This window comes from Ixodes scapularis, unplaced genomic scaffold (assembly GCF_016920785.2).
Source record: "Ixodes scapularis isolate PalLabHiFi unplaced genomic scaffold, ASM1692078v2 ptg000972l_1__unscaffolded, whole genome shotgun sequence".
Lineage (NCBI taxonomy): Eukaryota > Metazoa > Arthropoda > Arachnida > Ixodida > Ixodidae > Ixodes > Ixodes scapularis.
Window position 1 is genome coordinate 226,929 of NW_024610076.1, and position 69,588 is coordinate 296,516.

The 69,588-nt window shown below is 48.7% G+C and overlaps 2 protein-coding genes and 1 pseudogene across 2 annotated transcripts; 1 reads left to right on the top strand and 2 right to left on the bottom strand.

Moving 5' to 3' along the window:
• The first annotated feature begins 16,426 nt into the window (after positions 1-16,426).
• LOC121046932 lies at positions 16,427-17,327 on the top strand. The gene has a single exon (XM_040501680.2). It carries the CDS (start codon positions 16,466-16,468, stop codon positions 17,309-17,311), a length of 846 nt encoding a protein of 281 aa, XP_040357614.2. The 5' UTR covers positions 16,427-16,465; the 3' UTR covers positions 17,312-17,327.
• Positions 17,328-29,241: 11,914 nt separating this feature from the next.
• On the bottom strand, positions 29,242-37,928 carry LOC115321064. Its single transcript, XM_040212480.1, has 4 exons — positions 37,854-37,928; positions 37,219-37,368; positions 36,105-36,212; positions 29,242-29,379 (listed from the first exon to the last, which is right to left on the bottom strand). The coding sequence occupies exons 1-4, from the start codon at positions 37,926-37,928 to the stop codon at positions 29,242-29,244; spliced, it is 471 nt and encodes a 156-aa protein (XP_040068414.1).
• Positions 37,929-39,909: 1,981 nt separating this feature from the next.
• Positions 39,910-45,073, bottom strand: LOC120841567 (annotated as a pseudogene).
• Positions 45,074-69,588: the final 24,515 nt, after the last annotated feature.

The following is a 69,588-nucleotide window of genomic DNA, read 5'->3' on the forward strand; positions in this document are numbered from 1 at the left end:
CAATGAAACACACAAACCTTTGTATTATAGCTGGAATATTCACCAAATACATATGAAAACATTAAACCAGTAACCAATATTGGTAATTATTTTTCCCTGTTCTAGGAATGTGCTCCGAGTGCTGTCACAACTTTCACAGCTCTTACCGAAATCTTTGTATTTTTTTTACCCATGAGGGTGCTCAAGCACAAAAAGTGTGCTTCGTCGATTCCCCCCCACATACTGACCTTTCTACGCTCAGTACATGGCTAATACCCGAGAGATTCTTGCTGAAAAGTCCAGGATCTCAATTCATAGGTCCTCGCAGACAACGCACATGCTGCCAGATGTCCATGGGTGCTTTCCAGTGAAAAGTAACACCGAGTTCCCGGAAGTCTTTACTGGGTCCTGGGAAAAAAGAAGCCAATGATAAGAAATAGGTTCTGGAAGTCAGACGAAGTTGTAGGTGCGCAAAGTAAAATTGTCGAGGACATGTCAAGTGCCCGCAGTGTCATAGATGGAAAGTCCATGCAGCAGAGTGAAGGCAAGTGAGGCAGACGTCCATTGCTGCCTTTCTATATTTCGCTTTCCCCAATTCTCACTTGATTGTGAAGCGTTTCGTACGGTGGAACCAGTGCATCAGGGTGTCTACCAAACTACTGATTTCAAATTCCTTGACTTTTCTAGAATTTCCATTGACTATTTTGATAAAAACTTCCTGACCACTTCTGGGTCAAAGGATCATAATTCGGAAACATTAATCAGCATAGTCATGCCCATGCGCAACCATCAAGCTTTGTTTCGTATCGCCGTTCCACTTTCAGTGGTCATTTTCCCTGATGAAGCCAACTTTTTGACGATTTCCCTGAGAATTTCAGGTTTGTAGACACCCTGATGATGTATCAGGTTACAGATGGACACCATAAAAGTGCAGATTATTGCATTCAAAATTATTTGAGCCATCAGGAGGAACCTAAAATGTTCCCATTGAGAGAGATAGAGAGTGGAGGGGCGGGGGAGGCTGCTGCTGCTATTGTCTGCTTTTTCTTTTAAAAGAATATCAATTTAATGCTCAAAGAGAACGTAAATAATAAATCAGTAAGTGCACTGAGAGCACTTGAAGCACAAGGGGCACGGTCCCTACTGAGGAAAGAGGGGAGGATACCAAGTCTAGCTGAACCTGTTCTGCAGCACCCTGCATACGCTAGGTGCTAGGCAAGACTGGGGCTTATCTACTGAGAGTGTCTAGTACAGTCAAAGAAAGCATTATAAAATTCTTTGCTGGGCAAGGTGCTTCGTGGCTGCAATGAAAGAAAAGAGTACGTTAAGACAGGGACAAGAAAGGAAGGGAAAACTTTTTTTCTGAGTAAACTAGTTGGTAGTGAGCGCTTGTTTCTTCCTTTCTCGTCCCCATCTTATTGTGCTTCCCTTTTAGTTGTAACGAAAGCAAGCCACGATGGAATTTAGAGAGGGCTTAAAGCTTGCTTTAACACCTGTGTGCATGTGAGGGAATGCTTCATGTACAAGGCCTACAACAAGGTAGTAATCATTACAATTTCCATCGTCACTCATCAACAATAAAAAAAAGAGTGCATAATGCATCTCTGCACTACAGTCTCCTATAACTTTTCGTTTCCTGTACCTATATAGGCATCTTTTGCATGCAGAAATGGTGGGACACTAAAACTAATAGTAATTTGTTTATCATCTTTGCTTAGATAAATGTTTCTGAAGTTTGGCAGGAAAGACCCGCCTTCCAACATGAGCCCGAATCTGGTCTTTGGTTGCTTTTTTTTTGAAGTCATGGCCAAGTACTCCTTATAAAATATTGAAATAACCAGTGGAGAAGACAGCAGATGATACTTATCTCACTTGGTCTCCAGCTTTAAAAAAAATATGTTTACAGATTGGCATAGCGAAGACACCCTTTCAAACAGATTCATCTTTAAACAACCATAGTTACATGTGATTTCTCTTCAGCATGCGTAGTTACATCGACCACGCAAACGGCACGGCTTTCCTCTGCTCTTGTCGCTTCCCCCATCTTGTTTTCTTTTGCGAAGATCGGCATTGATAAGAATAGCGTAGGCCCTGACGACAGCAAACAGAGCTTGTTAGTGGTTGTCCGCACCAATTTAATCATAACAGTCTAACCCTCTTTTTTAAGAATGCAAACAAAAAGATGCTCTCCCACTGAAAAAAAAGGAGTAAAGTGAATTAGAGTATGACCATAGCACCTCTATACTCACAAAACCTGCCAGTTCGACGACGGAGTCATAGAGTGCCTGGTCACAGATTTGGAACGTGAGGATTTGGTAGCACAGAGCATTAAAGAGCCATTCCTCGGGGAACCTGGACGTCAGCACACAGCTTCTGCAGTGGCGAGTACCCAAAACATACTTTTTTCGTGTTCCGCGTCCGCTGTGGCGAGACTCTTCTCCGTTGTATGCCACTCCACCTTTTCCATTTCGGCGACCGCTCCTCGTGGCAATCTGCCAGGTTTTGTCAGTATAAAAGAGGCTATGGTACGACATAAACTGGTGCTCTGTAGCGGGGCGCCATCCTGCTGTGTAATCTTTGGGCAGCCCCTTTGTCCACAGAACTCTGAGAATGTAGAGATTATCTATCCTACCTGTGACATTATCTGCAACTCACAAATTTCAGTGCTGCATTGGATTGTTTACAGCAAGGCATGCAAGTGAGTCATGTTTTTTTTTTATCCGCAAAACTTTCAAAATGCCGAATTGTTTACCTCGGCACAAACTGCACGGTTTGAAGCACAGCCACGCAGGCGGCAAGGCGTTGACACCAGGAGGTCCCGTTCTCTTTCCCTCGCTGGCTCTTGTGGTACCCTCGTCTCCGTCAACTGAAAGGAAAGCCCTTTCAGTGTCGTGCATACTTGAGCCTCCACTGAAGCAAAAATGATTCCATACGAACCTACTTGCCATTAAAGACCAAAGTTCACTTCTTCACTCTTATTTTCTGCCCATCTAATGCAATGGTTTGGTAACAGGAACACCACCGTTAACTAGGAAACTCATTCGTAATGCAAGTCCTACGTAGTAAGGAATCATGTTCAAGGTCTAATTAAACAACAAGCATGGACACTAAAGACACCCTCCTACATGGGTGGGTATTAGTGGACCCGATTTGGCTAACATTTGCGAGGCCTAGCTTGACAACATAATAAATGACATTGTTTCTGGTCACATTATTTTTTTTAGATGCCTTAGCATTAGTTCTGACCTTGGACTGGTTTTGAGCGCACCAATATAATGTTTCCAACTTCGCCATGGGGACCACGAAGTTCTTTCAAAACTAAATAACAAGCTTTAAAATAAAATAACAAAAAAAGTTGTACAGATGCACAAATATAATTACCATTGTCTATGCCCGTACCTGCTGGCACCTGTTTCCAGAAAAATCAACCAATACCAAAGTAATGCACATATTATACATCGTGAAGAGGCCTGCCGACAACCTGATGAAATGCCAAGAGCGCATGAACTGTTAAGTTTTCCGTTCACTGCATGGTTCTCTAAGGGCCCGTTCATACTCTTGCGACCTTTTGAAACTGGGTTCCTTAAAACCTCTTACGAGAGGACACACTGGCGCCATCTATTGGGTAGCAGTGTAAACTTGGCGGTCCGGCATATTTACTATTTCTCTTGCGCATTATCCTTTCTTTCTTGGCTCGAAAAACTTTTGTCAACGTTATAAACCAGCCTTTCTTACAGGTATTACACGCGTTTGACCTCGGAAATTCCGCGAAACCTTCGCTCTTGTAAAATGCAATTCCAGGGTCACCGCATAGATGGCGCCAGAATGCCAGTGTGTACCATCGTCCTAAGAACTTTTAAGAAGTTTTAACAGATTTCGTCTCTCTCAGTCGTACTCGGTTGCAAGATTGTGAACGGGCCTTAAGACTCAAGTTTTTGCCAACTGTCTTCATTTTCTTTATTCTTAGAAAGTGCTTCCAAGATAGCAGTGCCCATGTATCCTCCCGAAGTTGCTAGTGCATGCTTGGCACACCCTCGGAAGCTTCTGCCGTTGACTTTGGAAACCTGTGGACGCACACATACTGCGGTTCCATCCTCCAGCCAAGGCTACCCGCTTGCGCTTGCACAGCTTTCGCAGTTAGTTCATGCTGAGGCGAGACGAGGTATAGTGGCATTTGCACATTCAATGTATCAAAACCCACCACATGTCGCTCTGAGCGGCATGATGATGATACCCAAGAGCTATTTCGCGTATGGTCTATAAAACCTATAGAATGCACGATGCTGAAACCTGCCAATTTCTACATAGTTTAGAGCCGGGAAGGCCGATATGCAGCAAGGCACGCACCTGCAATTGCATCCACTTTGACAGGTGTAATGGGCTTCCTTCCCACGGCGCCATACTTTTGTCACGCCTGAAAGGTTGGCCCGTCACACTCCTATTGACCAGGTCCTCGCCCTTGTAGAGGCACCGGGACAACAGGATCAGCAGCGCGAGTCGAACTTGGCCTTGCCCATGGCCGAGTCAAATTTTTCTTCTGGTAGGGAAACCCCGCCTCGCAGGTAACGCTGCAAGAGTAAAGATAATCATAAATAAACAGGTGCTCAAGCAAGTTTTAGCACAGGTATAGTGCCTGGACGTATTCCCCACTGGTGCAATTGCTATCTTGTTCCTACCATGTATTAAGAGTTGTCCCAAGGAAGCAACAATGATGTTTCAAAACCAAAAGTGTCATGTTGTCGAAAGTCTGCAGTTGGTCTTCAAACCTCTAGTGAATAAGACAAGCAGGCACAAGTGCCGCTGTCATCATGGCGTCCCAACTTGTTACTGTGAAGTGACTGTGGACTGTCGAGGCACCGTAAAGAATGGTGCGGCAAACACAACTGATGGCTAACCCCACCTGAAACCCCTTGACGAGTTTGTGCTAGTTTCGTAAGTGGCATCAAAGCGCCTGAGCAGGAGGCCCGTGCAGGACTTGGAAGCAAATGACAGTGTAGCCCTGAAATGAGAGGCACTTGGAGGTGGGTGGCAGCACGGCACTCACTCGTGGCACGTGTCTCTCGCTTTCAGACAATTAGCGGCGAGATGTTTCGGTGGCGCCCTCCTATGGTTCCCCCTTGTGACGTCATTACCTTGCGAACAACAAGTTCGATGGTGTTTGTAAATAGCATGGTGGAAGCCTGAAATCATTGCGCTCTCGAAGCAGCACTGCCAACACCGTCGAAATTAAAGTTCTTTCATTCCTCTTATTTCCGTCGATGGTATACCCTTTCCGACGTCATAGTCAGCTTTTGGGCCAATCGTGGAAGGCCGACCACAGCGACGCTTTCGGTCGCGCTCGTCGCCAATTAAGGCTGGACCGCATGTAAGCGATTTAATGAGCAACGAGTCGAGCATCGGCAACAGCGACGGAGATTTCTCACTGTCGCTTGTAACGCTGCTCGGTTCTTGAATTACTAGAAAACGTCGCTCATCGTACTGGTCGCTTGCTCCAGTCGCTTTCATGCAGTATGCCTCGTCGTGCGGCTGAGCGATAACAAAAAGGGTCGCCCCCCCCCCCCCCCCCCCCCCCCCCGCCATCGCTTGTCCCGTCTCTCCTTTCATGGTTGTCAGCGCTTGCAAAAATGTGAAGAGTGAAATTTATGTAGGGCTTTGTCCATGCCGGCTCTCAGACTGCTGGCAGAACTTTGGGTTTCAGTGAAATACGACCACATGGTTTCTCACTCTGCTTATGTACTGAGGAGGAACGCTGACGAGGAAGTAGCTGAAAATCAGTTCATGATCTCTTCAAGAAAGTTGTTCGAAACACCTCGTTTTTTGTTGTTTTTTTGGCTGTCTACAGTGCCGTCCGACGGCACTCCACCCGCGCCTACAAGTGCCGTCCGAAAGAAAGTCGAACAGCACACGTATCCCTGGGGAGCTCGTTAACCAACCCCCCGCATACATTCATGCCGCCTCGCGGCAACAGTATGCGGCTGCTAATTACAAAACTATTAACCTACTTGGCCCCATTGCACATGACGCCTCGCAGCGTCCAGCCCCGCTGTCCCCCATGTACCTTCGGAAAGGGACGCCCATACCATTTTGTTAAAGGGGCCCTGCAATCATATTTAAGCGCCTACCGTCTTCGCGGTTTCCACGTCTCTTGGGGTTCGGGCAAGCCAGCGGGCACGGAGAGAGTAACTAAATGTCAGTGAGTCATATTTTAACCGAAAAACGCGGAAACCTCCTCCACCTACGAGGGCGACCTGCATTGCCGAAAGCGTGCAATATGTGACGTCTTTGGCCCTGGGCTTATCACTGGTCAAAGCCGCTAAAAGCTTTTTAGAGCGCAGCTCTTAGGGGCCCGTTTCCGGCTTGAGCGGCGTCGGCGTCGCCGTCGCCGTTGGCGTCGCCGTCGCCGTCGGCGTCGGCGTCGGCGTAACCGCGCGGTGCATCATGGGAAATGTCTCATAATGCACCGCGCGAGCCCCCCCTCCGGGGTCACGTGACTTCGTGGGGGGCACGTGACGCCCCCCGAGGTCACGTGACCCCCCGAGGTCACGTGACTCCCCTGAGTCACGTGGCCCCCTCCTCGAGGTCACGTGACCCCCCGAGGTCACGTGACCCCCGCCGATGTCGCGTGACCCCCCGATGACGTCATCGACACTGATGACGTCACCGGCATCCACATCGTCATCGTCATCATCAGTGATGATGACGATGACGATGCAGATGCCGGTGACGTCATCAGTGATGATGACGATGACGATGTGGATGCCGGTGACGTCATCAGTGATGATGACGATGACGATGTGGATGCCGGTGACGTCATCAGTGATGATGACGTCATCAGTGACGATGACGATGTGGATGCCGGTGACGTCATCAGTGATGATAACGATGACGATGAGGATGCCGGTGACGTCATCAGTGATGATGACGATGACGATGCGGATGCCGGTGACGTCATCAGTGATGATGACGATGACGATGTGGATGCCGGTGAAGTCATCAGTGATGATGACGATGACGATGTGGATGCCAGTGACGTCGTCAGTGATGATGACGATGACGATGTGGATGCCGGTGACGTTACCGACATCCGCATCGTCATCGTCATCATCACTGATGACGTCATCAGTGACGCCACTGATGTCGTCACAGGCATCCGCATCGTCATCGTCATCATCACTGATGACGTCGTCAGCGACGTCACTGATGACGTCACCGACATTCGCATCGTCATCGTCATCATCACTGGTGAAGTCATCAGTGACGTCACTAATGACGTCATCGGTACCCGCATCGTCATCGTCACTGATGACATCATCAGTGACGTTAGTGATGACATCATCGGCATTGGGGGTCACGTGACCCACAAGGTCACGTGACCCCCCCCCCTGGTTAGTCTAACCCCCCCCCCCAGCGCCCTTCCCTCCTCCTCCTCAAGAGCTGCGCTCTAATTCGGCGTTACAGGGAGTTGTAAGCGGCTTTCACTTTTTTTTAGTCGAAAAACAAAATATAAGTGATGCGAACCGTTTCAATTATGTATGAAAGTAGTTTTTGTTCGGTAATTTAGATCAGAAAAGAAACAAATGTAGTTTATAAAGTACGGAAACAAGAAAAGACTCATTAACAAACCCGCCACCAAGCGCCGGAAAAAGTGGCGCATACTAGAAAAAGCTTGTGGGATGAGGCTCCGACGAACAGCTAGCGTAGAAAGGTCCCGGATGTACGCGGCAGCGCTGCGGTCGTATACCGGCTCGAGGATCCGACCGGTTTCGCGCGTTCCGAAGGCTTTCGGCGCAGGCTTGGCTGGCGATTTGGCCATTTGGCGGTATGGCAGTGCGAAGTGGCTCCCGTTCTGAACTGATCTTTACACCGTGTTTGCTGTAGTTTGTGGCCAATGAAGTGTTATGCCAAATTAGTCCTTAATCGTGCAGCAAATGCAATGCAAGCCGCCCTGGCCACCCGCCTCATACAGCCTATCCAGAACATGCTTTAGTGGCGCTTTCTCGAGCCGTCGACACGGAGTGCGGCAGCCGTGAGCGCTCTATGAGCTCACTACTCCTTTAGTTCACGGCCACTTAAGCCAGGACCTACGCGTCATGAAGGAGCTGTTTGTTTTTGTAATTCTAAATTGCCTATAACTTTTAAAATAAAGCGAAATTTGAGAAAAGATTAAGTTACTACGTTCAGTGCGCTCAAGTTCGGTGCAAATTAAAAACCAGTCAAAAAGTTGATCCACAGCTGGTTCCATGGCCCCTTTAAGCAAAGTCTCGTCGACAACATCCTTTTTTTTTTCCAGTGTTACTGGTAAAAAAGAAATGACGTAAATATCGCCAAATGCCTCGACGAAACAAAATGTTCGAGAAAAATATTTTAAAAAGTAAGCCCACACTGTGGATCGAATCCGGCTCCGCTGCCTATGAGGCGAGCTACGTTACACATTACAATAAGCTACGCTACAACTTCGCAAAACTCGTTTTGACAATTCGCTTTACATAAGACATTTGGACGGCTTTTGAAGACGCGAGTGGAGTGCCATTGCACGGCACGTGAACGTTCTGCAAGAGTGTCGTCGGACGGTACTCGACACTACAATATTTATTTATTTATATATATATATATATATATATATATATATATATATATATATATATATATATATATATCTTTTTTTTTTGTAATTACTCAATGCGCGTTTTTTCCCACAAGCTTCACAATAAACTACAGCCAGAGGGCTAGACAATAAGTGCAACACATACAGCGTTTTGTATAAAAAGTTCGTGCCCTAGTCGAAAAAGAACTCCTCGCAAGCAACATCATTAATGCAAAGAATCGAACCTGAATTCGAACACCCGCAGTGAAAGCAAACGGGGTGCAAATACGAGCGCCAGCACGTAATGGATACGTTTAGCAGTCATGGGTTCCGCGAAACACACCGCCTAGTTGGGTGGTACCAAGGCGCCACCCGATTTATAGAACTCGTCTTGTCCACCGATCCACGAGATAAAGCTCCCGATACACTTACGAAGTCCCGTCCCCCCCTCCGGCTTCGGTGGGACCTTCGCCTCTGCCTGCGTTCCCGCAATCTGACTGCTCGCTCAGTGACGGGTCGGTTGCGGGACTTCCTTGGGAAAAGCTCGAAGGTCATCCCATGCGCAAAGCACGTGTACGACAAGGAGCCCCACACGCCGTTAGCCGCGTTCGCCTTCACGCTTCCTGCACACAAACACGAGGACACTTCAAAAACGCCCCGAAAAGAAAGCACTGAAAAAGTCAAGTGAATAGGCGAGTACTCACCAAGTAGACTCAAACCCACAGCTGGTTCCATGGCCCCATGGGCACGGCGGCACCTGGGACACTTTATGTATTTCGGAAAACGTTCTTCTGTTTTTTTTTTCTTTTTTTTTTTTTTTTTTAAGCCTAAAGGTTTGAAGCTGAAACCAACGTTGGCTGAAACCGACCGAAAGTTTGAAGCTTGCTTTGTTTTTGATTTTGGTTACGGTGGCGATGGCGACGCGGTGACGTTCGCTGGTTACGACGAAACTCATTTGACGCAACGTGAATGTTTCTGTTTTAGTCGACATACATTAGAACTGTAGCGTGTGGACTACATAAATATTTAATATATACATATATACATCTAAAAAGCGTTAAGCGGCCGAGTGGCGAAGCTGGGACGAACGTCGTTTCCAAAGCCGTCTCGTGCCGCTTGTCCTCTTCCTCTTCTTCTCGCGCCGGCTGATCACTACAATATTCCCCCCTAGCTTGGAGGCGCAGTGACCAAGCGTTTTCTTTTTAGCGCTAAGAGCAACCGTGTCACGCATAGTTTTTCTGGGGACCCCTGGTCGAGGTCGGATGAGAAGGAGGTGGGAAAGGCGGTGTTGCGGTTGAGTCCAGGTGGGCGGGCTTGACTCGGTCGATAGCTACCACTTGTTCTTTGTTCTTAACAAGGATCGTGAACGTCTTTGTATCTCTGTGTATAACGGGGAACGGACCTTCATACGGAGGTTGGAGTGGCGTTTTGACGCCTTCGTTTCGAAGAAAAGCGTGTCTACACTTCGCGAGGTCTGTGCTGATAAAGGTGCTCCGTGTGGAAGGAACTCGTGAAGGCACAGGCCGCAAGTCCTGCATCAGGAGCCGCAACCGATGAACATAATCTTCCGCGCTGGCAATTGCGGGATTGCTGGCTTTGCGAAAGAACTCTCCCGGGATGCGAAGGGACGTCCCATACACCAACTCCGCTGCGGTGCAGTTCAGATCGCTCTTGAACGCTGTCCGGATGCCAAGCATAACCAAGGGAAGGGTCTCTGTCCACGAAAGTGTTTTATCTTGGGCTTTGATGGCCGCTTTCAATTGCCGGTGGAAACGTTTGACCATTCCGTTGGACATCGGATGGTAGGCGGTAGTGTGTATGTGGTGTGTGCCCAAGAGCTGAGACAGATTCTGAAACAGTAGCGATTCGAATTGTCGTCCGCGATCTGTTGTAATGGTCTCGGGTACACCAAACCGGCTTATCCACATTTCGACGAGCGTGCGGGCGACAGTCTGTGCTGTTATGTCTTTCATGGGGGCCAATTCTGGCCATCAAGTAAACCTGTCAACGCAGGTCAACAGGTAACGTCAGTCGATGCAACCTTCTGCACGGCGGGGAAGACGGATCCAGACGGGGCGGCGGAGACCGCTGGCTGGGTGGCGGGGAGGGCCTGGGATGTTCCAGCGGGGATGGTGGATGCCCTACTAAGGGCGTCGGCCACTGCAGCTGCCATTTCGACGTTGTTCTCGCGTAGAAAAGAACGTAAGTCACGTAGTGATGATGTGCGGTCTTCCACGAGCACTTGTTCGAGGCGTTGAGAATGCTCATTAAACATTTCAGAGAAAGTATGCGGGTCCGGGAGATCGTCATCACTTCCTCGGTCGTCGCCTGGTTGGGGCTGGGCAGGCTGCTTGGGCGGCATGAGAAAAGCAGGATGGCGAGTGCAAACCACACGCCAAGGGGTCCGGACGAGTCTGCCACTCTGAGTTTTCGGTCTATCCGGCACAAAGAAACCTGCTTCGCTGGGTCCTGGTGTGGTGGGAACCCAGCGACTGACCCGAAAGGGGCACGGCACCCTAATATATAGGCTCCGGCCCCCTGGCGGCGACCCCGCTCGTCCCCACGGTAAGAGTGCGGTGGAGGCGAGAGGGGCAGTCGGCCGGGTTCTGGTCAGTGGGCACCCACCCAACCCATCCCGCTTTATTGAGCATAAGTACAGTTGCTGCCAGGGCTTCCGGCGGCGTGAGGGTGTGTCCATGTCCCTTTGTGAGGGCTTGGTAGACGGCCCGGTTGTCTGTCACAACTCTGGTGCGTGGTGGCGCGAGGAGGACGGCCAGCAAAACCGCCCAGAGTTCTCGAAGATAGATCGGGACAGGCCGGGACGCAATGATAGCGATGTTTCCCTCGGGAAGACAGATGCCAATACCAGATGAACTGGCATCCGCGAAGACGTCACGTTCCACCGGGACAATGTCAAATGGTACGGCAACAGGCAAACACTGAACAACATACTCAAAAAGCTGGAGCCAAGAACGGGAAGGGGGGGGGGGGGGGGGGCGCCAGTGGCGGCCGCAACATGAAGGGGCCGTAGGGCATGAAAATGGGAGGAATAAAGTGAAAAATAAAATCCCCAAAAGCCAGCTGCTCGCTGGTAAACTTTACGAGTTTGGGGATAATGAAGTGTACGAAGGACAAGAAGAAGGTCCTGCCGCCTCGAGGGCGTATGGCCGATGGTACCTGTAGTTCTATCAAGAAAAAAGCCTAGGAACTTAACGTGTGTGGAGGGGGCGAACATGGAATCACTAGGATTCAAACGAATGCCTGCCTCAACGAGCTGGTCAAGAAAAAGGTCAAGTTGGTCCTTCAAAAAGTCCGGGTCGGGGTGTGCAAATAAAAAATTGTCTAAGTGAGACCAAGCCCACAGGCCACGGGAGCGTGCCTCACGAGTAAGGGCCGTTGCCAAAGATTGCATAAAAAAGGGAGCGGGCCTTATGCTGAAAGGCAAAACTTTGTAGCGATAATATCGGCCGTGAGCCACACGAGCCCTCACCACTTTCCGTTTGGACGGCCGATATTATCGCTACAAAGTTTTGCCTTTCGGCATAAGGCCCGCTCCCTTTTCTATGCAATCTTTGGCAACGGCCCTTACTCGTGAGGCACGCTCCCGTGGCCTGTGGGCTTGGTCTTACTTAGACAATTTTTTATTTGCACACCCCGACCCGGACTTTTTGAAGGACCAACTTGACCTTTTTCTTGACCAGCTCGTTGAGGCAGGCATTCGTTTGAATCCTAGTGATTCCATGTTCGCCCTCTCCACACACGTTAAGTTCCTAGGCTTTTTTCTTGATGGAACTACAGGTACCATCGGCCATACGCCCTCGAGGCGGCAGGACCTTCTTCTTGTCCTTCGTGCACTTCATTATCCCCAGACTCGTAAAGTTTACCAGCGAGCAGCTGGCTTTTGGGGATTTTATTTTTCACTTTATTCCTCCCATTTTCATGCCCTACGGCCCCTTCATGTTGCGGCCGCCACTGGCGCCCACCCTTCCCGTTCTTGGCTCCAGCTTTTCGAGTATGTTGTTCAGTGTTTGCCTGTTGCCGTACCATTTGACATTGTCCCGGTGGAACGTGACGTCTTCGCGGATGCCAGTTCATCTGGTATTGGCATCTGTCTTCCCGAGGGCAACATCGCCATCATTGCGTCCCGGCCTGTCCCGATCTATCTTCGAGAACTCTGGGCGGTTCTACTGGCCCTCCTCCTCGCGCCACCACGCACCAGAGTTGTGACAGACAACCGGGCCGTCTACCAAGCCCTCACAAAGGGACATGGACACATCCTCACGCCGCCGGAAGCCCTGGCAGCAACTGTACTTATGCTCAATAAAGCGGGATGGGTTGGGTGGGTGCCCACTGACCAGAACCCGGCCGACGGCCCCTCTCGCCTCCACCGCACTCTTACCGTGGGGACGAGCGGGGTCGCCGCCAGGGGGCCGGAGCCTATATATTAGGGTGCCGTGCCCCTTTCGGGTCAGTCGCTGGGTTCCCACCACACCAGGACCCAGCTAAGCAGGTTTTAAAAAAAAATGCACGTCAGCCACCCGAGACACGACGCAATGAAGTCATCCGAAAGAAGTATACAGAAGAGGACTATCCGCAGCTACCAGCCAGCCCGTGGGCAGCAGCGGCAACGACGACGACGGCAACCATGGGAAAAGGCCCAACTGAAGAAACAAGGAGGCTACGGGCCCATCTTGGAAGGAAAGAAGCTGAGGTGGAGAAGATGAAGGATGAAATGGCCACCATGAGAAACGAAATCCAGCAACTCAGGAACGCGCTCAAGACGCAAACGGAAAGAAAAAACAGTGAGAAACCGGCATACCGAGCAAAACCGAAACCAAGAGGCGAAACACCGGTACCCAAGACTCCGAGTAACGAGGCGCAAGAGATGAAACAAGAAATGATAAAAGAACTGAAACAGGAGATACAAAAATGGATGACCGACATGTTCAAGAACCTTCAAATTGGAAGGGGGGCAGAAGAAAACCCACCCAACAAGAGGAGAAAAAACCCCTACAGCAAGGACGAATCAAACTATGAGAGCGACTCGAGCTTGGTTGTAGACATGGGAAAGACGCAACATGATTACGACTAAGCGCAAGAAAAAGATCAGAATACCACAGGCACCTACAATCATCTGGCAATGGAACTGTAGGGGACACAAACAGAAGCAAAGCAACTTCAACTTTCATATACAAAACCAAATCATCAGACCAAATATTATTGCACTTCAAGAGGTCAGCGGAGTACCTAAGATCTCGGGGTACACCACCTTGGTCAGCCTAAAACATAAGCCAAGAACGGCGACTCTGATAAGCAAGAACCTCACAGCCATAGAGCACAAGCTCAAGGAGCAAGGGGTGGAACATGTTCTACTCGAAATCATACCCAAAAAAAAGAAAGACAAGAGTCTATTCGTGTTAAACGTATACAGCCCGCCGAGATACGTCGTCCAGGACTTCAGGTCCCTGTTCCGAGAAGCGAGCAAGATCGTTGGAGGCAACGCACTCGTATTGGTCGGCGACTTTAACGCGAGACACACGAGCTGGGGGTACCAAGAGGACTCGAAGAAAGGAAAGCAACTGGCAGCAGCGATCGACAACGAAAGACTGGAGATCATCAACGACCTACTCAGACCCACACGCACTGGGAACAGCATCAACAGAGACACTAACCCAGACCTCACTATGATAAAAAATCTGGACCAGCACAAGGTTACCTGGAAGAATACCGAGGAAACGATCGGCAGCGACCACGCAATCATAGAGATAAGTGTGGAAGCGAGCACTAACAGACGCAAGATTGGCGCCTCGAAAATGACCAACTGGAACAAGTTCAGACACCTCGGACCGGAAGGAGGTATTGAGGACCTGGAGACGTGGGTGGCGGAGCTACAAGCCACCAAAGCGCACTGCACCAAGGAGATTAGCCTAACCGAGGCCATACCGGGGGTGGATACGCACCTTCTTGGGCTGTGGGAAAAGAGAAAGGGAATAGTCAAAAGGTGGAAGAAACAAAAGCACAACAGAAAGCTCAGGCTCCGCATCTCGGTGCTAAACAAACAGACCGAAGAATACGCCACGCAATTAGCCCAGCAGAACTGGGACCAGAAATGCGACTCCCTCCAGGGAACTTTGGGACTTGCTCAGACGTGGAGACTACTACACCACCTGGTATCCCCAGCGCAAACCAAGTCAGAAGGATGCAAAACGACCCTAAAGATCGTCCACTCCTACAAGGGAACTGACGAGGATCTACTGAAACAGATCAAAAAGAAATATATTGGTGAGCCTGTACCACCACAAGACGAGGCGAGATGTATACGGTACACGGGAAGAGCCAACGAGAAGCTGGATCGGGAGTTCGAGGAGGCCGAAATGATCGCAGCTGTACAAGACGCAAAAAATACTACCCCGGGAAGAGACAAAGTCACCAATGCCATGCTCAAGAACCTGGGCTGCGAGCAGCAAACGAACTTAACCAACTTCTACAACAAAAACTGGAACCAGGGAACCCTAGCCGGAGAATGGAAGCACTCTGAGATAAAACTCATTCCAAACCCGGAAAGATCCCGGGTATAGAGAACATGAGACCCATCTCTCTCACGTCGAACATGGGCAAGCTCATGGAGAGGATGGTGCAGGGAAGGCTCGTGAGACACCTCGAAGAAGAGAACCTGATGCCCGACACGATGTTCGGATTCAGGGCCCGCCTAAGCACCCAGGACGTGCTTCTACAATTAAAGGAAGAAGTACTTGGGGACAACAACATCCCCAAGTACGGCGAAAACATCGTGATGGCCTTGGACCTAAAAGCCGCTTTCGATAATGTTTCGCACAAGGCAGTATTAGAGAGCCTCAACAAGATCAGCTGCGGGGAGAGAACCTTCGAATATGTCAAGACGTTTCTCACGGACAGGACGGCAACCATAACCATCGGCAACGTAAAATCGAAAGAAACTAGCGTCCCCAACAGAGGCACCCCGCAAGGTGCGGTCCTATCGCCGCTGCTGTTCAACCTGGCACTCAGGGACCTGCCGGTGGAGCTAGAAAAGATTGAAGGGATAAGACACGCAATTTATGCTGACGATATCACGATCTGGACCACCGAAGGATCCCTCGGCGAGAAGGAAGAGAGACTCCGGTGGAGCTAGAAAAGATTGAAGGGATAAGACACGCAATTTATGCTGACGATATCACGATCTGGACCACCGAAGGATCCCTCGGCGAGAAGGAAGAGAGACTCCAGAGAGCCGCAGACACGGTCCATGTGTACGTGAAGAGCCGCGGACTGAGGTGCTCTCCAGAGAAATCCGAAATTATAAGGATTCACAGGAATGGATACGACCGAGGAGTACCCATTAATGTATCTCTGGACGGACAAGACATACCCGAGGTCAAGCAGATGAGAATCCTGGGCATGTGGATCCAGCATAACGGGAAAGCCACGCGCACCATACAATTACTACAGAAAACTACTGAACAGGTGACCAAGATGATCACTAGGATCACGAACCGGAGAAGAGGGCTCAAGGAAAAGGACGTCATGAAGCTTATACTAGCACTGGTTATTAGCAGAGTAGTGTACAGTCTACCGTATCACTACCTCGACATGAAAGAACAAGAGCAGGTCGAAGTCCTCATCAGAAAAATATACAAGATAGCGCTCGGGCTTCCGCAGAACGCCCCTACTGCAAAACTAGAACAAATGGGGGTGCACAACACCTTCCAGGAACACAAGGAAGCCCTACTGATGGCACAACGAAGCAGACTAAAGAAGAGCGGGACTGGCAGACAGCTTATACAAAAGCTCGGGTACGGCGACTGTACAGAAGTTATCCAAAATTCCAGGGAACTGAGCGCCGGAGTTAAGGGAACCTACATAGTTAGGCCCATACCGAAGCACATGAACCCCATCATGCACCGGGGAAGAAGAAGAGCAAGAGCGCAATACTATGAGCGTGAAGGCAAAGACAACGAGACATTCGTATACGTGGACGCAGGGGACTACCGCCGGGATGCCAAGGTAGCTGTGGCATTGGACCACGCATACGACGAGATATCCAGCTGCTCCATCAAGAACGCCAGCATGGAGGGGGCGGAAGAACACGCCATCGCCCTCGCCATGATCCACGGCTACAGGACAAAGAAATCCTACACGATCCTAACCGACTCACAAAATGCCTGCAGGAACTACCTGTGGGGTTTTATCAATAAGACATCAGCAGCAGCCCTAGAACGCGCCTGGAAGGAAGGCGTGATCCACAAAATCATTTGGATCCCAGGGCATGAGGGATTGACCGGTAACCTGATCGCAGACGCCGTCGCTCGAGCATACACCAACCGAGCGGCGGAAGAAGCGAGCGGGCCAACGGAACCAGTACCTCAAACCTACAGCAGCGTACTCAACTACTACAAAGCGGGGAGAATGAGTCTCCCACCCCCGCACCCCAAGCTCAGCAGAAACAAGGCCGTCAGGTGGCGACAGCTGCAGGCGGGAACCTTCCCCAGCTTGCTACGCTTCCACCACATAAGCCCGGAAACATACTCGGACAGGTGTCCCTGGTGCCAAGCCAGGGCGACCCTCTACCACTCCACGTGGGAATGCACCCGAAACCCCACACTTCCTACGGTACAAGACAACAGTCGGCAGCAGTGGGAGGCCAAGCTAGCGTGCAGCGACCTGGAAAATCAGGAATTCCTGATTGAAAGGGCCTGCAAGGCGGCGGAAGCCAACGGCATCCTGGACTAGGGAAAACCGACCACTAGCTTTTTCTTTTTTTTTTTTTTTTTTAGCCCAATAAACGTTTTCTGATCTGATCAGGGGGTTGAAACGTAAAAATATTTGTTTTAACATTTATTTAATTCTTTGCAATGAAGTATCTTGGTTGTTTACTAAACTGAACCTTGGCCTGGCTCAGCTTCGTTGTGTACTAAACTGTAGCTTGGCCTGTCTCAGCTTGGTTTATTTCAACGTGGCGGCGACAATCGTTGCGTGCTGTGTCGTGATCAACCTATTTCCTGTGCATTGGTCACCCTGTTAGCCACCTTCTGCAATCCACATCAGACGCAAGCATGCTGTCGGAGTATTGTGTGCCCGCCGGAAAGAATATACACTCTTCTCGGCAGCAAAGCTGCTACTAGGGATCGTGGCTTGGATCGTGGGTTGGATGTCGTCGGCTCCCACGAATCGCGTTTGCGAGCCTCGCGTCGTTTGCTTGGTTCCTTTACGTTTCCGGCGATGAATCCTCCAGCCTTGGCCTTGGCCTCATTTCTACAGGACCTAGCTGGTGAAAAACAATCTACGACAACGCGGCGTCTTTGAAATGCGATTGCTACGATCAGTGGCTGTTAAAAAGCTCTGTGTGTGTGTGTAGGCGTTGTAAAGAGAGCTCTTCGGTGTGAGCGCTCTTACCTTCACAGTGTGCAAACACTTCGAATGGTTATTCAACAGGCGGCGCTGCGAGACGTGAGCCTTCGGCGTTGCTGCAACTCGCAGTGTGGTGGTGTGGTTCTCAAAATCGGCACTTATAACCATTTTCATACATAGCGTGCAAAGCCGTCAAAGGTACTGAAGTGGTGCGCATGAAAATACAGAAAACAAAATGTGTTCCTCGGCGCGTTTCGTGGACGAGTGGTAGCGCTGCTCTGGCAATACCGACGTCTCGGCGGCAGTGGTTCAAACCCACTAGACGCGCAGTTTTTTTTTCTTTTTTAGACATATTTCTTGTGCAAGATTGTGCGCATTGCCGAACTGCATATTTCATTTCCTCCTTTCTTTTTGCTTTTTATTTATAAGTCGCCGAAAGGCCACATTTCTACCATCTGCTCTGCCGCTTTGCAAGTGTTATTTGCCTCCAGCACCGAGTTATATTTTTCTTTCGTGCAGCGTGGAATCAGGAATCTCCCTGATAGCAGCCTTACCCCAAAATTTATAATAGGACGTTAATCGACAATAGTTGTGGACTGAACAGTTTTTTTGAAATAGCTGTCAAAGAGAGGAATCCCCCTCTCGGGGTACTTGCGATGCACCTTCAGGCGAATGGTGTTGTGTGTGAATTCGGCATGCTTCACAGTCCCCGTGCTCGAAACTTCTACATGGCGAGGTCTTCGCTTCGGGGACGCCAGCTTGCCAGATAGACACTGCGCCTTGTACTTCGCGACAGTATGGGCGCACACTCCGGTGTTGTTACTGACCGTCTCCAGGACTTCACGACCGACATCTTCGGGAAACGCGCTCTTGTACTCGCGTACACGTTGGCGATCACCTGCTTGCACTCTTTCGAGGTCTGCGCACAACAAATCTTCGAAAATATCCGAGCAGGAGAGGTACTTGAGCTTGTTGCATAAGACGCCATCTTCTCAAAACCAGCCAGTGCCACACAACGCGAAAACCCGCAGCGGCTGTTGCACGGACGAAAACGAAAACAATTTAAAGTAGTTTACATTATCTTTTTCTTTTTATTGAAAAAAATTTGTGCTCCGTCGAAATCATAACACCACTATCAGTTGCTAGCTCCAAGGAGGCATATTTTTCGACTTTTTTATAAGTGTTTTCGCAGGGGACGCACTATTTTATGGGGTGAACGTAGACACGGTCGGCGATGCAAACCGGTGCGCTAGCTTTGACTGCGTTGCATGCTACGTTTGAAACGGAGTATAGTCTTGAATAAGCTGCTGCACCTTCACTCACTCCCAAAGACGCACGCCGTGACAGTTCCAGAAATATGTAAAATGCAGCCGCAGGATTCGGTTTCGAATAATATGCAAGACGCGAAACTTGTGGAATCCCGTATAAAACGAATTCTCAAAACGAGTACTCGCAGGTATAGCTAGGGTGTGTATTTTCCGGTTTTCACCGAAAAACACCGATAAACATCCGTCGGTGACGAAAATATAAAATCGGTTAAAACCGAAAAACACCGGTGGTTGGATATTTTCGCCCAGGTTAAAACCGAAAAACACCGGTCGTTGCTAGTTTCCGACTTAGCGAAACCCTTTCCCCGTAGAGGTTCGTCAAACGTGTTATCTCGTGCATCCTGCATTCTGCCAGTGTTTATACATGGCTTGCAGGTGGCGTCAGTCCGCCCTCCTTTCTGGGGGTCAAAAGCGTCTAGTGAACGCAGTGGAAGCTAAGCTCTCATACGCCTGTCACCTATTGTGTCTCCCATGGCCCCATTTTGTGGAAAAACTAACGCAGTGGGGCGTAGGCTCTCACGTGCCTTTTCCTCATTGTGTCTGGCCAAGTGATGTCGGTTCAAGCCATGTATTCAGAGGTTGCTCTGGTTCCTGGAAGACACTGCCAACGTCCGTGTCGTACAGGAGCGTGCGTTTTCATAATTGCGGGTTGCGAACCACAAGGAAAGTGCTGCCATGACGGCAGCACGTTCCTTGCGTGTAGATGCAAGCATGAAAGTATGCTTGCATCTACTATGATAACCAAGTGTGAGAATTAGTTGCTTCCTAGAGAAGAAGTGTATGAACTATGTGAATAAAATTGGAACTCTTTGTCTGTGATCAATCGCCTTTTTTTTCACCGATAATCACCGATTTTAGCCTCGTCGTAACACGTTCCACCGAAATACACCGGTGTTTTGAAAATAAATAAACACCGAAAAACATCCGCCGATTTTTCTCACAAATAAACACCGGAGAGTACACACCCTAGGTATAGCTATGTGGAAAGATGCCCGCTTCTTACAGAGCGAACCCAGGTTCGATGCAAAAAATAAACGTTTTTTTTTTTGTTTTGTTTTTTGTACAATTATTCTTGAGAAAAATGAATGTCGACGGAACTTTGTGCATTCTTTCTTTTTTCCTTTCCTTTTTAATTTTTTTTGCACAATTATTATTGAAAAACAAAATGTCGACAAAGCTTTGAACTAAATGGTGTCGGACTCCCTTCCTAGAGGTGCATAGCGAAACAGCGAAGCTTGGGTTGCCGGCTGGACGCCCCGAAGCAGCATTCATACTGTTTTTTTTTTTTCGGTATGGCAAATGCTGCTGACCTGTGACTCCCGTTGAGAAGGGGAAAAGTCAAAACAGAGTGGCACGAAAAATTGACTCTCTAAGAGAGTCGTGAAGTGTCAAAGAGAGCCATGGAAGCAGTGAGTCCCTTTGGACTCCTTTTTTTTTAAGAGTGTAAGACAAACTAAACGTCTAATGGGGCGAACTTGTGCCTGAAAATAAAAGGAGACAGAAGATAACGAGAGAGCGTCGCTGGTGTTGATAACGGCGTAACAGCAGGATCAAACGCTGAGGCGAGACTGACTGTGGCTCGCCACGCGGAGCCCCTTATATACATGCGTGGACTTCTGGAATAATCGGCGTAGGAGGTTCGACGCGCAGAACATTCGGACCTCGAACAAGCAACAGGATTCTCGAATTTACCAGAACACTAAATTGCAGGAATAAACAAAAGATGCGTCGCTGCCAGGAATCGAGCCCTGACTTTTCGCGTACGAGACAGGCACAATAACCGTTAGGCCAAGCGCGCGCTGCCTACCTCCCCAGCTGCGCGCGCGGCATTACTTCCCCCTTTAAAAAGTGCATCGCCCCGATGCAACACAAAACAAAACAAAGCAACTTAAAATAAAGGTAAACTAAAAAAAAGTGAAAGCCGTTTACAAATCCCTGTAACGCGAATTGGAGCGCAGCTCTTGAGGAGGAGGAGTGAAGGGTACTGAGGGGAGGGTAGGCCCCTCCTCCTCCCCTCATTCTTTAATATGCTCCGGGGGGGCGGTCACGTGACCTCGGGGGGAGGGGGGTGTCACGTGACTTCGGGGAGGGGGGTCACGTGACCTCGGGGGGTCACGTGACCTCAGAGGGGTCACGTGACCTCAGAGGGGTCACGTGACCTGGGGTCACGTGGGGGTCACCTTGGGGTCACGTGACCTTGAGATGACCTTGGGAGGGGTCACGTGACCTTGGGGGTCACGTGACTTGGGGGTCACGTGACCTCAGAGGGGTCACGTGACTTGGGGGTCACGTGACCTTCAAAGGGTCACGTGGGGTCTTGGGGTCACGTGACCTTGAGATGACCTTGGAAGGGGTCACGTTACCTCGAGGGGTCACGTGACCTTGGGAGTCACGTGGGGTCACGTGACCTTGAGATGACCTTGGGAGGGGTCACGTGACCTTGGGGGTCGCGTGACCTTGGGATGACCTTGGTTACGCCGACGGCGACGCCGACGGCGACGGCGACGGCGACGCCGCTCAAGCCGGGAACGGGCCCCTAAGAGCTGCGCTCTAAAAGGCATTTGGAACACATAAGGTCCACAGTCCTATCGAGCGTAGTACGGCTTCAGGCGCATGACGTGTACCACTTCAGGCTGTGGTGGGCGGCGTGATGATGTTCTTGTTCCGTCCGGCATCACCTCGTAGTTTAGATCTCCAAGTCGACGAAGTACTTTGCAGGGTCCGAAATACCGTTTCAGGAGTTTCTCGCTGAAACTCCGGCGGCCTAATCGGTGTCCAGAACCATACCCTATCTCCTGGGTGAAGTGGACGTCCCGACGACGAAGGTTGTACCGGGTAGCGTCGACATGTTGTTGATCTTGAGCTCGGAGTCGGGCGAGCTGGTGAACTTCTTCGGCTCGTTGAGCAACCACCTAGGCGTCGGGGCTCCCATCGTCAGCTGGCTCGTGGGGTAGCATCGCGTCGACCATGATCGCTACTTTCCTGCCATGAATTAGCTGAAACGGGGTTACTCCTGTGGTCTCTTGCACCGCCGTGTTGTAAGCAAACGTGACGTAGGGTAACACCTCGTCCCAAGTTTTGTGCTCTACGTCGACATACATAGAGGTCATGTCGGCGATTGTCTTGTTTAGCCGATCTTTTAGTCCATTTGTCTGCAAGTGGTACGCAGTGGTTCGACGGTGGCCGGTGCCGCTGAGGCGAAGGATTTTTTGCGTCAACTGGGCCATAAATGATGATCCACGGTGGTGATGAGGACTTCGGGGCGCCGTTCCGGAGGACAATGAAGTCGATCAATAACTTGGCCACTTCAACAGTCGTACCTGATGGAAGGGCTTTCGTCGCGGTGTACCGTGTGAGACAATTTGTGGCGACGATAATCCAGTGGTTTCCCGACGTTGACGGCGGAAAAGGGCGAAGCAAATTCATTCCGATTTGCTGAAACGGCGTGGACGGGTAAGAAGTCGGATGCAAAATTCCTGACGGCTTCGTCGGCGGTTTCTTGCGTCGCTGACACTCGTGGCATAATCTAGTGTAGAGGTGAACGGTCTTCGCTAGCCTTGTCCAGTAGTACTTTTCTCGAATCCTGGCGAGGTTCTTGCTGTAGCCAAGTTGTCCAGCCATTGGGTCGTCGTGGCATCCTTGGAACATTTCTTCTCGAAGACTAGAAGGAATAACCAAGAGCCATGCTGTGCTGTTCACGAAATTGTTTTTGTACAGCACTCCTTGCCGTATGGAGAAGGTAGGCAGGATTCACAGGAAAGCATGCGGAACCGCACTCGCTTGTACCTCTAGGTGCTCGATGAGCACTCGCAGTCCAGGATCGTCTCGTTGGAGTTCTGCCATGTCGCTGACATCCAGAGAACGAGGAAACACTCATCGTCGTCGTCTTCGATGCAAGCAGGACCGGCCTCGACTGGGGCCCTTGACAGGCAGTCGGCGTCATTGTTCTTCCGGCCGGACTTGTACACCACGGTCATGTCGAACTCCTGCAGTCGTAGGCTCCGCCGCGTGAGGCGTCCGGAGGGGTCCTTCACGATGGCCAGCTAGCAGAGCGAGTGGTAGTCCGTGACGACGCGAAAAGGACTTCTGTACAAATAAGGGCGAAACTTTGTTATTGCCCAGACGACAGCAAGGCACTCCTTCTCAGCCGTTGAGTAGTTCGTCTCCGCCTTGGACAGCGTCCGACTCGCGTATGCGATGACTCGCTCGGCCCAGTCTTGTATTTGGACTAGTACCGCGCAAAGTCCGGTGTTACTGGCGTCCGTGTGGATCTCTGTTTCAGCGAACCGGTCGAAATGGCCAAGAATCGGGAACGTCTGGAGTCTTCGTTTGAGCTCATTCAGGATCCTGTGCCTGGGTGCGCGGCTGGTCCGAGTTGTAGGTTCCTCATAGAGTGGTCGTTTCACCGGGCTTAAATTTGACTTGCACTGCGGGCCCTTGGAGGGGAACGCTGCACGGCCATGCGGTACCCCGCACCTCTACCATAATGCCACGAATGAAAAATGATGAGGCAACTAAACAAAGACAATCTAAACGTTTAATGGGGCGAAGTTCTGCCCAAAAATAAAAGGAGACAGAAGATAATGAGAGAGCGTCCCGGGCGTCGATAGCGGCGTAACAGCATGATCGAACACTGACGCGAGACTGACTGCGGCTCGCCACGCGGAGCCTTTTATGTATATGCGTGGGCTTCTAAAATAATCGGCGTAGAAGGTTCGACACTCAGAACATTCGGACGTCGAACAAAAAACAGGATTCTCGAATTTACCAGGACACTAAATTGCAAGAATAAACAAAAGATGCGTCGCTCCCAGGAATCGAACTCTGGCTTTCCTAAAGTTGAGGCTTGGGCGAGGTGGTAGATTCTTCGGAATTAAAAACAGCGAGAAAACACGAGGATCAGACAATTAGGTAACACGGACGCAGCGCTGACTTAGAACTGATTTTATTGATCGCAAAATCGCAACATATACTTGCGTTGTCACGAACAAAAGAGAAGAAAGAATTCAGCCCTCGTGATACATCACGAATAAAAGATAAAAACCAATATAAAAAGGCGCCATGATACAGCCGTACAGAGCACGTGCTAAGAACAAGCAACTAGTAGGGTGCCTTCATGTGCGCTTTGCTTGGGGTGATGACATCTGGCCATTTTGTTTCGAACGTTTATTTTTATTTTTTGTTCTGAAGCGCGTGAAAGAGCGTGTCCCTGCACGCGCTCGTGGCGCTGACTGTGTTACGGCGACATTTTGTTTCCTGCGATTTCTTGGTATTTTTCCTGTGAGCGCGTGCTGTCGGCATCGGGTACTACAAACGATGGCATCACCCTAAACAGAAGGGCATTGAGGCACACTAGCAACTAGGGAACAAGAAAATTCATCTCTTTGCCTGATAGGGCCACAAAGGACTGCTTACACATGCTGCGTCCAACCATGCTATCTCAACCGCCTTCAAAATGTCCCAAGTAAGCTGGTCCCTATGACACTTAACAACCTCACACCGTAGGAAGTCGGGTAGGCAACCACAGTCGCGGCAATCAATGCCCAGATGACCAGACACGGTTGTGGAGACACTTTAAGCGTGCTCTCTTAACCTGTCATTGAGACAGCGGCCCGCCTGGCGTACGTAGCGCTTGACACACGTCAGAGGGAGAGAATAAACCACCCCCTCAGAGCACGAGACGAAGCGATCTCGGTGCCTCGTATTGCAAGCCGTGGCCGCCCTCCAAGAGGGGTTAACAACTCTGCACAACCTTGAAAGCTTGTCCGGAGCAGATAATAAAACGTCGAAGTCACACCTGCCCGCAATGCGTTTTAGGTTGTGGGCCAAGCCGTGTATGTAGGGAATGACTACAAACTTTCTTCCTTCCGTTTCCTTTCTGTTATTGGCCTCGTCTTCACTCGCCATGGGCCTGCTCTTGATATCTTTCAGAAAAGACTCGGCGACCATGGTTAACACGTGGGAGGGAAAACCAGCATCTGCGAGGCGTTCAGTTTGCCTGTCAAAGCTATGTTTAATTTTATGATAACAAGACCTACGCAGCGCATGTGTATAGCAAGTCCTCGCAATCGCCCGCTTGACAATTTTTGAGTGAGCGGACTCGAATGGTTTTCCAGCACGGGGCTCATAGCTGCATTAAACATGGCCTGGACAAATAGTTGAATTCAAATCCAAGAATCGGATACATACTGCTTCAGGCACCTCATGAGTCAGACCAAGTGGCGAAAGGCAATCCCTAAAAATGCCTAAAACTTGAGTCATTAGAGAGTTTTAGAATAACGTATGCAATTTTAGCGCATGCTAGCGCTAAATTTAGCGCTCCCATTAGCGCACGCGACGCGAGAGAGTTTTAGAATAGCGTTTCTCCGGCGCGACGCAAAAGCCCAAGCATCTCGCGCTTGCGACGCCACCAAGATACAGTCACAATTTTTATTTCACACACGAAGTGGTGTAACTTTAGAAAAAAAAAACAAGATTTTGGTTCGGAGAAACGTTTTACATTTGTCTTATCATGAGAATGCGAAGCGAGCGGTTGACCGGTCGTGTCCGCTTGCCTCGCCACGGCAAAGGAAATGTTCGCGCGTCGCAAGCATCAAGTTGCCGGTGATCGTTGCCAAACCGAGTACAATGTCGTCCCGTATTTTCACAGTCGCGAGGATGCCGCCGACGTCGCACTCATGAAGCCGCCAAAGCGGCCGCAGCCATGGTCCTGGGAGCCGCCATTTTTTTAACTGTGCTCGTCTTGGCTTTAGCCAACTTCTCATCACGAATCCTCGTTGGAGAAGCGCAAAAACTTTTTGCGTACGCACGCCATTTCCGAGAAATAGCTCACGCTAAAATTGCGCACGTAAAGCGCAAAAGCTGGTTTGGGTTCGGAGCATGCGCAGTGGCGACAACGCTATTCTTTCCGTACGCAAAACTTTAGCGTGCGCTATTCTAAAACTCCCTATTGACGAAAGAAAGGATAAGGCATCGGCACTTAACAAAACCAGAAAATCATCAACATACGGAAGAGCTTTGCAACTTTGGTTTCCCCAAACCGTTCAAAGATGGTGCGATCAAGGCTCGCTAAAAACAAGTCGCTAACCACGGGGGCAAGGCAAGAACCAATTCGCAAAGGTCGACCTCAGATACTTGCCAAGGAGCTTCATGAAGCCTTCAACTAAAAGTATTGCATTTTTGCAATGCCCCCGTGCTTAGCGACTTGTTTTTAGCGAGCTTTGACCGCACCATCTTTGAACGACTTCGGGAAACCAAAGTTGCGAAGGTCTTCCGGTATGTAGATGATTTTCTACTTTTGTTAGGTGCCGATGGCTTATCCTTCTTTCATCAATCACTAAAGTTTTAGGAATTTTAGTCGTTGCCTTTCGCCACTTATTCTGACTCATGAGGTTCCTGAGGCAGGATGTATCCGATTCTTGTATTTGAATTTAACTATTTGTCCAGGCCATGTTTATTGGAGCTATGAACCCCGTGCTAGAAAACCACCGTTGCCTATTCGATTCCGCTCACTCAAAAATTGTCAAGCGGGCGATTGCGAGGACTTGCTATACACATATGCGCTGCGTAGGTCTTATCATAAAATTAAACATTGCTTTGACGGGCAAACTGAACGCCTCACAGATGCTGGTTTTCCCTCCCACGTGTTAACGACGGTCGCCGAGTCTGTGCTGAAAACTATCGAGATCAAGCCTATGACAAGTGAAGACGAGGCCAACCACAGAAAAAGAACGGAAAGAAGAAAGTTTGTAGTCATTCCCAAAATACACGGCTTGGCCCACAACCTAAAACGCATTGCGGGCAGGTGTGACTTCGACACTTTATTATCTGCTCCGGACAAGTTTTCAAGGTTGTGGAAAGTTGTTAACCCTTCTTGGAGGGCGGCCACGGCTTGCAGTACGAGGCACCGAAATCGCTTCGTCTCGTGTTCTGAGGGGGTGGTTTAGTTTCTCCCTCTGACGTGTGTCAAGCGCTACGTACGCCAGGCGGGCCGCTGTCTCAATGACAGTTTAAGAGAGCACGCCTACACTGTCTCCACAACCGTGTCTGGTCATCTGGGCATTCATTGCTGCGAGATTAGTTGCCTACCCGACTTCCAACGGCGTGAGGTTGTTAAGCGTCATAGGGACCAGCTTACTCGTGAAATTCTGGAGGCTCTTGAGATAGCGAGGCTGGGCGCAGCATGTGTAACCAGTCCTTCTGCGGCCCTATCAGGCAAAGAGATGAATTTTCTAATTCCCTGACTTGCTCGTTCTTTTAAGGATTGCTCTTTACGGCTGTGTCATGGCGCCTTTTTATTTTTTGTTGGCGTTGTTTCACCTGGGCTGAGTTCTTTCTTCTCTTTTGTTTGTGACAACGCAAGTCTATATTGCGATTTTGCAATCAATAAACTCAGTTGCAAGTCAACGCTGCGTCCGTGTTACCTCTTTGCCTGGTCCGCTTCTTTTTGTGCTGTTTTTAATTAAGAACTGGCTTTTCGCGTGCGAGACAGGCACAATAAATGTTAGGCCACGCGCGCGCTCCCTACTTGGCCAGCTGCGCGCGTGGCTTAACGGTTATTGTGCCTGTCTCCCACGCGAAAAGCCAGTTCTTAATTAAAAACAGCACGAAAAGAAGCGGACCAGGCAAAGAGGTAACACGGACGCAGCGCTCCGCGCGCGCAATATGTTCATGTACAAACGAACGTTCGCACACAACTAAATAGGGCGACCGGTGACCGAGATGAGGTAGCCCACCTCAGCTCTGGGAGCACGTGCAGCAAAAACTCGTGCTGCAGAAATCATGGATCCTAGGTTCAATTCGCACCCATGTCTGTTTCGATTTATATGAGCATCGTACCGACGTGCAATGGTGTATCAATACTGTGTGGTACACATTAAAGACCCCAAGCAAGCCTTTCTACCGCACGGACGAAATTACTTATCTAGAGCTGAGACACCGGACACCCATTAAGTATGACTAACTTCCGGCTGTATGAACACAGATACAACTTAATTACTACTACTTCTATAAAATATAATGTGCTCACATGTTATGACCTACGTAATGGATCGCGGAAATTCGCATGCGACAGGAGTTAAGAATGCGGACCTTTCACGAAATGCATTCCGTTTTTGTGTTGCGCGAATGTGTGCGCGCGTGTGCATTGGCCTATTCGTAGCACTTGCGTTAGCCAGTCCTTCGATGTTTGCCTGACGGTATAAACACAAACATTAAAATTAGAGCAGGTATTGGGCAGGAGATCGAACTCTAGGGAATGCTTTATCAAGCTGGTTCTCCCTACAGCCCGATGTTTACTAACATAGCATAACAAAGCAATTGAACCTTCCCTAGCACGGTTTGGGTACGAGCGCACTGATCTGAGCAGTGCTATGGTCGCACGAGGAGCGGCCTTCGAATCGTCGTCTTCGATTTCCTTGATCGCAAAAAAACAAGAAAACTCGGTTTATGACCCGGAGCTAAAGCGGTACGCTAGAGGCGTGACTATTCGATCTCCTTCCCAGCACGGATGAAAAACCAACGTTTGTTTCCACCCATAAAGAGATGAGAGAGCCCTGCTGCAATGGTGGATCTCTTGCGACGTGAGCCCAAGTTCGCCGTGCTGAAAGTGAACGCAATTCACTGAATATGGTGGTAAAAATGTAGCGACCACCTTGGTCGCGTGGCGCCGTCACGAAACGCTGAAGACGTTATGCTGATCCGCCACTTTTCGGATCCTGAATACTAGCAGGAATGAAGCACGAATCAACTTCTAAATATACTTTTTATATGGGTGATCTTCACACAAGTCGTTTATTCGTTGTATAGCATTATTTCTTGTATACATCGTCCAGTATACATGTCGTCCTCTTGCCAGCGGAAGAGAGGTATACTGAGCGAGTTTCAAATACACCTTAAAACGTGCTCCTTTGAGGTGTTTCCAGTCGCATCAAAACACATACACTGAATGGGGAATCTGCTAATGATGGGAGGACTCCGATGACTCTAGGTGTTGTCGAAGGCATTTCTCGCGGCCGTTGTGAGCGGAAATTTTCCCCTGGCGCAGGTGTTGTTAACGTCGTCATGATGGACGTTGTAAATCAAAATACAAAATGTTGTGTGGGCTTTCAGTATGCTCCTCACCTAAAAGTGAGAAAAAACGAGAAAGAATTTGTGCTGAACGAGCGAATAAATAACGCAGTTTTCTTAAGGTATTTTTGACACCACAAACTTATATTCTTATACAAACAAAAAATAGAAAATGCTTTCCAGACACTACGTTTGAAATCTGAAAGCTCAAATTTGCATTATCGCCCGAATTGATTTTGATTTCAGGTTTGAAGTATCTGTTCGCGTCAATAATGTATATGACTACATGGCGCAGTACTTTTTGTTAAATTCGTTCTAGTCCTGGAAGCGACAGTGTCGTAATCTTTCATTCTCGTGGATCACGCGCACGAGCTTGCTCATACATTTTGAGAAGCGTTTAAGTTTTTGTAGATGTATATGTTATCGTGATAGTGCGCACGTTTTCTGTGTTGCAGCTAGAAAACACCTGTGACCAAGGCACGGTGCAGAAACATTTAGGTGATGAGTCTGTGTCCGACATGGCGACCACATTATGTTCGGCGCACCGAGCGCTTCACTCGCACGGGCATAGATGGCGCCAAGCATAGGATCCCTCTCAAACCGACCGCTCCAGTAGTTTCCCCCAGCGGTGGTCCCGAATTCTCTCGGTCAACACTTTTTGTTGTACCTCACTGCCGCCACCAAGGTCGCCAGAGTCCGTAAATTTGTGTTCTCTCCCTTCTTCCTCTTATTCTGGTTAAGGCTCACCTTCGTGCACGATGGTGGCACCTGTGATCGACACAGCACCAAGCAAAACACGAACCCGGCCACTGGCCGCACACCACCACCCCACCACCACACCGCAAAAAAGCCGAGCAGGCTACGCCACCAACACCTTGGCCACCGAGGAGAGACCTCATACCTCAGCACCCTCCACGGCGGTGCGGAACAAACTACTCCTGGTTCGAGGCTAGCTCCGAACACGATCTGGTCGCTCGCTCCCCGAAAAAATGAGCGGCCTGAGTCATCACCTAAATGTGTTTCTTCCACCGTGGACGAAGGCAAGTTGGAAGAGAGAATGTAGCTGAGATCTGTTCGCGAGTTCAAAGGCGTTGCGTCCTTGGAGTCGCGCGAGGGGCTATACGACGTGCAGATCCCTCTGCTGTTCGAGCACCTCGCTCGTTTCTCTACCCGCCAAACACGCATCCCTTAGTGAAAACTCTTGTTCAAATAGTTTCAGATGATTTATTCCATCCCGTCGTGTCGAGATACAACCTTCCGTCACCACCGCCCGGATCTAGCCTAGCCAAAAACCCCTTTTTCGGCTTATTTATCACCTTGTTCCATCCGCTAGCAACATCAACCTCATGACCGCTTGAGCTCGCTTCTGATAACCACTGATAGCATACCTACCAGTCATGCACCCCTAAGCGTGGCATGACATGTCTATCCTTCATCTGAAACCCTTTTTTTTACACATTCTTAGGATAACAGAGGCCTACATACACAGCATGTAGTACACAAATCATGATACATAGTGGAAGGCACCCGAATGACGAGGAAAATAAACAGTAGTTACAAAAACAGAGTCACTTCACACTCTTTTTTTTCCAACAAATAGGATACATATAGTAGAAGAGACCCGAATAACGGGTAAAATAAACGACAGTTACAAAAACCGCGTCACTTTGCACTTTGAACAACCCGACTGTTTCGTCTCGCTACAGCCCCAAAATGATCAGTCCCGACCCAGTCGGGATAGGGCGTCTGCCGGCACATTTTTGGTCCCCTTCACATTTTCTATCTGTAGACTATACTTTTGCAGGGAAAATGCCCAGCGTGTTAATCGTGCGCTGTTTGGAGGCAATGTTCCTACGTACCGCAATGGATTGTGATCAGAGCGAACTAAAATTTCCAATCTGAACAACCAAGTTTCCAACTGTTCTAGTGCCCACACAATTGCAAATGCTTCTCTCTCGGTTGTTGACCACCTACTCTGTGTACCACTCAACTTTCGGCTCAAGGACGAAACCGGCCCTTCTTTCCCGCCGTCGCTCTTCTGCGATAAGCACGCGGCGGAAGCTCTTTCCGACGCGTCTGTCGACAAAATAAACCTCCGCGTTAAAGATGGGGCTGCAAGTTTCGGCAGTTCCATCAATTTCTTCTTCGCCGTTTCAAAGGCGTCTTTTTCTTTTTCAGCCCATGGGAGTGCATTCGATGCTTCCTTTCTCGTCAACACTGTCAGTGGAAGCACTATCTCTGAATACCCTTCAATATAATCTCCATAATAGTTAATCAATCTTAAGAGACTCCTCAACTGTTTTTTGTTCTCTGGCAGTCTTAAGTTCTGAATCGCGGCAACCCTTTCTGGGTCTAGTGCGTAAAATCCAGAGCCTATTTCATGGCCTAGGTACTTTACTCTGCCTTGCTCGAACCGACATTTCTCCAGGTTGATTGTAAGCCCGGTAGCTTCTAATGTGGCTAGCACCTTGCCAAGCTGTTCCACGTGTTCTTGGCAACTGCTAGAAAAAACTGCGATGTCATCAATGTGTGCGCAGGCATACAGTGCATGAGGTCTTAACACCTCGTTCATTGCTCTTTGGAACGTCGCTGCTGAATGTTTAAGCCCATATGGCATTACAGTCCACGCGTACTGGCCTTGATCAGTTTACGAACGCGGTAGAGTGCTCAGACTTTTTTCTATTTTAATTTGCCAGTACCCTCTGGTTAGGTCCAAGTCCGAGATGAATTGGGCTTTTGCTACGCGCCACAACAGTTCTTTTACGTTTTGCATTGGAAAGACGTCTGTTTCAGTTACCGAGTTTAATGGCCTATAATCTATACACAACCTAACTTTCCCATCTTTCTTGGCGACACATACAACCGGATGTGCAAAAATGGACTCTTTTGGATAGATCAGTCCCCAACCTATCAATTATTGTATCTGATGATCCACTTCTTCTCGAAGTTTCATGGGGACCCGGTAGGGATAGATCCCTTTCATTGTAGCATTTTCGATCAGCGTTATTTTGTGCCGTCCCATCGCGCTCCTTCCTGGCGTATTTGAAAATGCCGCTTTCCGTTTGCCTCTGTCCCTCACTCAAGTTCGTTAGCTGGATACCCGTCTGACTTACCGTGCTACTTTGATTTTCTTTTCCGTCACATGGGGTCTCCTCCAAGCTCCCAAAGTACCGATCTTCAAAAATCACCCCCACAGCGTTTGTTCTTGCATAGTAGGGACGCAACTTATTCGCATGTACCCACTTCCTCTGTCCTCCATTTAGCTCAACAACGTAGCTGTTGTCCCTCTTCCGTTCAACAATCGTTATCGGACCCACCCACCTGGCCTTCATTTTGCTTGTAGCTTCTGTGTTTAACATTAGCACCACTTGTTTTTGGAATGACTTTGGTACTGCCCTTAGGTTGTACTGTGTGGCATATGCCCGTTGCTGCCCCTGTGCCCGTTCGTCTGCTATTTTTCCAAGACTCATCATTTGCCTCCTCGGGTTCAGGAGATATTTTTCTACGCCTTGATTTAACGTCACCGGGAAGGGGGGTCCATTCTTACGTCCAGGATTTTCTAAGAATAGCCAGAGGACCACTAGGGACACGACCATACATTAACTCGAATGGCGACACCCCTGTCGTTTCGCTTGGTACTTCTCGGTATGCCCACAGCAGGCAGGGTACATACCTGTCCCATCCTCTTCCCATGTTCAGCAATTACCTGTCTCAACATTCCCTTGAACGTTTGGTTCCGTGGTTCTACCAAACCATTACTCTCGTGACCGCTTGAGCTCGCTTCTGATAACCACTGATAGCACACCTACCAGTCATGCACGCCTAAGCGTGGCATGGCACCCTTTGCCTCAACGACAACGTAAGATATGTAGATAAATGTGGACACTGCACGCGTCACCGCTGGAAGATAAAGGCCTTTCCTTGGTTGCAAGCGGCGACACCGGATGGCTCCTCAATATGCGGCAAATGTGAGCCTGTCGCGGTCCCGGTTTTGCACGCTTCTCCATGGGAAACATGCTTGAGTTTTTGTAAAGTTGTTTACGGAGTACGCCACATTATGTAAAACTTGGCGCTTGCACTACGCTTGTCACTTAGATACTGTTTCGTCATTGACCCTAGCTTCGTGCCTCAACGGGGGCAGTAATTGTTGTATGAACGGATTGAAGCGAAGAGCTTCTGGCCCGGTGTTCAAGCCAGCGTTCGTCGCGGTCGAAACGTCACAACGGACCGTTCCCAGTGTGTGTGTTTCAGTGGCAGGTCTCAAACACGTTTGAGCAAAGTGAAGCGGTAAAGAAAATTTAGCAGAACCTCGTCAGCAACTCGAAAGCGCGGGGCGCCGTTTGCGTTGCTCAAAGGGCCTATACGACGCGCAAGTTCGTCTGCTCCTTGCACATCGGGTGCGCTTCTGCACCCGCCCAATATGGCCGCGCGCTCTTGTTTCCCCTCGACCTCATCCAATTGACGGCGCACGCTTGACTGCCTCGTAATCGCGCGTTTTCAGGGCGTTCTTTATGTTGCCCTCTGATTGGCTATCCACACCTTGCGTTCCAACGCGCCAAAGAGGCATTTTGGAACGCTTGCTCATCGCGTTCTGGACAATACTGTTTGAATATCGTGTTACACATACCTTCAAAAGATGAACCATAGCCTCCTTTATACTCACAAAGCCTGGCAGTTCGACGATGGAGCCATTAAGTGCCCGGTCGTAGATTTGGAGCGCGAAGATCAGGTAGCACAAAACATAAAAGAGCCATTTTTCGGGGAACCTGTACGTCAGCGCACAGTTTCTCCAGCAGCGAGGACCCGAAACACACTTGTTCGCTCGGGAGAAGTGTGTTTCGGCGTCTCGCAGCAGCCGATCGCCAGTCACATGGCTCCCCTCTCATTCGTTGTCTGCCGCTTCACTTTTTTTCATTTTGGCAGCCGCTTCTCGTGGCGATCTGTCAGGCTTGGTCAGCATAGACCGTTGCAAAAAGAGCTCTCTTGCCGCCGCCATTTTGCGAACCGAGCGACCCCTATCGGCCAGACATTTCTGCCACCCGCCTGAGCTGTGGAAACCCGGTCAGCGTGACTTCCCACCAGCATTGTGCATTCGGAGTTCGCCGACTTTTCTTGGAAGTTTTTGCTTTAATTGACTGTTTAGGATGCTTACCCTTTGTGTGTTATCTTCCACTGTGAGAACCAGGGAATACCAGGGCTCGTGGCCTGCTCGGCCTCCGCAGAACACGAACAAAAAGATCGAACGTCAAGCAGCCCGCGACGCGGGCAGTTCAACGTTTCTTAGGAATTTTAAAGTCCTATACGGTCCGGTTAACTCGCCACGTCTCACCTAATTAGACCCATATGTGAGGTTTCACATAGCGTCATCAACAAGGAGCCACCATGACCAAAAAAATTCACCGTTTTATGCACGTACCGACATGTTTAAATACATCTTGCTTCCTAGATCAATCAAACGTTGGAATCTGCTACCCGGCAACATCTCTTCATTACCTCCAGACGAGTGTCTGTGTGCGGTTGACAGTGGTTGACCTAATTTTACAACGTTTTATGTTTTTTTCTGTCTTATCTAATATTAAATGTCATTCTCTATTACTCCTGAAATAGCACCGACGGGGCTGCAGTTCCTTGATGCAGTCGTTCCGCCATTGTGCAGGGGTTTCGACCTTCTAATAATCGGGGCGTGCGTTTCGGAAGGGGTCTATTGCGATGACTCGTGGTTGCAGACTGTCTTTTGTGCGATGGAGCTGTGACCCCGGCTGAATGCTGCAATCACGCCGGTATTCGAATCGCAACCTCGACGCGAATCCGCTCGTTTTCATCATCGAACGCGCTTGAAACTGCACTGAACAAAAAGCCCCGAAAAGACCTTCCTACAAGTAGCAACATTCTTTGATGCGCTGACTGCGTGACGGTACAGGTGTTAGGAAGCCGGAAGCGAATGGGCGGCGAACAGCAGAGGTTTGAACCGAATGACGCCATTTTGTTCCAGCGGAATTGAATTTGTCATTTGGGTTGGCTGTCGTGACTTCTAAAAGTAGTATCCGACCAGATAATAACCGCTTCGCGATTGCGGTTAAACCGTCTGTGTAAATGAGGCGCAAGTATGACACGCAGCCCACACTGCACGACTCAACAAAGCCAATCAAAGCAGCGCCCAAAATTGCACTGTCACGGCGTTGGTCCTTATTGCGTCTCCGCTGTCACCGGCTACAAACCAATCACTCGCAGCGTAGGCTGAATGACTCTGCGCTTTTAACGCCGAATGTTTTTATGGATCGTTCTCTACGATGCAACTGTCAGGAGAGACCGTCACGAACGAGCGACACGCCGGAAGCTCTACGCAATTATTTTTTTTTTTTTTTTTTTTTATGCAAACCAAGTTTTCTTTTTTTTTTTTTTTGATAAATTCACCGGGGAAAGATAAAGAAAAACTTAAAATTACTGTAAAAAAAAAAAGAAAAAGATAATAAAAATAGTGCCTTTCTGGGGTTTGTGCAGGGCACAGTATGCGCCCCTAGTCTTTGTCAGCACGATAAATCTAGCGTAATTTTTCATCCGCGTGATTGGTTTGGCCGCTGGCAGCAGACGCGCAAAAGCGAACAGCGCCATGACGCCGCACTTTTGGACCTGCTTGATTATGTAGCACTTAGATTAAAACAAAGTATAGCAAAAAAAAAAAAAGAAAACTCATTTTAAATGCATGTTGACCCTATATTTCACCCAAACAATCCGGCCGTACGTTTTGTTATCAACGTTGTTACTCTCGCGGTTCATACCTTTGTGGCAATCGTGGTCGGGTTATCGAATCCGTAGAAGTTCGACCTGACGACGCTGTATAAAGCCATTGCCGTGGGGTCGAGCACTGGCGATGTGTTGCATATATCCTAGAAAGATAAAAGCGTAGCAGTTAGTACTGACGCGGAACGATAGCTTAGCTCGAGCATGGGCAGCTCCGTGCAAACTAATTGATAATCGTTCTACTTCTCAGAGCGATCGGCATTCCACTCTGCACGTGCATGAAGTGTATTTTTGTTTTGTAGCGTTAGCTACACTGGCCGAGGTTGAGCAGTTTCGCGTGTCTCCCAAAGAGCCGTGCTGCGCATGCGCGAGAAGCAGTGACGTCAAACGGCGGACAACAGGCGCGCCGGAGCCGCCGCCGACGCGCGCTTTTTTCCGCCGTCGCAAAGCGCTCCTCGCCGGTCTGCGACTTCCAGAGGAGTGACGTCATAGCCGCGGCAGACGCACTGGCGCCACCACGTGCCCAGCTGTGCGCCTCCCTTACGCAGTAGCCATATCTAACGCTGCACCGGAGCCGTTTGATAGCACCTCTAATTTTGTGTGCATAAGCTGACGCTAAGTATATCCTAGCATAGCCGAGCTAAGCCACCGCGAATTTTGCATTATTTTTTGGGAAGGCACAACATTAAAGAAAGAGTACTAGAATATGTAAAGCAAGTTTTCTCGGAATAATTTCTACAGTTACAGAGTTCGTTAGGTGCAGACAGACGCTTAATTTAGTATACAAACTACTAAACATAATACAATTTTCTTTTCTTTAGATATTTGTCTTAGCTAGCAGGACCATACAAGCCAGTGATTTGTAAAGGCTCTTACCAACGATTGCGTTTGAGAGCGTTTGAGTGCGCTTGGCTGCGTTGCGGCTGCGAGAAACCGGAACCTCTCTGCTACATATGTCGCGTGCCAAGCTACTCCTTGAGTTGGATTCCGCGCTTCATGCGAAGCACAGATGTGCTGCCGGTGACTCGCTTCCGTTCCTTGACGCTGCGCAGTCAAACGAACTCAAGCGCAAATGTTCGTTTGGGCCTTAAGACGTATTTAAAATAGTTTGTTCATGGGAGGCAAGCTGCTACAGATAAAGCAGTAGCTCACTTTTTGTACGGCCACAGAGGAAAGATTCTTTACTGGGTCCCCTGGTTTTTCCAACAGTGCACCGTCCGACCCTTTGAAAACACTCGCAGTGAGCATGGCGCAAAACTTGAACTTGCTCACATCCCCGCTAAGACTCGCTAAGGACTTGTCCTGAAAGTGAAAGTACGTGGCGTCAAAGCAAGAGAGCACAGAAAAGAGACGGGGGGAGGGAGAGGGGCGGGTCGCCCCCCTTCCCTCTACACGCACACGCACCGAACGGAGTCAACAACTATAGTTCTCGCGCTGAACTCGATCAGCTGGCGCAGACACATGCATAAGAACACAAGGAATGCCGTCATCCAACGCTTCTCAAAAAGGTTGTTTGGGCCCACGTGTTCCTGGTATTGCTCGCGCACGGACTTGGGATGAAACGAAGGATAGTAACGATTGCGAGAAAGGGTATAAGTGCTTGAATCTAATTCATGCGGAAAACCGCCTCAATAAAAACAAAACAAAAACATATACGTTTTATTTTTGGGTCAAAAATAGACACTTCAAACGGAAACGTTTAGCGGTACGCAATACCTTCCAGTTGCATTGCGAACTCTCAATTGACGGCGCAGTTTAATGGATCAGAAATGAAATGTTTCCTGTACCAGATCATCTTTCGGGTTGGGAAGCGTGGCTACTTTTGGAGTTATATTTTCAGCCTCGAGCGGGGTAACGTGCATTACGACAAAGGTTGCATTCTGTATTCTGAAATAAAAAAGAGAAAATTATAAACTTTGTTGCAGGTCAGACGGTTCGCTCGCTTACCAGCGCAGCGTGGGATGCCGCTGCACCTCGGCAATTTTAACGCGTGTATATGTACAGTAATGAGGCGGGAAGGTGGCTCATATGTTCATCAGTACGACCTTCTCAATTCAAAAGTCGTCGAAAGCAAGCGAGCGAAATTGTAGCCGTTAAACGTTAGATTCTTTCGCATTTTTATTTTTGATTTGCGGACGAAATGATGCAAAATCGATCGATTGATCGGCGTTTCACGGCAGGAGAGCTACAAGGACCGAAATGTACCAAGTAGCTCCAATATTGCTAGAAACGTAAGGAGAGACAGATGCATGACATAGCTGTTGGTGTAATAAGGCCATGAGAATTACCGCGAGTTTCGCACATACATAAAATGCGAAATTGCTACGAGCGTGTATGGTGAAAAAGCAGCCTGACCATACTGTTCCAAGGAGTGATTCAAGTTGTCTATAATAGAAGGAACAGAGTTGGTAAAAAAAAAAAAAAAGAGTATAAGAATGGCAGTGCCTCTCTCGCTTTCGCTCCTCGCTTTTCGTCGTGCTTTGACAGTGCCTGCACACGCGAGGCCCATGAGACGCCAAAGCGTTATCTAACTGGAACTCGTCCCTGCCGTTCTCATCCTGGCCGTGACTATACGGAGAGAAACAAAGGGAGAGGAGGAGAGGAGAGCGCGGAGGAACATCTGAGCGCCGAGCTCTGCGACGAACGGCTAGGGGGTAGGTGCGAAGGCTGGCTGTCTTCGTCACTACTCACGTTTCGAACGCGTTCGAACGCTGAACGCTGGCGTCCGGCGTTCGAACGCGAGACACTGCGCGAACTGCCGGCGTAGGCTAAAGGCATTTAAGACTTCTTACGGTTATGCAAGCGAAAGCATTCCTACACGCAGCGCATTTTTACAAGCAGCGCGCCACATCTTCCTCTTTCACAAGTCGCCCCGGCGGTGACATCCAGCTCCACCACCTCGCAGGCTCGGCGAACCCCGCCGGCTCCACGCCTTCCGCGACGATGAATCTGCGTTGCTGTGCTCTTCTTTGTGTTTTATTTCTGAGCCGCGTCCGCTTAGACCTTGAGCGCCCCGATGGCTTCCGTTACGAAGAAAGTGCGTTGCTGTGCTTTGGGTCAATGGGAATTTAACTGCCGTTTCGCTGCTCCAGATGGTTACAGACACGCTGGCTTCGCTCCGTGGGACAGTTGATGCTTTCGCCTTAAAAAAAAAAAAAAATCTTTCTGTTCTTTGCGTGTTTTTTTTTTTTAATCGTAATGAAACATTTATTGCCTTTTATACGAACGGAAAAACTCGAGAGACCGGGAAAGAAAATATTGTCAACGTTTATGTGAATGCTCTTCTATATACAACCACCCAGCGCTTATCGTGCACTTGAGCGAAAAATGCCGACCCACTGGGGCTGTGGACGCGTCCGCGGACATCTGATATTTCGCCCAAGAGACATTCTGCGTGTGTCGAGAATGTGTGCTCACAGCCCAGAAGGAAATGATGGCAGCTTTGAGAGCGCGATTCCTGGAATGCTCTTTCCACTTAGCTTCACACTTAGTGCGACCGCAATATTAGGCTACGATCCAAAAAAAGCCATTCAAGCAGCGCCAAAAAAAAAAAAAAAGTTATATATCCCGGTGGCGCTATTATTGCGGCTATCAACGTCTGAACCTTCCGCGCGCAGTGGAGGAGGAGGAGGAATAGACTTTATTATAACTTGAGCAGACGAAAGCTTGTGGGTCGTCCCCAGGTGGGTGGCTGCCTCAGTCCAGGATGCCATGGTCCCGCGCTGCCAGTCTGGCCCTGTTCACCAGTCGGGACTGGTCCTCAGGTTTTGAGCTGGTCAGCTGGTCCTCCCACTGCTCCGCGGTTGGTCGGGAAATGGGGGGTATGGAGGTGTTGTGCTTGCACTCCCATACCATATGGTAGAGAGTGTTAGGCACTCGACAGTTTTTACAGTCGTAGTCATATTGAGTTGGGTACATTGCGTGAAATAATGTGCCGTGCGGGAAAGTGTTAGTTTGTAGCTGTCTAAGTGTCACGGCGTCCTCTCTGGATATTGTAGGGTGTGGGGGAGGGTAGGTTCTCCTTCCTAGTCTGTAATGCGCTAGAATGTCGGTGCATCTTTTTGGAACGCCCTCGTCTGTATCCGCTGGAACACGGTCGCCCAGCGAGGTAGCCCGGAGAGAGTGTTCTCGGGCAGCGGCATGCGCCGCTAGATTACCCGCTAGGGTTTCATGTCCTGGGGTCCAGACTATGACCACTCGGGGGGATCTTCGATTTTTTTTAACGTTTCGAGGGCCAGTCGTGATATTCGGCCTAGTTGGTAATTTCTGCAGGCGGCTTATGAGTCTGTTATTACCGTGAGGAGTTCCTTGCCTGTCGTCGCCGCAAGAGCGATTGCTGTCTCCTCTGCTGAGTCCGTGTCTGGGGTCCTCACGGAGGCCGCCGCGATTTCTTCTCCCTTGTTGTTTACCACGCTAATCGCGTGTGCTTTCTTTCCCTTGTATTTCGCTGCGTCTGTGTACCGCACGCGGTCATCGTCTCTCTCGTAGGTCTTTCTCAGTGCTCTCACTCTTGCCATTCGTCGTTCTTTGTTGTGTTCTGGATGCATGTTGCGAGGAATGGATGCAACTGTGATATTGTCTCTTAGTTGTAATGGAATCCTTTGCTTACTTCTTGACTCGTCTTCGATTGCGTAGCCCAGTCTTCTTAAGGTGTCCCTGCCCGTCCTGGTGAGCTTAAGTCTTTCAACCTGGCTCACCTTGTGTGTTTCTGCCAGCTCTTCCCATGTGTTATGTATACCCAATCGGAGTAGTTTCTCTGTGGAGGTTGTTGGGGAAAGCCCCAAGGCCAGTTTGTATGTCTTGCGAATGAGTGTGTTAATCTTCTCGCGCTCGCTGTTTTTGAGCCCCAGATACGGGGTCCCGTACGTTATTCTGCTGATGACGAGTGCTTGAATGATTCTCAAAGTGTCTTGCTCCTTGAGGCCGTGGTTTCTGTTTGTTACCCGTTTTAATAGGTGCGTAACTTGTGTGACTGTTTCTTGGAGTTTTTGCACTGTGGCGATCCCTGCACCATCCTTCTGAAATACTACTCCCAGGACACGGAGCACGTCGACTTGTGGGATGTTATCTTCGTGTAGGGTTAGTACGGGGTCTGGTGTTTCCGGTGGAGGACGACCTCTCGCCCTCTTTTTTAGCACCAAAAGTTGCGATTTATCCGGAGCGCACGAGAGACCACAATCTTTCAAATATCTCTCGGTCCTGTTCACCGCTTCTTGCAGAGCGTCTTGCTGCATTCCTGCCGACCCCGACGTCGTCCATATGGTAAGGTCGTCCGCGTAGATTGCATGGCTGAGACCTTTAATGTCTTTTAGAAGGAGCGGTAGACCCCTCATTGCAATATTGAAAAGCAACGGTGAGATCACCGATCCCTGAGGGGTTCCCTTTTGTGGAGCCTTGATCTGTTCGGTCCTTAGGTTTCCCAGGCCTATGGTCGCTGTCCGGTCTGTGAGAAAGTCACGGACGAAATTGTAAGTCTTTTGGCCGCAGTTTGTCCTTTGTAAGCTGTCTAGCACCGCACTGTGGGAGATGTTGTCAAACGCCCCTTTGACGTCCAATGCTAGAATTGCGCTCTTGTGCTGCCTGCTGAGGTTGTCTATTACATCCTCTTTGAGTTGAAGAAGGATGTCTTGGGTCGATAGAAGAGGTCTGAATCCAAACATCGTGTTAGGGAGGAATTCGTTCTCCTCGAGATACGGGGATAGTCTGTTGTGTACCATGTGCTCGAATAGCTTCCCCACACACGATGTGAGGGATATTGGTCTCAGGTTCTGCACAGTGATCGGTTTGCCCGGTTTTGGGATCATTGTCACATCCGCGTGTTTCCAGCATGCCGGTATCTTCCCGGTCTCCCAGCTCTCATTGATGTGCTTAAGGAGACACTCCGTGGCTCTGTCGTCCAGGTTACGGAGCGTCTTGTTGTTAACTCTGTCCCTTCCTGGGGTCGTGTTTCTCGTCAAGTTCCTGAGCGCCGCCACTATCTCTGCCCTGCTGAAGGGTTGATCCAACTCTGGGTTAGATTTTTCCTCGTAGTCCAGGTGAGTGATCGTCGTCGTCTGTTGTTGTTGGTTGCCAATGTATTTTTCAGTGATGGCTTGGAGCACGTCTTCCTCTGAACCCTGATAGTTGTGGATGAGGCGTTGAATATGTTGGCACGTGACCTTCTTTGACTCCGTCTTTGCCAGCAGCGACCTAAGTATTGCCCATGTTTTGCGATTGCTCAGGGTACCCTGTAGCCGGTCGCATAGCTGATTCCAGTTTTGTATTCCGAGTTTCTCTGCGTACTCCTCAGCTTCCCTGGTCAACAGGGCAATGCGGACCTTGAGCTTGCGGTTTCTCTTTTGTTTCTTCCATCTTTTTAGGAGGCCCTGTCGGGCCTCCCAGAGGTGGAGTAAGTGCGGGTCAACTTCGGGGTTGTCCGAAGTGAGTTGTATCGTCTTGGTGTGCTTGGTTACCTCTTCCATCACTTGCCTGGTCCATTCTTCAATATCGTCCATGTCCGCTGGGTGTTCCACCTTTCGGAACGCGGTCCAGTCCGTGATCTTCGCTTGTCCCGTTCTCAATGGAGTCTTGTTGTGTCGGAGTTCGGTTTGAATTATATAGTGATCGCTTCCTAGGGTTTCTTCCAGCCTCGTCCATTCAATTTGCCGTATGCCCTTCGAGAAAGTTAAGTCGGGGCTTGTGTCCCTGGAGATGCTGTTTCCAATCCTGGTTGGACACTGAGGGTCGTTCCACAGCGTCAGTTGGTGGTGCTGAGCCGCGTTGTGCACATCCGTGCCCTTCTTGTTGGTTTTGTGGTATCCCCACGCTACATGCGGTGCGTTGAAGTCCCCAACTACGAGTATCTTCTGCCCTTTGGTAACTTTCTTTACCTCCCTCAGGAGCTTGTCCAAGTCCCTTAGGTTGTCCGAGGGCGGGCTGTAAACATTCAGGATAAATAGACTCTGTAATGTCTTCTTTTGTGGTATCATCTCTATCAAAGTGTGCTCAATTCTGTGGCTGATTTGGTGTTGTTGTGCTGTGTGGTGCTTCTTGGTGAGGATGGCTGTCCGGTTTCTTCCTTCGGCTATGTGTGTCTCGTAGCCCCGTATCTTTATGGTGTCTGTTTCTGTTTCTTGTAGCGCGATGATATCCGGTTGATGAAGGCTGATAAATTGTAGTAGATTTTGTCTTTTCCGGTTAATCGATCGGCAATTCCACTGCCAGATTTTGAGGATTTGGGCCGCGTCTTTCTTTCCCGTCTCTTTACTCTCCATTGTGGGTTCTGATCGTTTCTTCTGTCAGCGCATCCCCTCCTGGCGACGTTTTCGGCTTCTTTCGGGCTTGTTCCCTTTCCTTCTCAAGGTCGGAAATACGTTGGTTGAGCTCATCACCCATCTTGCCCATCTGGGCATTGAGGGTCTCCCCCATTCGATCAATCTTGGCGTTGAGGGTCGTACTCATTTGGATGATGGTTGGATTAACGTTTTCAAAGACCTTATTCACGGTTTCCATCATTTTGTTCATTTTATGTTCAACTGCTTTTGTCATCTGGCTCATTGTCTGATCAATCTTCTGATCGATCCTCTCATCTAATTTGTTCATGTGATATTCCATTTTTTGTTCGAGGTCCTCCGGCAGAGGTGTCGGAGCTCGCGGTGGTATTTGCGGCAGTTGTTGCTGCTGTTTCTGCATCTGCTCTATAAACTGTTGCAGTTTCTGCTCAAGGGCCTGTTCCCTAGCCTTCGCTTTTTTTTTCGTTGTTTTCTAAGCGCCAGATTAGCTCCGCGTTCTGTTTCTTAAGTGTGTCTATGGTCTGCTCGAAATGCGCGTTACTTGAATCCTGCTGCGTGACCGGCAGTGGGGGAAAGGGGTCTGGAGCATTGGGAGAATGGGACCCCAGCTGGGGCCAGCTCACCACTCTGTCCTGCGGCAATGACGTCCGTTGCTGCTGCTCGAAAGGGTGGTCGTTTGCAACTCCCGTCCAAGCGGCTTGTTTACTTTGCGATTTGCTTCTTTCCCTCACGTGTAACGGTGGGGGACTTGGTTTGAGTCGTTTCTGGCATTCCTTGCTTGCCGTTTCGTGGGGTTGGTAGCACAGCTTGCACTTAGGCTGACACTCGTGATTGTCTTGAGGAGTTTCCGCTCCGCATCGGTTGCACCTGTTTGTGTCCGGGTTGGGGCAGACGTCCTGTCTGTGGCCGACATTCCCGCAGGCTCTGCAGTACTGCACGGATCTGCGGTGGGGCCGGCATCGGGTGAACACGCTACCCGCTTTCACGTAGAATGGCACGTGCGGTCCCTCAAACGTCAGTAGCGCCGAGCTGGATTTTCCGAGCATTCTTGCGTGCAGAATGCTGTAGCCGTTGACTGAGATAAGTTCTTTAAGTTCCTCTTCTGTTGTTCCTGCTTCTATTCCGTGCACCACTCCTCGTACGGTGCCCGGGAGCGGTTTTAGGTAAGGCATGAGTTCGTACAAGGCCGCGCCTAGCTGTATCTGGGTGATCATGCTCAGCTTCATGGCGTAGTCCTCGTCCGCAGTACTTGCGATGATCAAGTTCTGAGCCCATTGCGTCTGGATCGTCACATTCGAGTAGAAGTCTTTGAATGGAAAACCGCCTGCTGTGGCGATGCCTTGCGTGAGGCTTTTATCAGACCACGAAGAAAGCTTGAGGCCCGTTCTTGGTCTGTATACTACCTTGTATTTATCCTCTGGTAATGGTGGCAACATGCGTTTCCTTGGTGGCGTGTTGTTGCCTCCGCGGGTTCTTCCGTCCCCGCGTCGCTGTTGCTGCAGTTGGTTGTTGGTCGGTTGCATCTTTGGGTTGGTCAGCCCACTCGTCTCTTCTTTTAGATTCTGGGCGCTGTTCGCCTTGCTGTTTACTTTTATGCGGTTCTCATCCGCTATTTTCTGGCTTTTTCTTTCTTTGAGAACTTCGTACCACGGGCCAGGCTGGCTCAGCGTCCTGCCGCTGTTTTCATCGAACTCCATGTGCGTGCCGCTCGTTCTGGTACTCGCGCTGTTCTCCATGTCTATCTCGTTGTTCATTCCCTGCTTTGTTACTTGCGTATGTATCATGCTTGTGGGGCCCGAAGGCCCGCGCGCAAAGCGGGTTTCGGCGTTGGGTCTCGCTTATTTCTTTTTCTCGGCGGGTGCCCCGTGTTCGAGTATAGCCAAGATGGCGACCGCTTGTATTCCTGGTGAGGCTTAGCTCTCCGCATACGAGGTAGATCTTTCCAAGGTGGAAATTTGGCCGAAAAATTCACTCACTTGTACAGCTGTGGTATCCCTCGGTGCCGCTTTTCCTGGTGAATTGAATGACACTGAAGATTATAAGGATATTTTGGTACTTTCGCGTTAACTGCCTAAAAAGGGCAGGAGCCCATGTGGAGCAATTCTGCTTCGCTCGGCCCCCTGGTGTCTTTTTCGCGCGCAGTGAATGCGTTTTGATTGTGTGCCTTTTTTTCTGGGCGTGCTTGGCTTAGCTGCGTCAGCATTGAACTTGACATGGTCCGACGCAGTGAAATGAAAGCATGTTGGTCAAATTTCGTCAATATCCTCGTTAACACGCCCTCTCAACTTTCGTTGAGGCAACGATAGTTAGCTGTGGCCGTTGGCCGGAATTACAAATGGGCGCCAAGTGTCTTTGAACTTCCAACGGGTGTTGAGCTCAACTGAGGTCACCAACTGACAATCTGGCGGGGTCCGATGCGTCGTGAAACGACGGCCGACGCTAGCAACGCACTTTCTGTTTCGGGACGTGGGAAGATGCATCCAGGCACAATCATGGCGTCGAATATTGTAGAAGGGGCGAGCTTATGGGTCGGAGCTGCATTTATCACAATCATACCGCGGAACCCGTGGCGATGCCGCGAGCGCTGGTATTCGTGATGCGAGGGCCATGCGGCTTCCGCTATGTCTCTCCCATCTGCGCAAGCTACAGTCGACGGCTTGCACAACTTTGCACTATTTTTTCTGTCTACATTCGAGGACACTTTTCTGTGGAGTTAAAAAAAAAAGAAAGTAACATTGATCGTAAATAGCTTTGATCACCACTCAAGGTGCACGAGCGCCCGTGCGCCCATATTTTCGACTGCATAGCCACATTCTAGTGTAGGCGCCCAAAGTTGTCCCCGTGTATAGGGTGTATTCACTGCCGGCCATAGCTGCGAGCGCGACTTCTGAGGGCGTGCTGACGGCGAGCGTCCGCAGTTCTTTTGCCGCGTGCATTCCTCGCCATCAAGACTGCCGCTCCTAGCGGCCATTAACGCGAGCTCGTTCTGAGCATGCACTCTAAACATGGCCCTCAAACGCCCCGACGTTTTTCGTTTCATTTTCTTCTCACTCACGTGGGTTCCATATCTGATATTCGGGACGAAAAAATAATAAGACTTTTCAACCTTTAATAGGCGAGAAAATATACGAGAAAAAAACGCAAGACAGTGTGAAAATCAAAGTGTCGCCATTCAAGATGGCTGCGCCGTTGCGGAAAAGGTGTACAGGGTGTATTAAAGGGACCATGAAATGATTTTAAAATCGAATTTCATCCACCGCACGTCGTAAAAGGTGTGAAAATAAACACAAAAATAGGGAGCCAAAAAAAATTATTTGCTATAGAACTTTTAAAAGAAATCTGGACTCTTTTGCGCCTTCTTTCCTTCGCCTTTTCACTACGACGCATCCGCAGAAACGGAGCACGTCAGCCGAATCCACGTCGCCTATTGGGTAAGAGCCTGCCTCACCAGCACCGCGATCGTAAACGATAAATAGCTGGCGAATGTTTCCTAAAAGTTTTGTTAAATAATATTCAGATTCACATTTTGTAGCATAATTAGAGATGTGTGGCGAAAATTGCCATATTTGATAATGCTGAGAGCCAAGCACCATCTATCGTGTGGTAAACGAAGCAACTACTGCGCGTGCGCAGTAGGGCAGGGCCGACTTCAGTTACGTGGAAGCACGACGTGGAAGTTGGGTGGCGACGACCGACGAACGTTTATTTCCTTTGATTTTCTTCCTCTCAAAACTATGACTGACTGAACGTTTATTTTTCTACGTGTTCTTCTCGCGCGTACCGACTTCAAGCAGCAAGAAAAAAAGAACTTAAAACAGACCACGACGAACAAGAGCGCTGGATACGAATTTACCGACTCCGACGAAGCGAGCTGCTCAGAATATAGGCTTAGCAGGCACACCGACTCGGTGCAGCGTTGCTTCGTCGCAAGACCGTCTGCCTACGACCGGCTGGCGTGCTGAATGGAATATGCCCGCGCGACCCTTGTGGACCCTTCCCGTATTATAGTTTGATCGCTGACCTCAATTTTAGATTAAGAGGTGAGGTCAATCTCTTCCCCTTGTTTTCCGAGGCAGTGTTGACGAACACTCGTCGAAAAGGGACTCTCGTCGATTCTATCTTCTTGTTTTGTGTGATACAGAGCTGAAATAAACGCCGTATGGATTACCTTCGTAACACGGTATGTACACTTTGTTATTGGTATGCCATTCTTATTCTGACAGACTGCACGTCACTGTCTAGCTATAACAGTTCGTGGGAGGTATACGTGCAAAGCCGGTCCAACCTTTCTTTGCCGAGTGTCGCGTCAGTATCGAGTTGCAATCGTAAAAGAACGGTCCCGAAGTGCTTACCAACAGCGCGAATACAGCACTTCCATCAAACGAGCGCGTCCGCTCCGAGTGTGAACAGGTATTTACGAGGCTCTTGCTGACACTCGTAGTTCAAACGTATCTTTTTTAACGTCGGCTCGCTCCTGCATCTCCGAGGCCGCGAAAAACGCCGCGGCAATTTGTTTCCATAAACGATTGACACGGGCCGCCTTTTACCAACAATGACAGGTGGGTTGACTTCTGGAGTCTTCACCGGAAGACTCGCTGCACTTCCCAACAGGCATACCGGCGTATGGGACTAGTCCCATGCTGTCGCTGTAGCGCAACATATCTCATTCAATTTCGCTCAGCTGCGATGCGGCGATGAGAGGCGCCGATTCAGAAAATACGTCGGTGACATCAGCGCAGTAAAACCTACCGGCGCACCTCAACTCGTCGCCGCTAACGCTCCCAACACGTTGCCGAGAGAACTTCCGGTTCCGGAAACAGCGTACGTCACGGCTTGTTTTGCGGTCAGTTGGAGAGAAAGAAAAAGTCGATATTTCATTAATTTTTTGTGTCGAAGTTAATAAACCGAGACGAAAACGGATGCCTGTTCGGCATTCAGTGAACATTGACGGTTTAATGTAAAAATTATCTGGAAAAAGTAGAAAGGTCATTTCATGGTCCCTTTAACTGGCGGTCATATCTGAGTGCATAGATGCTACGCGCGTGCTGACAGCGTGCTTTCACGGTGGTTTTGCAACGTGCAATCCACACTTCAAGATTACCGGACTCGGGAACCCTGTAACTGTGAGCGTGCCCTCAGCATGCCCAGTGAACAGTGCCCTTAATTATGACGCCCAGTGAGTATACCCACTACAAACGTTTAAAAGAGGGGACTTCTGCCATTTCAACGTTCGTGTGAACGCGCGATCGGCTCGTTTAGCGAAGCGACGAAGATGCACTGGTTGTGTTGAGGATTTGTAAACATTGGAATGGAGTATAGACTCATTTTCAGGGCAACCGACAGCAAACAAGATGACATATCTTCCTGTTGTCATATTCATTTCCGGTTTGTGCGTGTTGTGTGTGGTTTCCTGTAGGGCTCGCGCGATCTCAAGCGTGTATTATTGGAATTTTCCCCCAGATAATAAAAACTCTGTTACTGGCAAAAAAAAAAATCACGTGTCTACGGGGTCAATTCTCATTGACTTGCTCGACTCAACGAATCCAAGGATATTCCCGAAGGTTGGCCGTTGGTACAAGTTAATTACCTGGCCCGAGACGGCATAGCTTTTTAACACGTCATGCAGAGTTTTATAGTTAAACGTCATGGTACGACCGCCAGTTAAGAAGGATTAAAGCAGTTCTGAGTGACTACGGTACGGTTCCTTACGACCGCGAGTTGACGGAACATGCGCGTTTCACATGTCGCGCGTAAGGCTACCAAGCTCCATACTAAGCACGTCCCTGTGTCTCGTGGTCGTAGCTCAATGTAAAAGTTCTCAGAACGTAGTCGGACGCTACTAATATATGTAAATAAACCTTAATTCTTTCTTCTTACGAAGCACGGCGGCACGCCGATCAACCCAATTGTTAGTTTTCCAGGCTGTATACAGAGCACGGATAGGGTAACTTGAACCAGTATCTCGACGTAATGTAATAAAACGTTTTCAAACGCTGCCGCGTGAATTTAGGCATGCCAGTCGAGACATGCTACGAGCGTGCGAGTGCTCCTAAAGGCTGGTATACTGAAGGTAAAAAAAAATGGAAGCCGTTTACAATTCCCTGTAACGCCGGTTAGAGCGCAGCTCTTGAGGAGGAAGATAGAAGTGTACTGAGGGATAGGTGACTCCTTGAGGTCACGTGACCTAAGGGGGCTCGCGTGACGTCAGGGGGGGGTCACGTGACCTCGGGGGTCGCGTTACTTCAGGGGGGTCACGTGAACTCGGGGGGTCACGTGAGCTCGGGGGTCACGTGACCTCAGGGGGGTCACGTGGCCTCAGTGGGGTCACGTGGCCTCAGTGGGGTCACGTGGCCTCAGTGGGGTGACGTGGCCTCAGTGGGGTGACGTGGCCTCAGGGGGTCACGTGATCGTAGGCGGGTCACGTGACCTGAGGGGGTCACGTGACTTCAGGGGGTCACGTGATTTCGCGGTTACGCCGACGCCGACGGCGACGCCGCTCAAGCCGGAAACGGGCCCCTAAGAGCTGCGCTCTAAAAATGAAAGCCGTTTACAATTCCCTGTAACGCCGGTTAGAGCGCAGCTCTTGAGGAGGAAGATGGAAGCGTACGGAGGGATAGGCGACTCCTTAAGGTCACTTGACCTAAGGGGGCTCGCGTGACGTCAGGGGGGTCACGTGACCTCGGGGGTCGCGTGGCTTCGGGGGGTCACGTGAACTCGGGGGTCACGTGGCCTCAGGGGGGTCACATGGCCTCAGTGCGGTCACGTGGCCTGAGGGGGTCACGTGGCCGCAGGGGGTTACGTGATCTGAGGCGGGTCTAGTAACCTGAGGGGGGACACGTGACCTGAGGGGGGTCACGTGACCTGAGGGGGTCACATGACCTGTGGGGGTCACGTGGCCTCAGTGGGGTCACGTGGCCTGAGGGGGTCAGGTGGCCTCAGGGGGTTACGTGATCTGAGGCGGGTCAAGTGACCTGAGGGGGACACGTGACCTGACGGGGGTCACGTGACCTGAGGGGGTCACGTGACTTCAGGGGTCACGTGGTCACGTGACCTGTGGGGGTCACGTGACCTCGCGGTTACGCCGACGCCGCTCAAGCCGGAAACAAGCCCCTGAGAGCTGCGCTCTAAAATGAAAGCCGTTTACAACTCCTCGTAACGCCGAATTAGAGCACAGCTCTTGGGGAGGAAGAGGGAAGGGTACTGGGGGGGTGGGTCACGTGACCTTGAGGAGGGGGAGTCACGTGACCTTGAGGTGTCACGTGACGCCGGGGGTCACGTGACGATGCCGATGACGTCATCAGTGACGTCACTGATGACGTTATCACTGACGATCACGATGCGTATACCGATGACGTCATCAGTGGCGTCACTGATAATGTCATCAGTAATGATGACGATGCGGATGCCGGTGACGTCATCCGTGACGTCACTGATGACGTCATCAGAGATGATGACGATGCGGATGCCGGTGACGTCATCAGTGACGTCATTGATGACGTCATCAGTGATGATGCCGATGACGATCCGGATGCCGGTGATGTCATCAGTGACGTCACTGATGACGTCATCAGTGGCGATGACGTCAACGGGGGTCACGTGAACTGGGTAACCATCGTGACCCTCGTGAGGGTGACCCTAGTAACCCTTGTGAGGGCAACTCTCGGGACCCTCGTGAGGGTAACTCTCGTGACCCTCGTGAGGGTAGCTCTCGTGACCCTCGTGAGGGTAACTGTCGTGACCCTCGTGAGGGTAACTCTCGTAACCCTCGTGACCCTCGTGAAGGTAACCCTTTTGAGGGTAACTAACCCTCGTAGCCCTCGTGATCCTCGTGAGGGAAACCCTCGTGAGATTAACCCTCGTAACCCTCGTAACCCTCACGAGGGTAACGAGGGTTACTCGTGGTTACGCCGACGGCGACGGCGATGGCGACGCCGCTCAAACCGGGAACGGGCGCCTAAGAGCTGCGCTCTAAAATGTACGGCGAGCAAATTGTGTTCTATTATGCGTTTTCGCCGCATCGGAACGCATGAAAGGGCAGGCAAATAAGAGGGCAACCCATAGAGAACGTGCGGGAAAATCCCGGATGAAGAGGCAGCCGAGCGCTGGCCGTCATTGGTCGAGATAAGGGGTAAACAAACGCACGTGGCGTATTTGCGTTCTCCATGTTGCCCTATGATTTGCGTCCTCTTCCTTGCATTTCAATGTGCCGGAGACTCGTTTTCGAACACTTGCTCGCCACATAACAAGACGTGCGGTATATGAATTCCTGTTGAACTGTATTACCCTTTTCTTTTTGCGCACTTTGCTTTACAGTGTAAGTCGCTTTTAAACAGTTCATATTTATTATAAGTTACGAGAGCCTATCATTAAAAAGCCCACATATTCCGGCGTTAGTAGACCCAATTAAAATAAGAAAGACTCCATGGCCGTTTTGGTTGATAATAACTTCATGCTAATTAAATAATTTGGTACGCTAATAAAGACCTCTTGGCCCGGCAGACGCAGTGTCCCATTTTGTCGATGAGAGGCTCATCGACAAACATCTTATGCTTAATGACATGCGACGTTTCGCTGACACGGCTGCGCTTCGTCAATAAGACGTCGCATCGTGGCCCGTGTGCGACGGTGATGACAGCGATATTTATCGCACGGAAAAAAGTGACTCGCTAGAGTTATTGGTTTACAGCTTGACGCTATCGCATAGTGTATCGGTAAGCACAATACCTGGCTATTGGGGAGAAGTTGCCTTTGCACAAAAACACCAAACACGGCACGCCGCAGAACGAAATCCCATAAACAACAACACGTCCATTCCGAACCTGAAAAACGTATAGCAACGAGGTGCCCGGATGATGGAAATTCGGACGTCGCTATAGATTGGCCTTTTAGCGACGTATACGATCAAAAGCGTCGCTGTAATCAAAGTTCATGGTTGGCCAGACCATATTTCTCCCTGTACACTGATTAATCCCTGCCCAATCGCCGGTTCACGGCGAGGAAAATCCTTCCAATCACGGCGAGGCAAATCTTGGGTGTGACAATACGAAGTGAACTTGTATGAGGGAGCCTCCGAAACAGATCGGCACTAATAGACATTGCGTCTTCGCAGGAATTTTGAATTTGGCTGTTTGGATAGTGTCCATATCTCAGTTCCATCTTAAGAGCAAACTAAAAAGGTTTTTGAAAACAAAAGAAGTAAAACGAGTTAGAGGTGAATTTTAGAGTATTTTTATCCCGTGAACCTGAATATCATTTTCGTTTTCCAAGAAGATGCAAATAACAAGAGAAAACGCGAGAAACCTCTGACCACTCTTTACGTCCTACCCAGATATTTCGGTCGCCACACGTGTGTCGGTCGCCACACGTGTATCACACGTGAGGAGGATTACGGAGGAATGGGGTAGATACAGAAACCGGGCACAGTTTAAGGCAATGTTTTAGATTGGCGTATTGAAAGGAACAGTTAGGGCAGGAGGGATCGGAACGACGTCGAACGTGGTAGATCTTTGTTGGGTCTTTCTAAAAAGTGGGTTTGCGTGACATCGATGTTAGTGCGGGGCCCAGGTAGGCGTTGCTGAGTGTTACGGAGCTGTTCATGGTGAGATTTGACCGAGCGTTTGAAGATTGAAGCCGCATTGCTTGTCGGGGGTCTAAGTCAGGGGATCACAGGTGCCCGGATATGCATTTCGCGGGAAAGTTGACGAATCAGCTCATTACCTGCAATCACTGCATGACCTTTGGCACACCGAATGGTTACCGAGGATAAGTGAAGTTTGTGTATAGCCGTCTTAAGGTCTACTCGAAGACCTGGGGGGATGTTGCGCTGCTGCAAGGCGCGAATGGCAGCCTGGAAGTTCGTATAGATCGTATAATGTGATGTGGGAGGCTGTTGGACAAAATCTTGTATTGCATGTATGATGGCAACTAATTTTAGTGTGATGACATTGGGGGGCTGCTATATGAATTACCACTGATGTGAACGTACCGCATGCCGATATGATGCTTACCCAGATCAAAACGGGCAGGGATGGGGATTTAGCCCAGGATCCCTGGGTTCTCCAGCACGAGCTTTCGCTCCACGTGCACCGAGCTGCTGTGCGCTAGCCCACTCGGACACCAATCCGCCCCCTGCCCCCCCGCGCCTGCTCCAGAATCCATCTACCCCACTGTCTTCCCGAGAGGGGGCTATTTGTCTATCCCTGTGTAGGTGCAGAGGAGATGTGAGGAGGAGAAATTGTCCCGTGTCGTAGACTTTGTGGTTGGAGGTGCCGATGGAAAGGTTTAGGAAGGCCGTGTGTGGGGTGTTCAATGGTGATGAGAGTTGGGTAGTTAAGTGAGTGTGAAATATAGTATAAAGTGGGGAATCTTATTGAGAGATAATGCGTTAACTATAGTTGGCTCGCTTGGTTTTCATAATGACCTGCATGCTTGTTGACCACTCTGCGTGCCAGGTAAGTTGCCGAGCGGCATGTGTTTATGGCTGAATTGACATTGGCATGATATGTCCTCTCCTGTAAATGCACGCCAAGAATTTTTCAAGAGGAGACCCTCGGAATGGGGTGTTGGCCGAAGTTTAGAGATAGTGATGATTAACAAAGCGCTGATATTGGGTGCGTGCAAGAAGAAGCAGTTCTGATTTGTCTGGGGCAGATTGAAGCGCTGCTTGTGCGAGGTATTCACTTATGCTGTCCAGTCCCTGCGGCAAAGTTGACTCCACTTTCCCAAGTGAACCGTGGGTGCACCGGAGGGTGAGATCGTCCGCGTAGATTTGTGACCGATGGGGGATTCGTTGGAGGCGACGGGCCACTGAGCCATACCGAGATGAAATAGGGTAGAGGAAAGCACCGCCCCTTGTGTGGTGCCGCGTGTGAGAGTGATTGATGGGGACGTCCCCTCAGCTACACTAAAGCTGGCGGTGCGATTTTTGAGGGAGTTGCGGATGTATGTGCATAGCTTGTGTCCGCAGCCTGTTTCTCGAACTGCGGAAAGTAAGTGGTCGTAGCCGACGTAATCGAATGTTTTACGAACATCAGTAGTGACTGGGGCGTGCACTTGAGCACAAGGTGGCGATAGAAATGTATGCTAAAGGAGAAGAAAGAGATCTTGTGTGGCTACATGGGGGGAAATCCAATTAGTGTATGTGAAAAAAACGGGGTGACTTCCAGATGGTCCTATAGCGGTCGAGGACCATCCGCTCCGTCGTCTCTACCACGCGAGAAGTAAGGGAAATTGGGAGTAGGGTGCTGAGTGAGGGAGGTTTGCCCGGTTTAGGTATGATGGTGATAATAGAGTATTCGCAACCTTGTGGTAAGGTGCCCTCCGAGGCTCCGACCAGTGTATATTGATGTGAGCTAGAATTCTTTTTCTTTTACCTCCTCGGGGAGGTTGCGGAGTAGCATATACGTAACACCATTCTCCCGGGGAGCTGATTTTTAAAGGCTTTGTGTCAAGGCCCAGTTCAGTTCGGTGGGTGAAGGTACGATTTAAGTCGAAATTTTCAGGGCCTCTGTAGGATGGGTAGTTCAATGGAAGTGGCGTCGGTATGTACACATCATGTAATGTCCGAGTCAGCTATACGGAGCCCTAAAGAGTAAGATATTTAGCTATGGTGGGTATGGGAAGTGGTTCGGGTCCTAGCAATGATCGTAGTAAGGTTCGTGTGATATTTTCGGGAAGGGTTTCATTGATGTTGTCACACGTTATTCCAGTTCAATATATTTAATACGTTACAGTGCTTACTGATTTCAATTTTGAGGTTGTCTAATCGTTCTGTAACTTTGAGATTAAGGGGCTGTTGGTTGATGCGTCTCAAGATACGCTTGCGTCGTTTCCTGAAGGCCATCAGGTAAGCATCAGGTTGCATTGACGAGGTTGTTGTGTTTTCTGTTTTAGCGGCCTGTGCTTGAGCTTGCTTTATTGAGCGTATCCAGTACTCATATGAGTCTGACTGGCTCTCAGAGGAAGCCACGATGGTGCAAAAAGTGTTCCAGTTGGTGTGCTTAATGCAGACTTTTCGGAAGTGTGTAGTGGTGGTAAGTGCTACAGAAAGAATAAAAGGATCACTGAAGAGCCTTTCGTGAGTGTGGGTCAAGGTTACTTCTATTCGACCCTGGAGAAATGCCCGGTCCGCATAAGTGGAATCCCGTTGTTGTGGGGAGTTCGGGATTGCTAAAAATGAAGAAGTGGTGCTGTGAAATGGAAGAATGTAAGATTCTGCATAGGCGGAGAGTAAACCGGTATCCCCAGATAACATTCAAGTCATTAGAATCCCCCCCAGGAGAACCTCGTATATGGATGTCAACTCCGCAACGAAGTAAAATAGGCGCTTGAATAAACGATGTTCTTTAGGGGGATTGTAAAATTTGAGAAAACAGATGGGTTTCTGCGTAGGGGAGCGATAATAAGCACATGCCGCTAGATTATGTGAAAGTGCCGAAGGGATGTCCCGCGGTTCGTACTGAAGATCACGCCGGATGTTTGTGGAGACTAAGAGGCCTCGTTAGGGTCGGCGTGTAAAATTCGGTAGCCTGGGACATTCACAGCGTGACGTGTTTCCTAGACAAGCGGAATCTGGCGTTTGGAATCGAGCATAAGAGGCCATTGTTGAAGGGGAGTACGATTGGTTTTAATGCTCCGGAGGTTCCATGGTATGACAAGGAATGCAGTATTTTTGATCATTACGCTGTCGTCGTTAGGTGTGTGTGTGAGAGGTGGTTAAGGAAGAGGGTCGCTGAGTTCTGTGGGTTTGGCGGATCGAGGTGTTTTACAGCATTGTGATTAGCCCTCCAAGGGCGTGGGCTTTAATATGAGCGCTACTAAGGTCTTCTCTAAAGAAGTGACAACCTTCGTGAGGCCATCAATGCGGGAAACAAGGGCGACGCCTATGGCTAAGATGTTCAGCACCATATTTACGGGTTCATCATATGCGTTGGCGAGTTCGGCGATCTGTTGGTCACATGGGGCCGATCGTTCCACGATAAATGCAAATTTCTTGTCAATCCGTTGTTGATAATGGGAATATCTAGGGAAGGGGCAGGAATGAGTAATATGTGATGGGAAGGGGGACGGAGAGCAGGTGGTAGAGGGGGAGTACCTGCTAGCGTCGGCGGTGTTAGTGTTTTGGGGGGTTCTGCTGGGTGGTGGGGTAGATGCCACAGTTCACGATGAAGCCCCTGTTGTAGGATCTCTGTCTGGATGCGGTAGGGTTGCCGGTCGGAGCGGTGACCATCGGATGGCATACTCGCTTGGTTGGTGTGCCAGTGATTCAGGTGGTGGAGATCAACGAACCCATTCTGCCGTATGGGGGAGGTTTGAAGTTGGCTCGGGCGTCAATGTTTGAAATTGAATTGTTTGTTGTGGTTGCCCGGACTGTTGGTGAGGTGGGGCGCCTCTTGGTTTGTGTGTGCCATAATAAGCTGTGCTATGTGCTTTGGTACCGCCAGATTCCTAGAGAGTCTTGCATGGTAGACGATGGCGACCGTGGTGTGACTCTCGTCAGGGCTTTCTATAGATGGAGTCGCTGATTGCAGGCTGCCTTGATTCTGTATTTGTCCATCTTTTGTAAGACAAGACGTGCTGAATCAAATGAGGGGTATTCACCGTCGCAATGGTAGCACATAAGGGTACATGGATGAGGGGCTTGCTGCTGTTTTAGAGGAGTGGCGCGCGTGGGGCATTGCCAAAAAGTCAGCGTCTCGGGGCAATTGAGGGCGCGGTGCGCGTAGGCTCTGCAGCGTTTGCATTTTAAGACTTTTGGTATATGAGGGCGACACCTGTATACTGCTCGTCGGAAGAGGACGGTGTAAGGAACAGTGGTGCCTTCGAAGGTTATGTTGACTGATTCGGTGGCACCCACTGCTCTTGCCATGATGATAGTGGCTTGATAGCTTTCCAGGAATGCCATTACTTCATCGGTGGAGAGGCCAGATTTGACACCATGTACAACGCCCTTGCATGAGTTAAGCGGTGCGGTAAGGTAGGATATGATTGGGTGAAGCTGAATATTAATTCTGATGTCGCTGACTTAGGCGAGTCATTGTGGTGTGTTTTCATAGGCGGTTTTGAGGAGGAGGATTACTTTTTGTAGCAGGCAAGTGTGTATGCTCGGGAATGAGGTGCCGCAGCTGAAATTAAGGCGGATAGAAGAGCATACGGTTTTATGTGTTCCAAGCGGAGGATCTGGGGTAGTCCTACTAAAATGATGTGGAGCTCGTGCTGCGGTGGAGCCACAAGGCGCTGTTTTTTTTTTTTTTGTTTTTGATGGGCGTTATCAATCCGTGATTCATATCTGGATGAAGTTTTTTTTTAGGGGGGGGGGGTTGAGTCCGATTCGTCGTCGATGCTTGCGGCGTCTGAGTATCGTTCGAAGAGTTATAAGGCAGGTGGTGGCAGCGTTGACGCCTCCGACGCGGCGTCCGCCATAGCGGGGGGCCGCGCTGGGCTACAGGCTAAACAAGGCTCAAGGACGCCATCGCCGCCGCCTCGAAGATGAAAATGGTCGTTGATCCAAAAATATAAACTCACCGATGATTATTTTGGTGTCAAAGTGAGGCTGGATGAATTCGGGTACCGATGAAGTCCATATTTCCGGCGGATGGCTCACCAGTCCGAGAATTTCGATGGATTACGCGGAGCACAAAACGAGAGCGTCCATTCTCGCGGCGTTGGAATTTGGAGTCATAACTGCGGAAGCTAGTCTTCAGCTCGCGCTCAGCATGCAGCGCACACAGATATGGCAGCCAGTGAAGACTTTCTACATTCCCCAGCACTGACACGAGTCGGGACGTTTTTTTTCTTGTTTGTTTCTTTTTTTTTTTTTTGCATCTTTTTTTTTTTTTTTTTAATAGCGAGAATGCTTGTGCATAGCTTTGATAGGCACTGAAGATACGGGAGTGTGTGGATTCGGAAAGCTCTGAATATGACGTCAAGCTCCGGGAAGGAGAGACTTTAGCTGAACTTTGAAAAGTATTTTCTGCTGCCTGCGTGTGTCATCTCGAAAAATAGTCTCGATATTCAAGATCTTGGAGACCAAATGACGACGATTTAGGTGTTTTCCCTCAAATTTAGAACCTATTAATATTTTTTTTTAACATTGTATTCGTGTTTGTTTGTTTTGTTTTTTTTTGCGGTAAAATGTTTCTGGGGACAAGAAATGTTGTTATTCTGCTCTTTATTTCTGAATACCAAGAAACATCTGCTTCTCTTTCTAAAATCACATGACGTGTGGCTCAGCTGAGGTCATATGTACCGCGTAGCACTGGCCAACTCATTTGGGTTGAATGACAGATAGGGGATGCCAACTATCGTTGGCTCAACGACAGTTGAGGCGCCCGTGTAAGAAAGGCATCCGTCAGGCCCTTACCAAGCAGCGCTTAGACACCAACCTATTGCAGTTTCAGAACTTCGAAATTGCAAGCTACCATCTCACATTTATAAAAAAAGGAGAAACTAATAAGACCCTACCAGTTTGTGCTGCTGTAATAGAGAGCTCATATCGAAGCTGTAATACGCAATTGGTTGAAACATCATGCACTATTAACATTAAAACTTATATTGGCCGCACTGTCTTATCAGCATTGGGTCTATAAGGTCGCGGTTTCTCCAGTCTTCTGCGCATGTTTTCATGCGTTAAGTCTCTTCAGTTGTGAATGGAGTGTGAGAAGCCTCTCATTGGTACGACTGGGAGACGCGTAGGTTTTTCGGTCTGAAGGGGCGTCTAGTGTCAATATGTATCCAAGTGTTTTGTCACAAAGAAGTGTGCTGGTCTGATACAACACTTCAAGAGAGGGCGCACAAGTGTCAGCCGTAAAGAAGGAGTTGGGCGCCCGTGTGCGCCCATGACTGACGACAACATTGAGCTTGCACGTGAACTGCTTTTGTCGGATAGGCGAGTGACAGCGCATGATGCGAAACATTATATTCAAATAGGCACTACTTTTGCTATGCAACAATCCATGAGAAGATTGGGATCGTGAAGGTTTTTATATAAAAAAAAAATTGACAGCCGAAAGGTGGACAGTTTTTAAATCGCCCTCGTATATCGTTTAAATGTCAGTAGACCCTATTGGAAAACCCCAATATAAACAGCGTATTATGGATATTGGTAAACAATATATTTTTATTGTATTGCAATACAATATAGACAGTGTATTGGAAAACATTACATTTATTGTATTGTATTACAATAAGGATTTGTTATGGGATTCCAATATCCATAATACACTGAAAATATTGGAATCCAATACCGTATAAACCCTTATTGGATCCCCATGTGTCGTATGGGGATCCAATAAGGGTTTACGATTCCAATATACTCAGCGTATTATGGATATTGGAATCCAATATATTATATCGGCTAATAATAAAACTATATACGAGTTGGAATATCACGTTCAGCGCAACATTTCTCTGCAACGCAGTCTCTTCTTGTGTGCATTTCTGAGTGATAAATTTAAAAAATGTTGCTGTTGTGAAATTGTGAATAAAGAAGCAAAACACTGGACTTATCCATACCAAATATATTTAACATATTCCTGAACTGGAGGATCTGGCATTTACTGCAAAAGAAAGTTAATTGTTTAGGACTCTCATTCAAAAACTTGATGTTTGAAAACAGAATGTGAAATCCTCACCTTAATGAAAACAGCACCTGCCAGCTGTAGTTATATAGAAACTGCAAAATAAAAATTTGTGATTAGTTTGCGACAAGTAGCAATCCTTCACCAAGCGGGTGGATTCAAAATTATGTCTGCGTTTGATTGTAGAAAAATAAGCTTCAATGCCACTGCCGCAGGTCATTCTGAGCTCGGTCAATTAAATATATGTATCCGCTCGTCTGGCTTCACTATTCCTGCTTCGCACCTAACTAGAGTATCTGGAATGCTCACCTTTGAGGAAAAACGAACTGGTGCTTGCTTGCTTGTAGGCCGTGGAAACTGGAAGAGAGATTTGCGGTTAATTGCGTCCAAGTAGCAGTTACTTTGAGTAGCCACGTAAAGTACACTAAGTCTGAAAGATTCAAAATTACATGCGCGGGACATAGATATCCTCTTGCGACGTAACTGGGCACGTGTCAATGTCGCCCGCTTGTATTACAGAAAAATAAGCTTCAATGCAGGAGCTCCCAGTCGTTCTGAGCTCCGTCAATTAAAAATGCTGTACCGGTCATATGGCCTCAGTATTCCTCCTTCGGGAATCTGGAATTCTCACCTTTGAAGAAAAGCAAACTGGGACCTGCTAGCTCTTAGGCTGTGGAAACTGCCAGAAAAATTTGCGATTAGCTGCGTCCAAGTATCAATTTCTTTGACCAGCCACCTACAGCACACTAAGCCGGATAAATTCAAAATTACATGTGCGTGACATAATATGCCTCTTGTGACAAAACTGGGCACACGTTTTGTCGCCTACAGCAACACTGAAGCCAGACAGACAAGAGGTACGGCACCTTTAATTGACGGAGCTCAGAACGAGTAGGGACGCTTTCACTGAAGCTTGTTTTGCTGCAATGCACACGTGTATTGCAGCAAAACAAGCTTCAGTGAAAGCGTCCCCAGTCGTTCTGTCAATTAAATATGCCGTACCGCTTCTCTGGCTTCAGTATTGCTGCTTCAGAGCAATCTAGAAAATCTAGAATCCTCACCTTTGAACGAGAATGAACTGGCGCCGGCTGGCTTGTGGGCCATGGAAACTGCAAGAGAGGTTTGCGATTAGTTACGTCCAAGTAACAATTTTTTTGGGTAGCCACCTACAGCACACTCAAAATTACATGCACGGGACACAGATGCCTCATGCGACGGAACTCCCTTCATCCTTGTTTTCTGTTAACTCTGCTCACCTTCACCACTCGCCTCCAATTTCTGCGCTACTTCTTTAATCTCGATTCCCTTGTTCCCAAAGGCCATGCCATGGCTTGCGCCAGTCACGGATCTGTCAGCCCTGCGACTGGCGCTATTGTGGCAAAGGCGCCACAGCACCTGGCGCTTGATGTGCTCTTTCAATATTTTGAGCATGGCTCAAAACAGGTGGATGGGTGTCTGGTATGCCCTTTGCTTATTTGCGGATCGTTCCGAATCAGAGGGTAGGCGCTTCTGCGACGTGGACGCATGCTCGGTATTTTACAATAGTTGAAACCGAACTCTGCAGGAATCTTGAAACATAACAAACATAATGTGCACGCCAAAAGGCCTAGCAAATGAAACACACACCATCTATCTATTTTCGTTTCTTGTCCGCAAGAAGCTGTCGTATATGTAGCCTCCCTTGCTTAAGCCGTTCCTCCCTAGTGTCCCGGTCGGGTCTCGTCCTGATGAATCGTCGGTGGAGACCTGAGCAGCGGTCAACATCAGATTAGACCTTTTTGAGACAGAACCATATACTTGCTAAGAGGAAGTACACCCAAACGAATCTCAGGCATGTCATTTATAGCGTGTTTTAAATTGAGACGAATGATGTAAAATGAGACGTCAATACTGACGCACCCCTTTTGCGAACCCAAAATTTTGAAGGCCTTGTCCCCCTCGCTAGGGGGACAAGGCACATGAATCCCCGCATGTGGATGAAATTTTTACCTTAACATCCCGACTCAATGCCCATCCCTGAATATTCGACCACCACACTTTTAGAAAAAAAAAAAAGTTTTTTTAAAAAACATCGAGTTATCTACTACCCCTACAAACGCCTGAACCAAGCATACTCTACCGTGGCTTGTTTGCTCAGTGCCGCCCCCGAGTTAACTCCGGCTGACAATGTTGTTTTGTTTTTTTTTCAAATGGAACCCACATTCTTAGTTTTGGTTTGTCTTGTAGAAGCAGGTGGATACTTTTATAAAGCTTCCTCCCTATGCGCTTCCGAGTCAACATTTTTGCAATGGCCAACCCCCGGGCTTTGATTTTGCGCTCCTTGATGAATGCTGAAACTCATACAGGCGGGCAATAGCTCGCCTTGAAAATACTTGCTTTTGGTGGCCGAGAACAGATTCGTGTTCCTGATTGGCAGTCACTTGCTGCCAAGAATTGCTGCACATATCCTAAAGATTAGTCTAACACAGATGCTTTGGCCGGACAGAGACACAAAAGCCTGAAACAAGGCCACTATACAGACAGGAAATAGAGTGTCTGTGAGGAATGAAACGCACAACTCAGACAGGCGTCAATCACTCACCTTGAAAACACTTGCCATGCGCGGCAAAGAGCAAACTTCTGGCCTTGATTGGCTGGTGCTTGCCACCAAGACCTGCATGTATGAGAAAGAACCTGGTCTTAGTCAAACTTGGGTGTTTTTGCAGAAGAGAGAAAACAAAATACTAATGCAAGACCACTACACATAAGTTATGGCATTCAAGAGGAATGAAATACAAAACTCATAGGCGGGCAATAGCTCACCTTGAAAATACTTGCTCTCGGTGGCCGAGAACGAACTCGTGTTCCTGATTGGAAGCCATTTGCTGCGAAGAATACCTGTAGATATCCTAAAGAACCCAGTCTTAGTGTAACACAGATGCTTTGGCCGGACAGAATACAAAAGTCTGATACAAACCACAAAAAGCAGGAAATAGTGTCTGCGAGAGATGAAAAAAGACCCAAGTGGAGAGGCTCGTTCTGTTTCACGTTAGTCAAATAGTGTAGCTCATTTTGCTAAAACGATGCATATTTGCTAAAAAAAGTATCTATATTTTGCCCCATTTAGCAGAGTTTACGGCCAAGGGTACCTGCACACCAGAATAAGTCAGAATTAGTCAGTTTTTTTGTTTTCTTCTTTTGATGAGCGACAACAGAATCCTAAACGGATGATGAAACAAAATATGAACACAGCAAGACAGGCTAGTTTGCCTTGATGCAAGCACAGTGCCTCGGCCAACCAAATGAGGTTCTATTCTTTATCACTTGTCATATTTGGTGGGAATAGTAAAGTAGATGAAAAGAAGGCAATCTCTCTTGCAGCCGACAGCTGCAAACAAAATTCATATACCTCGATGAACGACCTGGAAATGAAACTGGGTGGTGGCCAAGTGGTTTAAGGTGTCAAATTTCAAACTTACAGACTGTAGTTTTGGTTTAAGTCCTCCTGGTGTATATTTTTATCCTTATAACTATATTTACATTGTTTTTTTTGTATTTTTGAGGCACAAGTACTTAATTTATACGCTAATTCACCTTTAGGAGCGTTTTAATTACACTCCGTGCCTTTCTAGTGCTCGTAATTGATTCTTGGTGAAAGCGGTCTTAAATTTTTCTTTTCTTGCTGTCGCTGCTGCTTGCTTTCTCACCTTTAGAATGCTGACAACTCGACACAAAAGTAATGAAAAATGTGTTTAAAATGTCATGAAGATCAGCATTTCCAAGCTGTACCCCTGCTTCATGCCCCGACCATGCCACCATACCATAGCTGAGTGCAGTGACAAATGGTCCCAGGTTTGTCACCCAACCGTTTTTTGGGCTTACGGTGTGGCGCGACTCATGCAGCACCTATGCTTCGCGATGGAGCCAGTGAGCGAGGTGTGACACACTAGAGCTGTGCAAGCCACAGCTTTACAGCCTGCAAAGCGTGGGAAGATCCCTCTCCCTTTGCAGAGCTGGCATTAGCTCACCGAGAAGCTATTGCAAGCACTAGAAAGCCACAGAGTGTGAATAAATGCGCTTCTGATATTGAATTAGCGTGTAAATTATGCATCTATAAGTTAAAACTTAAAAAAAGTATATATGTATATATATATATCTATTTAAATACTAAAAAAGGCAAAAAAGAAAAAAAAAATATTTCCAGGTGGGCTTGCCCCCAGAGCTCCACGGCCCTTGAATTCAGTTCCTTAAAGCCCGCTTCAGACGGAACAATTTCGCCCAGCAACTTCATGTCGCAACACCAGCAACACGGGCCGCCCGCGTTCACATGCAGCAACCGAATTGCTACGACTTGCCATCATCATCATGAAATTTTATTTTTCTTACAGTATTTAGACACACAGTTATATCCTAAAAACATGTTTTTATATCTTTAAATTGGGCTGAGAATACTAACTCGTCTTTTTGAAACAGTTTATTTTCAAAAATGATCCATTTCAAACCAGAACTAAGTCCTCAGTTCTCATCATCACGACCACAGGGGTGTCACGTGAAAATATTGCATTCCTGATTGGCTGCTGCCGCTTCAAACATCTCCGAGTAATCAGAGTTGCTCGTCCGCTTCGAGCCGGACCCAATCTCAGCAACTCGTGTCGATCTAGGGAAAACTAGGGAACAACCCGCCAGCAGCCCCAAAATTGCTGGAAAGGTTGCCCCGTCTGAAGCGATCCTATACTCTGTTTCATACATAGAGTGCAACGCAGTCAAAGCTAGCGCACCGGTTTGCATTGCTGACCGTGCCTACGTTCGCCCCATAAGATAGTGCGTCCCCTGCAGAAAAATCTTAAAAAGTCGGAAAATGTGCCTCCTCGGGGCTAGTAACTGATATTGGCGTTATGATTTCAACGGAGCACAAATGTTTTTCAAGAAAAAGGAAAAGATAATGTAAACCACCTTAAATTGTTTTCGTGTTCATCCGTGTGGCAGCCGCTGTGGGTTTTCGGGTTGTGTGGCACTGGCTGGTTTTGAGAAGATGGCGTCTTACGCAGCAAACTCAAGTACCTTTCCTGCTCGGATGTTTTCGAAGATTCGTTGAGCGAAAATCTTGAAAGAGTGCAAGCAGATGATCGCCAATGTGTACGGGAGTATAAGAACACATTCCCCGGAGAATTCGGTCGTGAAGTCCTGGAGACGGCCAGTAACGACACTGGAGTGTGCCCTGTACTGTCGCGAAGTGCAAGGCGCAGTGCCTATCTGGCAAGGTGGCGTCCCCGAAGCAAAGACCTCGCAACGTGAAAGTTTCGAGCACGGGGACCGTCAAGCATGACGAGTTCACACAGAACGCCATTCGCCTGAAGGTGCATCGCAAGTGCTCCGAGAGGGAGATTCCTACCCATGACAGCTATTTCAAAATAAACTGTACAGGCCACAACTATTGTCTATTAACGTTTTATTATAAATTTTGGGACAAGGCCGCTATCAGGGCGATTCCTTATTCCACGCTGCACGAAAGAAAAATATAATTCGGTGCTGGAGGCAAATAACACTTGCAAAGCGGCAGACCAGATGGTAGAAATCCGGCCTCTCGGCGACTTATAAATAAAAATCAAGAAGGAGGAACTGAAATGTGCACTTCGTCAATGCGCACAATCTTGCACAAAAAGTATGTCTAAAAAAACAAACAAAAAAAAAAACTAAAAAAAAAGCTTTGCGCGTAAAACGGGTTCAAATCACGGCCACTGAGACGTCAATATCGCCAGAGCAGCGCCTTCTACCACTCGTCCACGAAACGCGCGGAGTAACACTTTTTCTATTTTTTCATGCGCACCACTTTAGTACCTTTGACAGCGTTGCACGCTAAGTATGAAACAGAGTATAAGGCACCCTATTGTCTGGTACAGAGACAATTTATGAACGCTTGGGTGTTTAAACGATCTACTACACATTTTACAGAAATAAAAAAAAACATTGGGTGTTTAAACGTTGTACTACCCCTTTCTCAATAGAAAAAAGCAACAATGAAAAAAACACATTTCAGAAAAAAAAGTTAAGGAAAGGGAATGTACCATTATGTTCAGTGAAGTTTGGTGACAAGACTCGGGACTCAAGCAGGCATGCAGTTAACCTTGGTGTGACCCCATGAGACTGTCTTGCTGCCTTTGCTGGGGTTTAACTGAAGTACCTGTACGAAAAGTAGAACACATGTGCATAACATTCATTATTCACAAAAAAATTTGTCAATGTCCAAAATGACCCATGAAAAAAATTATGCGAGGAATTTTCAGGCTGCGTTGGCCGAGTCACCTCTCGTGGCCAATGTTTCATAGTAACTTTAATAGTAGTGAACAGTTATAGGGTATATTACGAACAAAGTGCAATTTGGTTTTGTAGGAAACTATAACACACAAAACGACACTTGAATGCAGTATGTTGAGGTACCTCTAAACAAACTCCAGGGTTTCATGGCGCCTCCTTCAGATACCTGATGTTGAACATGAAATATGTGCACCAAGGAGTGAGCAAACAGCGACTTCAGATTTGTCTCTAACACCAGCGACATGTCGACAAGGAGTGCAACGTGTAGAAGGTCGTCTAGAAGTGTGCCAAGATGAAAAAGCAAGATGTAACGATATCAGAATAAGATCACACCAACGAGGCACCATTGTGGTGAGACAATCTACGATGTAGAGACAGTAATCGGGAGTCAACCGACGTACGGCCGCGATTTACTTTGCGGCGACTGAAATAAAACATGGCCAAAAAAAAAAAATTGAAAATTATAAAACGCGTTTTTTTTTTTTTTTACCTTATTTTTTGAGCGCAGCCGATAGCAGAGCAGTTGGGCGGCGTCACGAAAATCTGACAGACTCGCTAGCTTTTCTCAACTTCGTACGGCGCCAGTCCGCACCACAGATGAATGGTCGGCACTCTTAGTCTACCAGGGAAGAAAAAAGTACGAGCTCAGAGCCCAGCGTCGATCGCGACTTTCGTAAAGAGAAGCTCCGGTAACACTTCGGCGACTCGCGAGCGTTAAACAACGCCTCTTCGAACGAGCCCAATAATCCAACACGTCGAACGGTTTGCGCCGGTAAGCACGCTGGGAGCCAGGGGGCTGGAGGTTCAATATCCGAAAGAGACGAGGCGCTGGTTTCTACGTCTATTTCGCACATGAGATAACAAGCCGAGTGATAGCTAGCTGAGTGTAAACACTGACTGAAGTTACATCAGAGTACACGCAGTCGAAATGACGTCTGCAACAGAGCACAGCCAGACGCTTTCAGCAGGGGACGCATGCGTTCAAATAAGCTGCGATTTCAAAACATCATGTATCCCTGATTCCCTTCTGTCCTTCAGTGTTCACTTTGATCTGTGTATACCAAAGCACTCAATGCTGCAAGTAATAAAGTCGTATATACGTACCTTTCGAAGCGATTGAAAGTGCGTTGGTTTCACTTGGAACCCACAAGCAAAGTGCGCGACGAACTTGACGAGCCGTTATCCGTCGGTCCCGCCATCGCCGCTGTCTCGCCGGGTTGGCGCGGTCGCGGTCGCTGCGCAATGGCGCAATCGCGTAATCTCGGCGGCTTGGCTAGGCTTGGCTGGATCGGCGGATTCGGCCACTCGGCGGCTCGCTCAGCTGCTTGTCTGGCTCGATGGGCTACTCGCGGCTTGCTCGGCTCGCCTCCCTTCGGAATTCGAACTGCCTCCGAAGCTCGAGCGCTCGAGCTTTCGCGCGCGCGGGTTGACGATGGAAACTTTTCTCATAAAACGAGTCTGTAACGTATCGTTTAATGGTGCAAATGCACGCGTTTTTCCCGCCGTTTTTTACAGTGTGTGAATCTTGCGAAACAGGCGAAGAAGAGTGGTGGGTGAAATGTGCTCGTGTGTGGTTGTGGATTTTGTGTACGACGTAGGATTACCCAGAAAGGTGGGTCAATATCGATAAATGTGCGGGTAAGAAGCACGTGACCTGTCAAGCCCATTAATCCTCATTAGTTTATCGTGCGAACTGACATTGTCACGTATCGCGTTCGATTTGGGTTCCAACATGGGTAACCTAACTTTTGTTGTATTAAAACTGCAATAAGCATTTGTTTGAAAACGATCACTCCAATGAGCACGTCGTTATTGGGCTTTCTCATTGAAAGGTAGGTCGCGAGTGTCCCAGCTAGTTATTTTGAATGGTTTGGTGGTTGTCTAGCATTTCAAGCGCTCGAGGCTGTGTGTACTGTGTGCCGTACGTACACTTGCGCTTTCGATCAATGTGAATGTGTTTGCAACGCGGAACGTTTGTGTTCTGTGTGTATCCACCTCCAATATCGTTCTCTCTCGTATTGCCGTATGGTAACTCCTGCTGTTCTACAATATCATTCACGCGATGTCGTATATGTGGGCGTACCGATATCCACATGTTGCTTCACGGGCGATCAAGACTGTGTTACGTATCCTCTTAGTCCGCGGTATATGCCGACGTAATTCATGTTGGTAACTTGGAATTCGTTCTGAGATTTATCCACGCGATATTGTATTCTCCTTTGGGCCCGTGATCGACGACCGATATTTATATATCGTGTGGCCGCGCGGTATGTCCATGTCGGTCACCAATATGCACGCGGTGTCGTATTCTATTCCAATAACCGTAAGTTCTGTCGGGATATTGTGCTTCGATATCGTGTTGTATACCAATAACCGCAAGTTATATCGGGATATTGTGCTCCAATATCCTGTTGTATACCAATAACCACATACTATATCGGGATATTGTGCTCCGATATGAATTCCCATCGTGCGTATTGGGTTAATCGGATCACAATAAGTTTTTATTGGTTTCCATCAACTTCATTGGAATACAATATTTCCAATAAGCCGAGTTCATATTGGCCTTTTTCAATAGGGGAGCAAAGCATAACGACACTACTAGGACAATTCTTTTGCCAAATGCCAGCATCCGTATGTGTAAATTACAAATAAAAATTCGCTTTATTAGAGGCGGCGCATCGCATCAAACTTACATTGAAGCGAGTCTGCTGAGATCACTCGGATGGAGGTGCACTATAAATGTATGCCGATTAAATATCGCTGAAAGAGTCTGCAACAAAACCAGAACTAAAGTGAGCGGACCACTTCTCCGACAAATAACTTAAATACAGTGGTGAAACCTTCTCGGATCTAACGAGCGACCTCGTAGAGACGAAACATTAACCAACAGTACACACTGGAGCCGACGTAAAGCACGAAAATTATATACATTCAACCACATGCATCAAATTAATGCAATTTCTTCTACCCAGCCTCACAAGGGGCGCGCCTATCTCTATCAATACTGACATGCATCAAGGCATGGTCTTATATCTTTAGAAGTGCATAGAATTGGCACTAAGATATTGAGGTGGGCCAGTTGGATATGCATGATATAAAAATTAAATAGCGCAAAGGTTAGACAAAGGACAAGGGTCAGAACATGTAGACAGGACAAGCGCTAACTCACAACTGGCGTTTTAATAGAAAATAACAGAAATAATTTTGCAAGCTATACGTCGGTCAGACAGGCCGCTGCGTCAACACCAGGTTGAGGGAACGCGCCACCTCACTCAAGTCAACTCCAGCAGGGCATCTCGCAGTACATGTTAGGGTATGTAAGTGCCAACCGATCCTGAAAAAACCGAAATCCTACAACGGTTCCGAGACAAAACTTC

What these genes read in the sequence shown, in the direction of transcription:
- LOC121046932 (XM_040501680.2), top strand. Translation starts at nt 16,466, where the DNA reads ATGAACCCCATCATGCACCGGGGAAGAAGAAGAGCAAGAGCGCAATAC.
- LOC115321064 (XM_040212480.1), bottom strand. Translation starts at nt 37,928, where the DNA reads ATGCACGTTACCCCGCTCGAGGCTGAAAATATAACTCCAAAAGTAGCC. An exon ending in CCAACCCGAAAGATGATCTG is followed by an intron (nt 37,369 to 37,853) that starts GTACAGGAAACA and finishes TTTCACTTTCAG; the next exon opens with GACAAGTCCTTAGCGAGTCT. An exon ending in CCTCTGTGGCCGTACAAAAA is followed by an intron (nt 36,213 to 37,218) that starts GTGAGCTACTGC and finishes TTATCTTTCTAG; the next exon opens with GATATATGCAACACATCGCC.